Here is a 60948-nt window from a genome sequence, read left to right as displayed (position 1 = left end):
GGGGCACTTTGTGGAAGTTTGTCCAAACAAGCCCACACCCAAGACAAAGAAGAAGGCGTGCAAGAACAAAGCCCTCACAACAATAAGGTCATGGGATGATTCTTCAAGTGAAGAAGAAAACCATCACAAGAGGCGAGGTCACAAGCACTCATCATCAAGCTCTTCTCGTATGTGCCTTATGGCACGAGGTAACGAAAGATCATCCTCTAGTGAGAGTGATAGTGATGATGATTTGCCTTCTTACAATACAATTGTGCAACAAAATCTTAAATATGCTAAAGTTTGCACTAGTCAACAAAAGAAGCTCAAAACTTTAAAAGAAGAGCTAGGTAGTTCACAAGAAGCATACAAGAATTTGCTTGAACAATATGAAAACTTTGCAAATCTCAATGTTGAACTATCTACTAAAATTGAGCAACTTGAGGCTAGTGCAACAACAAGTGCATGCACAATTAATGGTAAGCAACTTGAAAAGAAAAATTAAAAATTAAAAAGAAAAGTTAGCTAGCTCACAAAATGATTATCAAAGTTTGCTTGCTAAAATGGAAATCATGTGCAAACATTGTGATGAGCTAACAAATAAAGTTGCTAATCTTGAGGCCGTCAAAAATACCCCCACCAAGGCATCTAAAAGAAATGACATAATTAAAAAGGATGCATCGACCTCTTGCAATGATTTATGTTTAGACTCACCTTTATGCAACCAAGCTTGTGTTGAGAAAGTGATTGTAGATACATGCACACAAGAGGTTGCAAAAGAGAATGAGCAACTCAAGCAAGAAGTAGCTCGCCTCACCAAGGACTTGAGTCAAGTGAAAGGCAAGGCGAAGCAAACCCAACTTCATCAAGATAACACCGTCAAGGGGTGAAGAAGCTTGATGAAGGACAAACCGTGGTTTGCTACGTGTGCCACAAAGAAGGCCACAAGTCCTATGAGTGCAAGGTGAAGAATGGGGGAGGAGCAAAGAAGAAGGAGAAAAAGCAAACAAGCAAGCTCTCCAACACCTACACCGACAAGGTGGACAAGAAGGCCTCCACACCTTATCTCTTGAAGAAGAAGAAAAATGACAAGGTGGTGGCCATCAAGGTGAACAAGCAAGCCATCAATGGGGTCAAACGCTTTTGGGTGCCAAAGGAATCATTTCAAACATGAAGAGCATCAAGAAGGTTTGGATCCCGAAAGGGAAGTGAGAAGTCTATCGGACCTCGGGAATTTGGAGACTTGGCAAAGTTTGGGTGCATTACATGGGGTGCATCATGATGGACAAAGTCATTGCCAAGTAGGTTAGTGAATACTATGGACCCAAATTTCCCTTCCCATATTAGGTAACTAGATGTCATTACTTTCAATTAGCATGTGTTTCAATTGGTATACTCTTGAAGCATCTAGTTATCTTTTATGCCTAATGTTTGCATTTACATGCTTAAATATCTTGTCATGCATTCAATAGGTATATCATATGGTAGGCTTGCTCGGTTTCATTATCAACCCTTGGAGCAAACCTACATGGTTTAAAATTGTTTAGGAGCATGGTACATAGCTTGTTTTACAATTAATTATCTAATATGTGCCATAATCCAAATTGTAGATAATCTCTCCCAAATATCATCTTTCAAGTGGTATTTTGATACTTAAATCAATGTGCACAAATTTTACAAGTATTCAACACTTGTGTGCACAAATTTAGGGGGAGTTTAATCTACAACTTGGATGCTTTGAGACTAACACTTGTTCAAATGGTATCATTTTAAAAAAAAAAACCTATCACATGTGTAGTAGTCTCATTGTAAGGAAATTGGAGTCCCCGGAGTTAAGCATCGTTCTTCAATTGGCATCATCATGTTGTTTTCAGTTCATATTTATATGCTTTCTCCATGCATTATATAGATTAAACTCTCTTGTGAAAAATTGCTATTTATGCATATGCTTTGCTTTCTACCATATGTATGCATACATTTAGGGGGAGCTTAGTCTATATAATGTGAGAGTCAAATTTTGTGATCCATTTCATTCTATACACAAAGGATCACGAAATTTGACCCTCCCTTGTGCTACTAATGTCTTCCTTTTCGGTGTTTGATGCCAAAGGGGGAGAGTTTGAAGGACCAAAGGCAAGCATCAAGTTGATGTCTACAAGTGGTAATGGTCCAAGAAAGGGAGGAAAGTGGATTATGGATTAGACTAAGTAATGGTAAAATTTGTAGGAATCCACAATGACACATAGGGACTTTTGCAAGGGCAAGATAGTCTTCGATTGGTATCTAAGTAGGTTTTTCTAGCATCATATAATCTTGCCCTTTGCATTGCATCCTAGCAAGTAGGTAGTTTTTAAATTTCAAAATCTCTATCATTTGCTTGCTTTGGTCGTGTTGTCATCAATCACCAAAAAGGGGGAGATTGTAAGGAAAATGGACCCTAAGACCATTTACTTTGGATTTTGGTGTTTGATGACCAACACAACCAAATTGGACTAATAAATTTGCAAGTGTTTGTTCTGTAGTCCAACAGGGTGCAAGACATGACTTGGACGAAGGCGACGTGATGATCCGATGATCAACACCTTAAGAAAGACCTTAGGAGCACAAGAAAAGACCCAAGATATCAAGCAAAGTCCAAGCATGAAGATTGGAACCAAGCCGTACGCAAGATCGCGAAGAAACGGGCTCGCAGAGGCGACCAGACGCTGGACCGAACGCTGGAAGCGCGACCAGACGCTGGACCGGTGGCTCGGCAGACAGGCAACCGAACGCGAGGACCGGACGCTGGTGGCAACCGACCGGACGCAGAAACACAGCGTCCGATCGAGTACAGAGAGGTTCCAGGCGCGCGAAACTGCGACCGGACGCGTCCGGTGGCAGGCGACTAGACGCTGGCAGCGTTCGATCGGTAGTTCGCGGCTGCAACGGTCGGGACGACCGGACGCATTCGGTCAGGACGATTTCAGCGTCCGGTCAGTAGCAGAAAAGCAGGATTTCGTCTCCAACGGCTACTTTCTCAGTGGGGCTTATAAATACAACCCCCAACCGGCCATTTAAGTGTGGTGGAGCTGAGGAAACTTACCAAGAGTGTTGATACACCATTTTAGTGATCTCCACATGCATAGTGCTTAGTGTTTTATTAGGTGATTAGCATAAGTGCTTTGCGAAGTGCTTAGGTTGATTAGACCACCGCTTTTGCACTTGCTCTAGGTGTTTGCCTAGTGTTTAGTGAGGTTTGCATACCTCTTGCCACCCCGTGCTTGTGAGCACAAGTGTTGTACATCGGAGGGGCTTGAAGTCTTGCGAGATCACACCAACCGCGTTTGTGGTGTGGCCGCCACCGTGTACCGGAGGGAACAAGGCCCGCGGCATTTCGGCCGGAAGCTTGATAGTGAAGACGGCGGGGAGCATCCGGGAGAGGCTTGCCGAGAGGCACATCGGAGACCCACTTGCGCGTGGGGAAGGCCCGAGGCTATCCACGGAGTTACCCGACCGGGAGCTTGGCCCTTGCGAGGGATTCCTTGCGAGGGGCTCCAACGAGGACTAGGGGGAAGCTTGCGCGCTTCTCGATACCTCGGTAAAAATACCGGAGTCGTCGACGGGAGTTTGCATATCTCTACCTCGCTCTTTAGCTTCCGCATTTACATTGATTACTTTACTACATCTGTGGTAGAGATAGCAACACACTAGCAAAACCGTAGTTGTACATTTAGATAGTTTATCTTTTACATAGGTTTTGCTAAGGTTGAAAAAGAGGCCATAGTTTAGAGTTAGATTCTTAAGTTGCCTAATTCACCCCCCCCCTCTTAGGCGTCACAGTCACTACACTATGAATAAGTTCAATGGATCCTTTCCAAAGAACAAAACTGGTAAATACAAACACAATAGGAGACAAAGGCCTAATTCAAACAAGAGGAAGAGGGACAATGCGAAATTCAAAAATGACAATAAGAGTCATAGATGTGGAGATTTTTCGTATTTTGCCAAGAATTGCCATGCACCTAAGCATCTGGTTGCTTTGTACCAAAAGTCCTTAAAAGAGGTCAAGCCAGCAAGAGACACAAGATATGAGGCACACGTCAATCTTACATCTGATGTTGTCCCAAAAGAGGGTTGTTCCAATTAGGCCCCTAAAGAACAAGTGAACAACAATTCTCTTAATATTGAAGAGAACCTTCCATCGATAGACAACATGCTCCTAGACTTTGGCTTTGGAGACATGTTTGGAGATTTGGAGTAATCTCGGTCCAACATTTGATATCTCACTTGATAAATGTTGTAATAGTTTAAGTCATACAAACATATTATTGTTTTGGGTTGTATTATTTAGTGTGCTTGAGAGTTGTACAAATTTCTTTATATTGTTGTTAAGTTGTACCAACTCATTGATATTGTAATATCATACTCTTGTACTTGATATTCAATATATTGTATGTATAATTCTATATGTTACATTTGAGTATTTTAATTACATTTGTTTTACATATAGATGTCTGTTGATCTCAATCCAAAAGATGAACAATTATGCCTTGTGGACTCATATACCATAAACTCTATACTTAGAGAGATGAAATATTTTCAGACTCTTAAGAAAAGAGAAGGGAATATTATGACTATCGCTGATCGCGATGCGTTAATACTTGGTTTAGGAAGAGCCATTATTACTCTTCCTATGGGTACATAAATTACGATGAAAGATGCCTTGTTGTATCCCAACTCGATTTGTACCTTTCTAAGTTTTAGAGACGTCCGTAAGAATGATTTCCACTTAACAGTTTGCTGTATGCATCTGCTTCTCGACCATAGAAATACTGGATGTGCGGTACAGTGCGGTGCGTATATGGCTGATAGTGTACTGTGTACACGTGCACGCGCGTACACGCAGACATGCATGTCATCGATCAGTTGCTTGCGGCCGCAGCCCGCTGTACATTGACATCGGGCCCATTATTGGGGCACACCTGGCTAACACAAGCACAAAGGTATTATTAATGCAACTGCAGCACCTACGCTTTATAAATAAGGGTTTTTTTATTGATACCATTATAATTTTCGAAGTTCGGAGAAATACCATTATTATTCATCTATTCTGAACCTCACCATTAAAATTCTTCGTATGTTTGAAATATGCCACGGTATACGTCTGGAGAGACCTTGGCCCCAGCTGCAGGCGTACACGACACCATTGTAATTTCGTATGGACAAAACTACCCCTTCCACCTTACTCTCTCTATGTCACTTACGTGTGGACCCCACCAGTCATCTTCTTCCTCCTTCCTTCCATGTCTTCTCCATGACAGCTTCTTCCCCAACTCCCATGGCAACCAGTGGGCGCCGGCCGCCGTCGTGCCCCTCGGCCATGGCGGAGAGGAGCTCCCACGTGACCATGGAGGGTCGGAGCTCTTCCGCCTCGAGCTCCCGCGTAGCCATGGAGGGCCGGAGCTCTTCCGCCTCAAGCTCTCGCACGGCCATGGCTAGCAGAGCTCCCACGCGCCATCCCGCCCCCATCTGCACCTCGCCGGAAATGGCCCCTGCCCATCGGCGTGCCCCTGTCCGCCCAGAGCCCCCTTGCCGCCTTCTCCCTTCATCTTAGTCCGCGACATTGGGGCAGACCCCCTTCCACTTGTCGTCAGCGCCTCGGGTCCGACGTGGCGAGCGTAGCCACAGCTTGGGCGAGCCGGCGGTCGCGGCCGCGTCGTAGTCCACCCTGCGACAGATGGCAGGTGATACGGAGGTGCACCACGAGCTCTGGTCTAGCCAGCAGCGGCAGCATGGTAGGGCCAAGGGCTGCACGCTGGTGAGGACATGGGCGGCGGTGGCAACGTCATCGGCGGTGATCGTGGCGGCTCGGAGCAGCGTGGGCGGAGCTCTCCTAGGACGGTCGAGGAGCTTGTTCAGCGTGCAAACATGTTGGCCCCGTGCAGCTGTGGGCAGATCTAGGCGCGCGGCCAGGAGGAACTCGAATCCGCTGCTCCGTCGAGCCCTTGGTCAGCTGAAGCGCATGAAGAAGCGTAGGTGGGAAGTGGTGATCGGGGAGAGGAAGGGGATGACGGTGCAGGCCCACATGTCATTGAGTGGGGAAAGGGTAGTCAGAGGGCTATTTTTGGCTATACGAAAATACGGCAGTCTGCAAGTGGGTCCGGTGTTGTTCCAAGAGTAGAAAATGGCATGAACCGGGTACGGGAACAATTGTAATGGCAAGTTTCCAAATAGGTGAATTATAATGGTACATCTCAGAAGAACGAAAATTGTAATGGTGTGATTCAAATGACCCTTATAAATAAAGGGACTTGCTAAATTTTAGGTGCCTAAATTTTAGTTCCTTTCTGTTGACACGTATTGCATATATTTTATATTAAAATTGCATATTTCGTTCATTGCAATTTCTGTAGGTGCAATCTGTAATTTTTTATACCAAGAATAAAAAACTCGTTAGACAAAACCACAAACCTGACAAAATCTGATTTACATTGGCACAAAGACAATTAACAATTAACAATTATTTCTATAGGTAGACAAAGTCAAAAATTTAATATTTATGACACAAAGACAAATAACAAATCATAAAAGTAACAATTAACTTATACAGTTGGTGGTATAAGAGTGTTATCTGAAATCATGTTAAAATTCAGGCACCTGAAATATAGAAAAAGTGATAAATAATATAATAAAATAAAATAAATATAATTATGGTCAAGATATCCTTCTCCATCCTATGCATCTTCTATATGTGTGTGACATTTTCTCCCATGCATGCATGCATGCCTCCTGTTGCCTGGCTGGCATATCACAGTAGTATCTCCACCTAGAGATATAATTCCAACTCTGGTCAAAGTCAAAATATCTTTAGTTTAACTAAATTTATTAAAAAAATATTATCAATATGTATAGCTCTAAATAGTGGGTACACTGTAAAATATATTTAATGACGAATCTAGTGGTATTATTACTCTATCCATCTCAAAATAAGTGCACATTTTAATTCTCAAAAAGTCAAACACTTTTAAGTTTGACAAGTATATTTTAAAGATACTCTTATTTATTGTGTGCAGTAAGTATGATTAGATTAAGAGTATAGTATACTTTCATAGTAAAGATATAAAAAATGATATTATTTTCCATATAACGTTCAAACTTAAAAATGTTTGACTCCTCGAGAAACAATATGTACACTTATTTTAAAACAGATGAGTGTTTAGTATAATAAATGTTAGTATTTTTTTATAAATTTGGTCAAACTTCAAATCGTTGAGCTTAGCACTATTTTAGAATGACATCTTTTAGGACGAGTGAGTATATACAACTGTATAAGATTAATTAGAGTAGCGCTACTGTATTAGTAGAGTCGAAGATGCCCAACACTAGGTACGATGATTTCTCTCCTACATGGTTCGTTTTTTATCTATGAGAGGCAGGGTACTTTTAGTACTACAGTATTCAACAATGCTCTATAGTATATATGCTTTATTTGTTTGGGTTTATTTGACTGATAAGCCATGGTTTATAGTATTCAACAATGCTCCATAGGACTCAGCATGCTACAGTATTCAACAATGCTGCAGTATTCAACAACGCTTATAAGCCATGTCTATAGTGTTCAATAATGCTTATAAGCCATGGCTTATAGTATTTCAACAATGCTACAGCAACAATGCTCCATGCAGTGGCGGATGCATAACATAATTGAATGGGGGCTAGTCTCTTCTTCTTCCTCTCTCTCCATTTTTCTTTTTTTCCTCCACCTCTTCTTCTCTCTCATCATCCCCATATTTCCATTGATGCACCAGCTGTAGGGGGCTAGAGCCCTCCAATCCCCTGTAGATCCGCTCTGGCTCCATGGTATCTGATAAGCCATGGCTTATAAGCCAAACTCGACCAAGCCAACATCGCTTTCGTGTGCCTGTCGTCAGCGTGTTGCCGGTGTCTCTGATCTGATGACTGATGTGCAGGCAACCACGACCATGGCACCATCAGGCAGCACCGCAGCAGCCTTGCCAGTTGCACTGTTTGCGTGAGGGCAGCAAGGTTGCACATGTACAGTACAGAGCGGGCGCACATAGCTCGTATTTATTCGTTTTTTTTTAACTTGTTTATTTATCTCGCTCCTATTTTTGCTCCTGTTCTGTTTCTGTTGCTGCTCTGGCTACCGGTGAAAAATAACGATAATAGAAGTAGGAGAAAGTGTTTTCCGTTGGTTTTCATCAGTTTTCATCCCTTCATGCATTGCTGCAACAGAAACAGAACGCCTTATGGTGCCATCTGGATTAAGTCTTCGATTTAATACCAACGCTTGTAGTTTTAAAATTTGCAGGCTTAATCTTTTGAAAGCACTTATAGGAGTAGAATTTACATATGTGTATTTATACGAGCGATTGTACTTGTACAAGTTGTGTGTGTCTGCACGCACTGTGTTATAGGCGTCCGTACCTTAGAAAGTGTGGTCGCAGCGAAGGAGGTTCACATGAAACAAGTGGCATGAGCGCATGGCATATGCATGCAATGCATGCGTGTGGCCGGCTGGCCCCTGTGCGGGTAGCTGGGACAAGTGGCTGCAAAAGAAGCCATCAAGCCACGGCCCCACCAAATAAAACCACAAACACCAGCTGTGAAATTTTCGTATTTTGATCTCTTTTGAAAACAATTTCTAGAAAAATACCAACGCCAAAACAATTTCTGAAAATAGACCATTTTTAGGCGTCTTAGCACATGACGCCGAGATATGAGGCTCGGCGTCGTGTCACGCCACGCCGAGGCTCTGCCACGTCACGGACGACCGGGGTCGTCGTCGCCACGTTGGCGCGTGGGTCCGAGACGTCGGCGTCCTGTCAGCCGACGCCAAGTGCCCAACATCGGCGCGGTCGGACAGAGCGCCGAGCTCTGGCCCCATCCGGAGCGCGGCCCAGGCGGCCCAACAGAGGACGGTGGCCCAGAAGCTCGGCGTTGGGTCACTTAACGCCGAGACTCCAGACCTCGGCGTGATCCGACTCAACGCCGAGGTCTGGACCCTTTAGGCCGCGCCGAGGCCCCTTCTTCTTCCTCCCTTCATTCTGAAACCGCCGGCCTCCCTCTCTTCCTCTTCACCCCCGCGCCGCCACCAAACCCTAACCCCCAAAATCGACCCCCGGTGCCACGATCTCGGCTCCCGAAGGTTCCTCGAGGTAATGGTCCCTCCCCTCCTCCATTCTATCCGCGTAGATGTGCTTACATTGTCCTTAATCATTTGGAATCAAGGTTGTTTGGTTATTTGGTATATTTGTGTTTGCATTTGCAAAATGTATGGCTTAGGATGATTGAGTGCATTGTTGTTTAACTGTTATATGTGATGAACATGTTAGGTTAGTTTGGTTTCTAGTTATTTTGGTCATTAGGGTTATTTGTTTATTATAGGTGTCATTAGGGTTAGTTATTTGTTGGTCATTAGGGTTACTATGTATTTTATTAATTTGTTGGTCATTACATTTCAATTTGTTATGAGTAGAAATGATTATGTTGTTGGGGTTGAAAAACGATGAAATGATATATTTTAGTTTCTACTTATTGGATTGAAATATATTCATATGTTACACTACTTGTTGTGTGATGGATGTAGATGGATAAATTAGTGAGGTTGCATCATGGAGGCCGTATTGTTAGGACAAGAGATGATAGTTTGGAATTTCTGGACATGTGTGAGGAGTTGTTGATTTTTTCTGAAACACCATCTTTGACCCAGTTAGTGGAGCGAGTGAAGGTTAAGTTAGGCTGGAATGAAGGAGACGTGCATGTTCAGTTTGAAGGTGTCATAGATGTTGGGTCGTCGAAGGGTCCTCGGATCAAGCGGTTGCTCAAAATTACAAACGAGTCTGAATGGAATGATTACAAGGCAGCTGTATTGGCCTCAGAAGTGCGATCTTTGGATTTAGTAGTAAGTAAGGAGTCCGGCTTAGGAAATGATAACTTCGAAGCATGGCCATCTTCCCCCGCTCACATAGGTTATGGTCCTTTGCCTGAAGAAGAAATACTTGTCACACAACTAGGCTACGGTGGAGATGAGGAAGAGAATCCGGTTGCCGATGGTGAGGGCAATCATGATAGTGATGAAGATGATGATGATTATGTAATTGTTGATGCAGAAGAAGGTTTGGACGATGCTAGCGGAGACTTTTCTATTGAGGATGAGCTTAGCGACGAAGATGATCTTAGTAGTGAAGAAGACTTTGGTGATGCTAGGGCTACGAACCATTTTGACATGGAGATAGCTGGAGATGATGAGTCCTTCGTAGAGGAGATAGCCGAAGACTCTGATGACGATCGCCCTGTTGGTCGTCTGAATTTAAGGGAAATAGAGATATTGTCTAGGGTCTTGCCTTGGAGAGATCCACTGGTTGGTGATTTCGAGGACCTTAGCCATGGTCATAGGGCAGTAGCTGATGGTGGGCAAAGTGATACAACTGTGCCTGATGTTAGCGGTTGCCTCATCATACGGAAGGGCATATTGTTTGCTACCATGGATGAGTTGAAATCATGGTTGCAAGAGTACTCCATTGTACACAACCGACCTTTTAGGGTCATCAATTCATTCAAGGAGAAGAGGTACACTGTTGCTTGTGAAGAACAGTGTGGTTGGAGAGTATGTGCTAGGAAGACGAAGGCAGGCAAATGGAAGATTACCTTAGTGAAGCAACCACATGTTTGTGCCACTGCTGAGGCAGAAGAGAACCATCTGCAGCTCAATTCTAGGTTCATTGCAAGGCAATTATGCCCCGTGGTGAAGCATATGCCAACCATTACGGTGTCTGCATTGGTTGAGATCATCTTCCAACGGTATAATTATTATGTCAAGTATGGGAAAGCATGGAGGGCAAAGCAGCGTGCACTGGAAATAATATTTGGAAATTGGGAAGAAGCTTATGAGCGCCTCCCTGTAATGTTGAACGCAATGAGGGCCGTAAATCCTGGGATGCACTTCGAGTATTTACCTAAGGAGGGTGAAACAAGGAATGGTAGCCAGGTATTTGGAAGGGCGTTTTGGGCGTTCGGGCAGAGTATCGAAGCATTCAAGCATTGCAGGCCCGTCGTCTCAATTGATGGGACCTTTCTTACAGGGAAATTTGAAGGCACAATGCTTATTTGTATTGGGACAGATGCAGATGACCAGCTTGTGCCATTGGCCTTTGCGATTGTTCGGAAGGAGGACACGGATAGTTGGTGTTGGTTTCTCAGGCTAGTAAGACAAGTGGTAATTGGTCTGGGACGTGATGTTTGTGTGATATCCGATAGGCATGCTGGCATTCTGAATGCCGTAGAACAAGAGATTCCTGGTTACGGCAAAATACATCACCGGTGGTGCACCAGACACCTTGCTCAGAATCTTATAAGGCGTGATCACACAAAGGACAACTTCAAATTATTTGAGGAGGTTTGCAGGCAGCAAGAGGTTCAATTATTCAAAGATAAGTTAGATGCCCTGAAGTTAGCCACAAATGTTGATGGCAGGCAATTCTTGAGCGAGTTGATGGCGTCCAAGGATAAGTGGTCACTTGCATATGACACGGGTGGTTGGAGATGGGGCTTCATGACTAGTAACATGGCAGAGATGTTCAACAGCCTTCTAAGAGGTTGTCGTGGTCTGCCTGTGACTGCTATTGCCTCATTCACCTTCTACAAGTTGAATTCTTGGTTCGTTTCGAGGAAGAAGCATGCGAGGTCTCTATGGACAGCAGGCAAAGCTTGGCCACTTTTAGCATCTCAGGAACTAGCTTTCTCAAAGAAAAAGTCTAAACGACAGAAGGGTTCATGTTTCGATCCGATCAACCATGGATATGAGATTCTAGAGGGTGGCGGAACTAACATTGGTGGTGAAGACCGTGGTGCTCGAAAACATAAAGTAGTGATCAATGAGAACAAGTGTACGTGTGGAAAACCGATCATATACCATAGGCCTTGCTCCCACATGATTACAGCTTGTCGCCTTAGACGTGTTGACCCTGAGGTCCCTCCCCGTATGGCCGCGGAGTTCTCTTTGAGGAACCTAATGAGCACCTGGAATCCTAAGTTCGAGCCATATCTTGACGAGAGTCAATGGCCTACTTATGATGGCCCCAAGTATGTGGCTGATCTTGGTTTACTCTGGAAGAGTAGAGGACCTAGGCGGCGGAAGCGGTTCAGGATGGACATGGACCGAGCCACGAAAGGTAGATCAACCACGAGTAAGGTTGGGAGACATTTTGTAGAGGACACCCAAAAGAGCCGTTGCTCTGGTTGCCATAAGCCGGGCCACAATAAGAGAAAATGTCCTGAACTACTTAGACAACAGGTATCCATCAAGCTAGCTACTAGAATTGCTTTGTGTAATGGTACATTGGTTTACTTTTGTTTTTTTTATTTTTATGTTACTTCGTACCACATACACATGCTTTAACTTACACTAATGGTTTGTCATTGCTTATGTTGCAGGATGGATCGGTTCCCCCTTCTTGATCCAAGGTTCGATGAGCACCACCGGGCTCGGAGGATCGAGAACGGAGAGGTATATTCAACAATTCGTATGAAAACACTGCATTGTTCATGTTTTGCTCTATAGTCCATGCTCTTTATAAAGTGACATGCACTAATACTTTTTCATGCTTGTTTTTTTTGCAGGTTTTGAATGTGCTGAGGCCAATGACACATGAGGCCTCTACGACCATGGTCTACGACGAGAGGTACACGCCCCTCCTAAAGGTGGCGAACCTTGCTACCGTTGCTCGTGTTTGTCGTCGAGGCACGCCACCTTTCAACCCAGCGGCATTGACGACGTTGATAGATCGGTGGCGTCCGGAGACACACAGCTTTCACCTACCATGCGGGGAGATGACGGTCACTCTCGAGGATGTTGCCATGATCCTTGGAGTCAAAATCCGAGGATTCCCAGTGACAGGAGACACGGAGTCTGAAGGATGGCAGCAGCGGGTTGAGCACTTCTTGGGACGGCCCCTAGCGGCAGTTGAGGCTGGCAAGAAACGGCGCAGCAGTGGGGTGTCCCTGAGGTGGCTTCGTCAGCAGTTTCGGGAGTGCCCACCCAACGTAGACGCCGAGACCGTGACATACTACTGTCGGGCCTATGTCCTCCACATGTTAGGTACGGTTCTCTTCCCTGACGGCACTGGAGACACGGCGTCCTGGATGTACATTCCGTGCCTTTTGAACTGGGAGGATGCCGGCAATAGGAGTTGGGGCTCGGCTATACTTGCCTTCCTGTACCGTCAGCTTTGCGAGGCTTGCCGCCGTCCTGGAGGCTCGCACGCTACAATGTCAGGCTGCATCACACTGTTGCAGGTAATAAAGCAAAGTTGTACAAGTTACCACTACAATTCAATGTATTTTCTTAACAAAAGTGATTAACATTCATGTTTCCACTCTTTTTTTGCAGATTTGGATGTGGGAGAGGCTTCCAGTTGGGAGACCGCATCAGCTTGATCCCCCACAACCTTGGTTTCCTCAAGGAGACGCAGTTGTCGCCCCTACCGTGGCACACCTCTACGAGCGAGCCCATGGAACATACCACGTGTCACGCCACGCATACATCAGCTTCACCAACGAGCTGGACACCCTTTTGCCACAGCATGTAAGTTTCCCACCCTTTTGCCCTAATCGAGGATAAGTGCACAAATTGAGCGTCGACTAGTTGATGACGACGTTGTGTACAGGTTCAATGGAGCCCATATCGGCGGAGGCAAGTAACGGATCTCAACTTGAGCGACTTGTGCATGGCAGACGAGGATGTCTGGACGATGAGGACCCCCCTTATTTGTTTCTATGCAGTTGAGTACCATCTCCCTCACCGTGTAGCACGGCAGTTTGGTAGGCTGCAGCCTTCTCCGCCCGATGATTTCTCCACCGGTTGGCAGCTCCACAAGTACGTAACATACAATATTTTGTTCATTTCACATGAAAGAATCATTGAGTAGGCCTTCATATTGCCGATTTGGTGTAAAATTTGCAGGTTCAACAGACAAAAAAATAAGAAGATCACCAACTGGCAGCTGGAGCACCATCGCTACATTGATGAGTGGATGTTGATGGAGCAGAACAACATGGGCATCCACGCCGTCCATCGTGACAAGGCATTCCATGATTACCTTGTTTGGTTTGGTCAACGAACAAGGCTTCAATTGAGGCCCGCTTGGACGGAGCAAGACATTGCTGACATTGCGAGCGAGGATGAGGGCAACAACCCATATGACCAAGCTACCCGAGAAGGCAGGCAAGTTGAGATCGCCCCTGCGTTAGCCAGAGCTGTAAGTGATACAACTATTTCAATCTCTGAGGTCTTTACTGTGATAGAGACATAAATTATTGTTTTTGTTGCATAGAGCATGGAGATAATGAGGACAGTGGCCGACCAAGGAAGGGCATTGATGATTCCTGTGGGCGATCCTGATGAGGCCTCCATGTTACGACAACACATTCAGGTAGTCTTCTCTCATTCAGTTGATGTTACATCTTTATATAGTTTTGCGACCAACCCCACTTACTAATAGTGCTTTCAAAATGCAGCGTGCCATGCATCGCCTATGAAAGGTAGCTGCACGCCTTGGATGTAGACGTTCCCCGGATGTGGCAGTCCCACAACAGCTTGGTGCTGGACCTTCTACTGCACATGTTGGAGGGACTTCATCTTCACATGGTGCACATGGTGGCATGACTTCTTCTTCACATGGTGCAACAACTACTACAGAGGGTGGTCAAGGACATGGTCATTATGATGATGAAGTTGATGAAGGACAGGGAGAGTATGATCATGAGTACGATGAGATTGGCATGTCCCAGCTTGGAGATGCACCCCAAGGAACTCAAGGCCCCTCCGGTTCTGGACGTCCACATAGGACGCTCAGACCAGTGGACAGGTACACTCCAGGTACCTATCCGTTTGGGAGGGGAAAGCGTTACGCTCGCCGTCCACGTTAAGGTAGAAGGAGCGATAAAAGATCCAAAGACTTCATATGCTTTATTTTGTGCATGGACTATGTATGCATTGGACCTTGTACTATGTTTTGGACTATGTTTGTTGATTGATGAAACATATGTATGGACTATGTTGGATGTTGAATGTGTTGGACTATGTTGGATGCTTAATGTGTTGGACCTTTGTATGTACGGATGTTGAATGAATGTGTCTGTCGGTGTGGTCATGTGTTATGTGAATGTGTGGAACGTCGCCATGTTTCATGTTTCCAGCTATTAAGGGCCTCCGTCGCAACTCACAAGGAAGAAGGGGTGTCATCGTCCCCATCCTAGGGGAGCTAGCGAAGGGGACGCAAAGGGGACGAAGCACGCAAAGAAGATCCACGGTGACATGTTAGGAGAGTCGGGGAGCTAGCGAAGGGGACGCAAAGGGGACGAAGCACGCAAAGAAGATCCACGGTGACATGTTAGGAGAGTCGGGGAGCTAGCGAAGGGGACGCAAAGGGGACGAAGCACGCAAAGAAGAGATGATATATTGGTGAACCCAGGGGCTTGGCGTTTAGTCATTTGACGCCGACCCCTGGTACGTACTGGAAAGCAATTCACCGAAGCGCCGAGGTGCCCAAGCTCGGCGTTTAGTCATTTCACGCCGACCCCTGGTGCTTCCTGGAAACCCTTGCATCGAAGCGCCGAGGTGCCCAAGCTCGGCGCGTTATGACTAAGCGCCGAGGTTCGGCCCAAACCGGGCCACGGCCGTTTCAAACCCTAGGGTTGGCGTGGGCCGCCTCGACGCCGAGCCTCAGCCCAACTCGCAGAAAGCCGAGCCAAACCCTAGGGTCGGCGTGGGACGACTAAACGCCGAGCCTCAGCCCACCTCACACACGGCCGCCAAACCCTAGGGTCGGCGTGGGTCGACTCAACGCCGAGGCTCAGCCCACCTCACACACCCCAAACCCTAGGGGAGCCTCAGCTCAACATGTAAACGCCGACCCAATCCATTTGGTATATGTTGCGATCCTATTTGCATGATTCAAATGAAAAATCTTTCTCAACGATTTCTATTCGACTAACACGAGTTATACTAATAAGAGTAGACAAGTTATATTTATGTTTGTATATTTGTTCCTGCAGGAAAAACCGATTGTTGGTTCGATTTCAATCCCCTATTTTTAGGGAGACTCAAATCTTTTTATTCAGTTTGGGAATCAACCATAGTACATGAAACTTAGAGGTAGGTAAACTGCAATTTATGAAATAGCGGAGGCACAACGATTACACTCACATCAAAAGTAACAATGGCATGTCGCAAACTAAACCTAGCATGTCTTAGGGGATTGAAAGAAACAAGTGATACAGACATTACAAAGGGAACACACTCAAATAAAAACTAACAATGGCATGTTGCAAACTAAACCTAGCATGCCTTACGAGATTGAAAAGAACAACTCATACAAGCATTCCACATTCGGATTGACTAACAAATGTTGGTCCTAATAATGCTCCCACATATTGAACTGAGTTGCGCCTTCCCCATAGTATGATCCAGTTGACGGAGGCGGTGGTGGTGGCGGTGGCGGTGGCGGTGGAGAAGGAGGTCCATCCTTCTTATGGTTCGTGCACTCGCAGTACGGATTATTGCATAGTGCCTCCTCTGCATCATTGCTGTTGTCGTCGTCCGACTTGTCCCTGTTACCACTTCCAGGGCCATACTCTAGGTCAAAGATGCGTCCCTGTAGATATGTGATGTACTGTTGATGGGGATAGATAGGAGGAGGGTCGACCCATCTAGTGAAGCCACAGTTATCTGGACAGCTTGAATCCTGAAAACCCATCTACCAATAAGTACTACTAGAAACTACATGCAAATCTTAAAAAGGAGAGAGTTCAAAGGCAATACAAATCCTCGCGGGCATCTGAAGAAACGACGGCCTCCACCGTCACAGTCGTTGTACATCTGCACAACGCAATCCAAACCGTGGCGGCATTTTGGCCAATCTTCAATGCGCTTATCGTATGATCTAAGAGGTCTCTCACGGGTGAAGTCACTCTTCCTCTCCAAAGGAAATTCCTCTATTGCTTCTTCAAAAGAATCAGGACCCAGAGAACCCTCCCACACAATCGGAGGTCCCTTCCTCACCCCCTTTCCTCTCCCTCCACCTAAACCCTTTCCACTCGAGGAACCTCCGCTCGACATTTGCTAAAACTAAACCAGAAAACAAGTTGTGTGGATGTGGAGCAAGACATGGAGCACTATATATAGATATGAAGGCAGGTTCACCATGAATGCTACGTGACAAAAAACATGTGTGCCTACTCATTTATTGAATCTGAAAAGGCTAGATGCTTCATCTGAAAAGCCTACAACCATGACTGGTCATTTCATCTGAAAAGGCTACACCTGTGTTTTGTCACTACATCTTAATGCAGTACATCACTCTGATATTAATTCATTGCGTCTACAGATACAACAGTAAACGAATCTAGGCTTTTCAGTGAGTTTTCAAATAGACTAGTACCCCTTTCAGTGACTGCAACAGTACTTGTAGCCTTTTCAGTGACTGCAACAACACAAGTAGTCTTTTCAGTTATACAAACAGTACCACTACAGTCTTCGGATAGTTAACGAAGTACATGGCATAAGACCATCTGAAATAAAATCATAGTGCATTACAACATAATAAAAAAATTCCAGGGAATAAGTTCATCTGAAATAAAAGCAGAGTGCATTACAACATAGTAAAAAAAGTCCAGGGCTACACGACATCGCTCGTGAATGAACCAAATACCTACTGAGTGCAACGAGGCCACTTTCCCTTCCTCTCGGCATCGGGATTCTCCTCCATCGCTGCCTTCGCTCGGCGCACACGCTCAATCTTCTTCTCCCTCTCCGCCCGGTACGCAGCAACACGCCTCCTTTCCTCCTCTTCCTTATGCTCCTTTTCTATAGCCTCCAGTCTGCGTCTCTGCTCAAACCTCTCCTTAACCTCCGCATCCCACTCCTTCAGGCCTTCTAGACGCTGCTTGTCCGACTCCTTGATCTCAGTGTCAATCCACTGCTCAAAGTCACACAGTGGTGGAACGGTCTGCAAGAAAAACAAATTGTTACAAAATAAATAAATAAGCAATACTTAATATCACAAGAAAATTAATTAACAAAATAAAAATTCCTCACAAACGATGCACGGCGTTGTTGCTTTGTAGGTTCCCATGCATAATTGGGACACATCCAGAACCTCTGCCTATATGTTTCCTCATCTTCAGAGATGTCTACCTTGCAAGGATCACCACAAAAGCACATTGGTCGAGGAACACCTTCAGGCAGAGGCTTTAGGTCGTAGGGATTTGCCCTTTGGCGACCATAGCTACAATTGAAAGAATTTAGTCATATTAACGGAGAACCAAACCTAAACCTAGGGTTTTCTATTTGTTGCACAGATAATGAATAAACATTGGGATTACCTTGGAATACGAGCTTTACCACGTCTTGGCATCCTAACGTTACGAAGAAAACGTCTTGGTCATAACAAATTGAAATGTAATGACCAACAAATTAATAAAATACATAGTAACCCTAATGACCAACAAATAACTAACCCTAATGACACCTATAATAAACAAATAACCCTAATGACCAAAATAACTAGAAACCAAACTAACCTAACATGTTCATCACATATAACAGTTAAACAACAATGCACTCAATCATCCTAAGCCATACATTTTGCAAATGCATACACAAATATACCAAATCACCAAACAACCATGATTCCAAATGATTAGGGACAATGTAAGCACATCTACGCGGATAGAATGGAGGAGGGCAGGGACCATTACCTCGAGGAAGCTTCGGGAGACGAGATCCGGGCACCGGGGGTCGATTTTGGAGGTTAGAGTTTCGTGGGGGCCGTGGGGGATTTGGGGGCCGTGGGGGAATGGAGGAAGGGAGGGAAGAAGAAGAAGGGGCCTCGGCGCGGCCTAAAGGGTGCAGACCTCGGCGTTGAGTCGGATCACGCCGAGGTCTGGAGGCTCGGCGTTAAGTGACCCAACGCCGAGCTTCTGGGCCACCGTCCTCTGTTGGGCCGCCTGGGCCGCGCTCCGGATGGGGCCAGAGCTCGGCGCTCTGTCCGACCGCGCCGATTTTGGGCACTTGGCGTCGGCTGACAGGACGCCGACGTCTCGGACCCACGCGCCAACGTGGCGACGACGACCCCGGTCGTCCGTGACGTGGCAGAGCCTCGGCGTGGCGTGACACGACGCCGAGCCTCATATCTCGGCGTCATGTGCTAAGACACCTAAAAATGGTCTATTTTTAGAAATTGTTTTGGCGTTGGTATTTTTCTAGAAATTGTTTTCAAAAGAGATCAAAATACGAAAATTTCACACACCAGCTAAGGAAATCGAAGCCTACCAAGAAAAATAAATAAATAAGGGGGTTTTCCCCTATACCTTAAATCACTGTGAGCCGGTTATTTATTTTGATCACACGATTATGATCACCTATTACCTCACATGAGGTAATATGTGACATATATATTTATTTGATTTTTATTTCGTAAAGTAGGATAAATTAGGGAAATTTTAGATATAAAAAATTATTTTTCTAATTTGATCAATACATGCGTGATCTGACAGATATAGTAAAACTTTTTTATTTTGGGACTTTGGACGATATATTTTGGTTAACATGTAATTTTACGTGTGAATTAATACACTTAAATTTGCATGGATGTGATTTGCATGTGTGCCAACGTGACAAGTACCTGATTTGCATGTGTATGAGATTTAGTGACTAGCGTGTGGGTGGAATACATGACGGACCACGGAAAAGGAAGGGGCAGCTGCTAGTTTCTGCGACCAAACTAAATGACGAACATTCATTGGAATTGAACGCAGCGATCAAATTTCTGACATGCTTAAGTTTCTTTTTTAGGAAAAAAATAATTTCATCTTTTTTCTGATTTGTACGGCACGGGTGTGCTTAATGATCATATTCGCTTCAACAGCTTATTAATCATGGTATAATATTTTTCTCTCATAATAAAATAACATCTGCCGGCTGATCAGTCATATCAGCCGCAGAAACCGTCGAGCTATTATCTTTTGGGTTCTCGGCTGCGCACGGGCTCATCCCCTGCATGCTGACGTTAGCGCTGACGATGGCAAAAAAAAAGCAAAACATTTAATTCAAATTGTTATAACTTTAAAACGGTGTATCCGTTTTTTATTCTGTCTGCACCAGTGTGTTCTACACGATGAGACGAACAAAATTAGACTACACTTGCATGTATTTCGAAGAATTTTTTTCCCGTAGCAATTTATATATACTGACTTATAACATATAACTTACATGAAAAAATTAAAAACTCAAGAGTTATGAAAATGCAACTTATTTATAAAGAGTTATTAAACACAATGGAACAAATTAACTTATAACTTGAGCCAAAACTTGCAAACACAAAAGTTATTAACACACAAAGGAACAAATTAACTTATAACTTATGCCAAAATTTAGAAACACAAAACTTATAAAATAAAACTTATGTACAAAAGTTACCAAACAAAACTTGTGTACCTAAGTTATTATATACAATTTGTGTAAATAAGTTGTAAGTTATAAGTTATAAGTTAATATACATAAATTGTTACTAGAAAAATATTATTCAAAAAATAAGCAAGTGGGATTTTATTCGCCTCGCCGTGTAGAACACAGCGGTGCAGACGGAATTAAAAATAAATACACCGTTCAGAAGTTATAGCATTTTAACATAAATATATTACTTTTTTTAAGTGACGTTAGGGCATTTGGATACTGTGCTGGCGCCTGCAGCCTTGCCGGTCGCATCGTTCGCTGGCCTGAAATCCGGTGAACGCCCGCCAGAATGGATTTGTGCAGTTTCAGTCTCCGTGACTTGAGGATTCGACAATATCTTTTATTTTCTAAATGAATTAATTTAATATTAAAAAATCAAAAAAAATCAAGAGTCTGTTTAGCCAACCACGGATTGTTTTAGTCTCTCCCAACAACTAGATTTTTGCCCTATGCAGTTACTTTGTCTTATAGCTATATTTACGCCGCTTTATTACTATATTTACACCGATTTTTTTAATGTAATGTGTTGGACAGAGTGATGTAATTTGAGGATAATACTAATATATGTCAAATTGTTCACAAAAATTTACAAATTATTTCTATGGATTGCAAATCTCAGAGATTATATACCAAAATTTCAGAAAAAATTATAGATTATTTCTATGCATTGTAAATAGTAGATAAATATATATCAAATTGTTCACAAATTCAGAAAATCAGATTCTCTGTGTATTCCGTCACTGTCGTCATTCTTGCCGGCGGGTATCCTCTGCGGCTCTGCTTCCTTGGGTCGCTTCGCTAGCTAGCTGCCTAGGACTCGGCATTATCGTCGGTGTAGATGCTCCTGGAGACCTGAACATGGACCATGCCTGCTTCTGGCCAGGCCAGGCGACGGTGACAGGTCGGGCCCGTCCGGCCGTCAACCTCCCGCGTCGCTTTCTGGCGAATGGCCCCGGCCTGACGGACGACGGCGTCGTTTAGGCTATCTCCGTCACAACACCTAAAATACATGATTCATTTATCTTTTAGGTTGTACTACAGTTAAAAGATTCAATACATATTCGGTATCTTTTTCAATAATAAGATTAAAAAAAATCATTTCTACAAATAGGTTTTGAGGAAAGATGATGCCCATATTTGAGTTGTGTCTCTCAGACAACCCAAGTTCTCCCGTATAGGTACTAGACTGAATTTAGATCTCTTATTACCTACTTTAAATTTACATGGGCCACGTGATCATCCGCCAGGTATCATGAGCTGCGTGGCGTGAGGTCGCCGAGACCGGGCTCTTGAATCGCAGCAGGGGTGCGAATCGCGACGAGTGGATGTCTCACGATGTCGTTTCAAATAACAAGCAGTATGTTTGCTTTGTCGTATACGATCGTGGATTATAAGTTAGAATAATATTTTTCTCTCACGTTAAATCAGCCAGCAATAATAATTCACGATCCTTCCAGCCGAAACGAACAGGTTGAAGACGTTTGAATGTCTTACCGTTGGAGAGTTAAAGCATCTAAAGGCTCCGAAAATAACCGGTTCTGTTAGCCATACAGAAAATCAAAGGCTCATATTTGTTCGAGGTATTACCTCAAAAATGCACCGTAGCATTGCCCAGTAAAAAAAAAAGGTACAGTGCTCCTCCGAGCTCCCCAATCGCGGCGCGAGTAGGTAGGAACTGAACGGCAGGCAGGCAGGCAGGCAGATTGTTAGCTGAAGCACGCCATGCAAGTGGCATCTGTATATATAGATGAGCCACTCCCTCGCTAACCGCACGCTCGACGCTCAGTCCAACGCCAAGCGCGCCTCCCGTGAACCGAGCAAGTCAAACCATGGACGTGCCGCTGCCGCTGCTGCTGGGCTCCCTGGCCGTGTCCGTCGTGGTATGGTGCGTCCTGCTCCGCCGCGGTGCGCACGGGAAGGGGAAGCGGCCGCTGCCGCCCGGTCCCCGGGGCTGGCCGGTGCTGGGCAACCTGCCGCAGGTGGGCTCTCATCCGCACCACACCATGTGCGCGCTGGCACGGAAGTACGGCCCACTGTTCCGGCTGCGCTTCGGCAGCGCCGAGGTGGTGGTGGCCGCGTCGGCGCGGGTGGCGGCGCAGTTCCTGCGCGCCCAGGATGCCAACTTCAGCAACCGCCCTCCAAACTCCGGAGCCGAGCACGTGGCGTACAACTACCAGGATCTGGCGTTCGCGCCCTACGGCTCCCGGTGGCGCGCGCTGCGGAAGCTGTGCGCGCTCCACCTCTTCTCCGCCAAGGCCCTGGACGACCTGCGCGGCGTCAGGGAGGGCGAGGTGGCGCTCATGGTGAGGGAGCTCGCCCGGCACCAGCACGCCCCCGTGGTGCTGGGCCAGGTGGCCAACGTCTGTGCGACCAACACGCTGTCCCGGGCGACGGTGGGGCGGCGCGTGTTCGCGGTCGACGGAGGGGAGGAAGCCAGGGAGTTCAAGGATATGGTGGTGGAGCTGATGCAGCTCGCCGGGGTCTTCAACGTCGGCGACTTCGTTCCGGCGCTGGCGTGGCTCGACCCGCAGGGCGTGGTCGGCAAGATGAAGCGGCTGCACCGCAGGTACGACGACATGATGAACGGGATCATCAGGGAGCGGAAGGCCGCCGGGGAAGGCAAGGACCTGCTCAGCGTGCTGCTGGCCAGGATGCGGGAGCAGCAGCCGATCGCTGACGGTGAGGACAGCAGGATCAACGAGACTCACATCAAAGCACTCCTCCTCGTAAGTTTCTCCTTTTCCCGTGCACACAATTACTGCTCTCGAACTCGAATGGACCGGACTGCCGGCAGTGACTGCGACATGCTGTATACTTTTATTGCAAAAATGGATCCCGACGTGTTGGAGTTGGTCCAGTTGAGGATCCAGGGTGTTTTGGCGGGATAAGCAAGCTAAATTTAGATATCTACAACATGAAATATTCTGGATACATGGTGGATATTCTGACCCTAAAAAATTTAACGGAGGGGGATATCCATATGTTGATTAGCACATGTTTTGTGTGACAATTAGAGTAGTATAGTGCTAATTAACATATTTTATTTTTAATTAGTTATTATAATGACAAGATTAGTGTCTGTGCATATTTATTAGGATATAATTAGTTGTTATTATTTTTAAATAATAGATATAATTAGTTAAGTATTCTCATCCTATGCAATCTTATTCATCCAACAAACAGAAAAATAGCTCGTCCAATCCATCCAACCAAACATACATGGATATTCATATTTCGAAATCCATGGATGACCATATCCTATCTATTCTTGTCATCAAACCAAACACAGGCTTGGAGTTTGGAGTATGATATTCCTCTCTTGTTTTCACATGGATGCATGTACTTTGTGTCGACACATCGTGACAACAGAACCTCTTCACGGCGGGGACGGACACCACGTCCAGCACGGTGGAGTGGGCGCTGGCCGAGCTGATCCGGCACCCGGACATGCTCAAGAAGGCCCAGCAGGAGCTGGACGCCGTCGTCGGCCGCGACCGCCTGGTGTCCGAGTCGGACCTCCCGCGCCTCACGTACCTGACGGCGGTGATCAAGGAGACGTTCCGGCTGCACCCGTCCACGCCGCTGTCGCTGCCCCGCGTGGCCGCCGAGGAGTGCGAGGTGGACGGGTTCCGCATCCCCGCGGGCACCACGCTGCTGGTGAACGTGTGGGCGATCGCCCGCGACCCGGAGGCGTGGCCCGAGCCGCTCCAGTTCCGCCCCGACCGCTTCCTGCCGGGCGGCTCGCACGCGGGCGTCGACGTCAAAGGGAGCGACTTCGAGCTCATCCCGTTCGGCGCCGGCCGGAGGATCTGCGCGGGCCTCAGCTGGGGCCTGCGCATGGTCACGCTCATGACAGCCACGCTCGTGCACGCCCTGGACTGGGACCTCGCCGACGGCATGACCGCGGACAAGCTGGACATGGAGGAGGCGTACGGGCTCACCCTGCAGCGCGCCGTGCCGTTGATGGTCCGCCCAGCACCCAGGCTGCTGCCGTCTGCCTACGCAGCGGAGTAGAAAAACAAAAATGCGGATTCTCGGCTCGCTGGATATCCCCTATCCATATATGTCCGTCCGTATGCATAATATCTACTCTACGTGGATTACGTACTGTACTCTCTGTTGTAATAAATACATACGGACTCTATCCTTCAGCAAAGAGGAGGAATCTTAATCTAGTTCGTATGTACGTGACTCTTACCGTACTTTTACATTTTGGTAGGACTATATATATATATATACACGTGTGAGCTCTATGTTGTAATCATTAATATTTAGAGGAATAAAGAATAGTATCTATATTTCTTGTGTCTATGTGTTCTACTTTTATCTACTATATTAATCACAAGAGACAGAGAGAGAAATGTCCTAACCTCTAGCAAAACATGTTATTAGCACGACAAGCTCTATGTCGACATCACCGTTGATGTTGCCGTCAATCTTCGAACCACTTCGACAAAGTTATATATTCATCTTCAAATAACCTGAATATAGCTCTCACATATCTATCTACCATACCCTATAATATACCAGTTAGAATAAATCTATAGCCACACAACAAATGCCTGCTCCATAGTCATGACTCATGCTACATCCACACCTATAAATACAGTCAGAAAATATAACACCATCAAAATAAATGCACCAGATCATCTCTTAATCATTCTCTCTCATTACTCGTCCAAATCCGACGGCTCAGATTCAGTGTGTCTGCCCTCAGTCGCCCTCCCGCCGACCTCCCACGCGCATGCGCTGCAGGCTCGCGTTGATTTCGGTTACCCCGTCGTGCTGATGCCGATCCCTCTTCTCCCCATCATCCTCTTCTCTCTTCCAGGTCGGCATCGCAACACCGCACGAGCGGTAGCCGCCGGCCGTGCATGCTGGATCGCCGGCCGCAGGGGCTCGGAAGCCGCGCTTGGCCACGCCTGGCCCCAGCGAGGAGCCGGCGCGGGGCCAACCGCAGGGGCCGCATGGGGCCGTCGGCCGCCGGACCGGGCTGCAGGGCCGCGAGCGCGGGGCTGCCAGTCGCCGGCCGTCAGCGGCTCAGCTCTGCGGGCGAGATCCAGGCTCGCGCGTTTCCTGCTGTTCGAGAAGGTGGACTATCTCCAGTGGATAGTTGCCGCCGCCGCCTTCTTCTTCGTTGCCATCGTCTTCGTCGCATTTCTCTCGCGCCGCGCGGGACCAGGACCCGTGGGAGCGGAAGCCGAGTGTAATCCCCCACCACAGCACGCTGCCAGCAAGCCCGCGACCACGGCAAGGGCGCAGCCCATCTCCGCAACGTAGTTCCTCTCCCGGAAGCAGCACAAGGTCCTTCCTTTCTCCCTTCCCCCACTAAAATTCCTGGAAGCAGTGTAGGGACTGTTTGCTCATTTCTATCCATGCACGTGCTCATTCAGTTGAATCAGTTCTCAGGATGGGGGGCGAAATTCATTAGATCTGGGAGATAGGCAGTGTGTTTTGCATATTAAATCAGCTTGGGATCTTGCATACATTCTATTGACAGCTCTGTGTTAGCAGTGGTTCTGACCCCAAGTAAAATGTCTGAATTTTTATCATACTTCTTGATACGTGAGCACCCTGTGTCTCATGATTTGTTTGTGTTTTTTTGCTCTGCTTACAACTATTTATAGATTGATACTTTACTCCACTGCAAATAAGAACCACAAACCAATGCAACTCTGAAATGTTAAATTTTGTCAAATTCATTGATACTGGTCAGGGCCATTTACAATTGGTATGTATTTCTTCAATTCAGATTAACCTATTGTTTTATTTGGTTCATTAATATTCTTTCATATTTCATTCGGATTTTTTTGTCTCCATATCTCTAAATTATACTAGCTTGGGATTATTCTTCATGAGTTTGCACATGGTTTATTTTTGGAGGAAAAACTAGAATGCTTCAGGTCATGAAGTATGACACTGAAGTTGAGAGTTTATCAAAGCAAGGTCAAGGACCTGGAAAGGTATAAACTCTGGCATGCCCGTCCAGTATTTTCATTTTATTTTATTATTACCACTTTACCAGAGCTGAATAGTGTTATCCATTATTTGTAGCGACTTGCTTATGCTACTTTAACATGTAATTAAACTTCTTTATTTTCAGGTCCAGACCCGAACTAGGAAAATGAATTCTCAGGGTGCTAGAGCAATTGTCAGGGAAGTCCTTTTCCTTCTTTTTTGTATTCAGCTAGGAGTGGCACATAACAATGATCTGGTTTTGCAATGCTCTAGCCCTATTAAGCTCTTTCCTTGTCTGAAGCCAAGGGGTGCTCACTGCTGCTTGTTACGGGAAATCGGGAATGACCTTGCTCATGGCCATAGGCATGGTATGCGGCTAGCTCATGAGAGGGGAGGGATCACTGAATGGAAATTTCCTAAAAAATTGTATGAGGCATGGTATCTTCTTTGTTTAGTTGCAGCAGATTGTGTTTTGTTTAGGCCAATCATCTTGGTTTTTTCAGCTAATCAGTTCAATTTTTTATGCAATACAAAAAATTGTATGAAACCTGAACATATGTGCAGATGACAATTTTGATAGCTAAATAAATATTGAAACAAATCTTTACTTTGTGCTACACACATATCATTCAGTTCTTAATTGATTGGAATTTCTTCTGTTGATTTGTAGTGTGGCATTAGTTAATGGGACTGTACTGCTAGCTTAGTTCTGTTCGGCTGAAGAGGGTATAGTAACTGTTCTTCCAAATCCAGTCAGTTTCACAAATCCTGAAATCCATAAAGAGGGTGCACGTACTACCCTTTCTTGGAGATTGTACCGTACAAGGTCTCGAATACCTCCACGAATGAGTCTCTACCAGTATATAATGCACCGGTCGGAGATCGCTTTCTTGCTGTGTAAAGCTCCCATTCATTAATCATATGGAAATCCTGGATAAAAGTATTCGCTTGCTGCTAACCTACTCTTCTTTGATTGGTTGGTGACGACGAAAATGCTGACCTCTTGCTGCATGAACTCAGATCAATGTGCTAGAATTAGACCAATGCATTCTAACTAGGATTCCTGTGGTCCTAATCAGTGGTGTTAGATAATTTGACTGTTGATTGCATACGAAGTTTTATCATAAAAAAGACTTGCAAGGTTTGTTAGGAGGGTGGGGTTGGTATGCTTTTGTGAGATAGATGTCTTTGTCAAATAGGTGCGATTGTTGATTTGCATTAGAACGACAAATCCAGACAGTTTTAATTTGTTGAATGCAGGTGCTGAATGTAACTTTGAGGATGACTCTGTTACCTGTATTCCTGCAATGTCATGAATCATGATCCTAATGTCAGTAGAGTTTCCAAAGTAGACCATTTCAGATGGCTTGGCTTTCTTTATTTATGAGAAGATTGTGCTTGATGCAGGTGGTCACTTTCTGAGGAAACTTTTGCTGGATGGCAGGAGATTCCCAAAAAATGCATCTCGATCTACAGCAGTTTCTTTGGGTATGAGTTCTCTCTCAAGTTGTGTTGCTTATAATTTGGCTTTCAAGTTCTCAAAAAGTGTGGTTTCTTGATTTCAGTTAATCTATGGAACAGAAGTCATAGGCTCGCAATTTTTGTCTGTGTAGGTTGTTTCTCATGGTGAACAAGTATTCCCCCGTGTGACGGAAAAAATGTGCAAGCAAGAGTTGGTTCACGACTGGAGATATAGCTGCCTTTGGGAGTGGGTGTGTGCACTACCACATCGAGCTTGTGCTGATGATGGCGATTTGAGTGTTCATTTGTCTAAGCTTCTAAGCTTGTCGTTCTTAATTCAACTTCATTCCGTTTTCAATAATCTATAGTACTGATAGAGTATATAGCCATTGCAGGTCCAAAAGGTCAGTCGAATGTTTTTGATGTTTGGGCATCACCTGAAGCAAGACAACATTGGTAGATCGATAGCGGTAGCTAGAATTGAGAATTTATGTTTTATAGCTGGCTAAATGTTTCTGTTGTTTTTTTTTGTTAAATTTAGCTGTATAATACATATTATCTGAATGGCGTATGTATAGGACAAATTTCTATAATATACTGAAAATGATGCAATGAATTGGAATCTCTCTTAATTGTATTGATATACTCTATTTATGTGACGAAGTACCACCGTAGTTTGGTTATCTTCATGTGTATCCCTAAAATAAAGTTGTGGCGTTAGCACGGGCACTATACTAGTGTCTATAGTTCTCATGTTATATATTCATCGTCGAATAATGTCGGGTTCATAAACCCGGGGTCCCTCTTGGTCAGAGAGGCGGGCTGGAGTTGTGCGTTGTTCGCAACATTGTCTGCTGGGCCAAGCCTTTGTTGAAAAGCCACGACAGGCCAGGAGGGCGATCCAATCTCCGACAGGAAGGCTTGGCCGAGGCGGAACGACGCCGCTTCCGACTCCGGACCGCCTCTCTGACCGGAAGGCCTCTCGAAGGAGGAACAACGCTCGCTTGCAACTCCAGCCCGCCTCTGGATGGCCTCTCCGACCGGAAGGCCTGGCCAAACACCACTTCAGACACCGACACGCGTCTCTGACTGGAGATGCGCCGAACCCCTGCTTACAGCTCTTCTCCAACTGGCGCAATCAGAGCCGACTGGGACCAACCGACCGGGGACGCCCGCTCGGCAAGGACCAGGAAACGGACGGAGAAAGTAAGGCAGGGAACTCAAGTCAACCGCAATACCGAGGACCGTCCCTGTACATCTGCAGGACAGTACCCTGCAACCTTCCTGGCATGTTAGAACCCAAGCAGTGTTGTGGGCGCCGATATTTTCCTACAGTATTGTGGGCGCCATCAACTCCCATACAAGACAAACACGGTAAGGCTCCCCCACATACCTATGGGCATCAACAGTGTTGTGGGCGCTGGCATTTACCATACCAGGCGAACATGGTAAAACCCCCTGCATACCTCTGGGCATCAACAGTATGGTAGACACCGACGTCTGTCATACCAGAAGAAGACGACGCAACCTCCCACATGCATCTGACATCGACAGTGTTATGGGCGCCTACAATCCTCTCGTACCCGACGGCATGGGCAACAAGACTTGGCAGCATATGCACTCTCCCTCTCTCACTTGTAAGGCCATCCCCTTCATCTATAAAAGGGGATGCGCTCTCTCCCAAAAGGGGGCGATCGATCAGTTCACTTACATCGATTCAACACACAACAACAGAACCACCAGGTTCGAACCTTGAGCACACGCTCGAACACTTAGCACATAGCGGAGCTCCCGTCACTCTTGGCTCTTCAGACCAGAGTCCGACCGGACCTCTTGTACCCCCTATCTTTCTTCCTTCCATTTGTAACCCCATAGCAAACTTCGAGCACCTGGGCTCAGGAATAAAGTCACCGACCGACTTAAACTAGACGTAGGACACATTGCCTGAACCAGTATAAACCCTGTGTCATTGAGTGCTAGGCCACCTCCGATCACAACGTACAGCGAAACTACAAATAATTACGTGTTGGTCACTTTCTACACCAATAGTTGGCGCTGTCCGTGGGGAAGACGCTGTAGGTTCACACTTTTGGTCATCGGATGGCCCACTGTTCCGCCATCATTGCCGTGGCGGGCTCAAGCGATACGACTTGCTTCGGCTCGCTGGAGTTTCCCACACTCCCACCTGTTGGGATATGGGTTCCACACATCTTCGAGCCGTCCCAGGCCTTCCTCTTCAAAAGCCTAAACTTCGTCGCCGACTGGCTCGGCGTACTCCATTGGCTCCGGGATATGACTCGTTCCGACGCCCATCGGAGGGGCGCCCTCCATCGGCTCTGGGACACACGACGACTTCAACAACAAGGCGCTTGCACTTCATTCCGAGCAAACGCTCTGTTCAAACCCCGCTGTGAGTAATGTACATACTGTTATTTACTCATTATTTACTATCTTCCGCCAATTATCTAGAGGGACATCGTTGTCCGCACCGCAGCCAACATACGACCGGTTCCCCTACGGCCTCGCATCCCCTGTGGACGCGTACGCCCAAGGGCTCCAAAAAATGCTGACGCCGCCTCCTCACACACCTGAATTCATGGGGATGGTGAGCTATGCTCCCACCTGTTTCTACAAACTCATAGATGATGAGATTGAGAGCGACGGCTCCAGCATCAGCGACGTGGCACCTAGCCACCGTCTGTCTAGGAGTGCACTATGGTGGACGCTCTGAGATAGCAGTCGGTGGTAGCGGGGTCCTTGTAGACTCACACCCCTTCGGACCCTCATGCGGGGGCCCTCGCGCTTGCATAAGAGCACGTCGAGGAGCTACGACAACGGTGGTAGAACCAGCCGCCACCTACATCGGCATGCTCGGTGCAGCACGTTGCGCTCCATGTGCATAACCCAGCGAGCGGCGCCCGAGGTCACGCCCGCCAGGTCCAGCGTGACATCATGGACGAGGGAAACGATCCCCCACAGTTTGCTTGGGCTAGCAAGAACATCGCCACTGTGGTAATGCTTCTGCGCGGCGTTCTCGAGCCCGTCAAACCCCAGGAGCGGGCGGTCCACCAGAACCTCCGGGTGCTGGAGGAAGCCGCCACCGTTCAATAGGCGGAAAGCTCCGCATCGTGACTTTGACTCACGGTCTCTCTCCCCACCAGGGGAGTGGAGACGCACCAGACAGATTGCTCCATCCGCTCACCGCTACAGCCGCTAAGTGTGGCACAAGAGGCCGCAGCTACGCCGCGGTCTGGCCCGGTGCCTGCTCCACACCGACCGCCAGTATGCGAGCGGCTCAGTCCGAACCAAGACGCTCGCAGCATCATTAGCAACCGACATTAGGCCCGACGTGATGATGACGTCCATCGGGCGGCAGTGAGGGCCAGCGACTCGGGCCCCAGCCAGACCATCAAGGGGAGCAGTGAAACACGCCCTAGGCATGGTCGCCGGCCAGGCGCCTGGAGTCCCAGCCTGGATGGCCCAGGACCACGGGCCTTTGGTCGAAGCATCCGGAGAGCGCCATTCCCACAGCGCTTCCGACCACCCACCAACATCGCCATGTACACCGGGGAGGCGAACCTCGGTATATGGCTTGAAGATTTATGGCTCGCCTACCGAGCCGGAGGGGTGGATGATGACTATTTCATCATCCAATATCTCCCCATCTACGTCGGGAAACATATCTGGGCATGGCTTGAATTCCTCCCGCACGGCAGCATCTGCCACTAGGCGAACCTCAAGAGGGTCTTTGTTGGAAATTTCTACGGGATGTATGTCTGCCCTGGTAACTCCTAGGACCTCAAGAGCTGCCAGCAGGAGCCCAATGAGTCCCTACGGGATTACATCCGTAGGTTCTCCAAACGATGCAACTCCCTTCCTGATGTCGTCGACATAGACGTCATCAATGCATTCCTCTCCAGGACAACCTGTGAGTCCCTGATCCACAAGCTTGGGTGTCTGAAGCCCCATACCACCTGCGACCTGCTCGACGTCATCATGAACCATGCCTCCGATGAGGAGGTAGTCAAAGCGGTCTTCAATGGAGGCCGAGATAAGGGCAAGGCCAAGCGTGAGGACCAAGACGAGGGCCCCTCCACGTAGAGGGGCAAGAAGAACAAAAAGGATCAACATCGATCGGCTAACACCACGTTGGTCGCCATAGCTGATCGTGCGAGTAAGCAGCCCCAGCAGGGCCTGCCTTACCACTTCAACAAGCTCATGGATAGCCCATGCACCAATGATGCCAACCCATCAAACATCTCTACAACTGCGAGCTCCTCAAACATTTATGATCTTCAGGTCAGCGGGCCGAAAGAAGGAGACGGCAAAGAGGCGGTAGCCAAGAAAGGAGGCACAGCGGGCAAGGACAGGGACAGTTTCCCTGACCTTGAGGAATGCATCATGATCTTCAGGGGATCCGTCGCCATCTGCTCCAAGTGCCAGCACAAGGTACACTACAGAGAGGCATGCGCCGCCAAGACGGCCGTCCCCTCCTTCCTTAGCAGGTCAAAATCTCTGATCACATTCGATCAGAGGGACCATCCCTCCCACGTCGCTAGAATGGGACGCTACCCGCTCATCGTCGACCCCATCATCCGCAAGAGGCGCCTCACCAAGGTGCTGATGGACGGAGGCAGTGGCCTCAACATCCTCTACGTCGACACGCTCGATGCCATGCGCATCCCTCGGTCAAAACTCCACCCAGCAGGCTCTCCCTTCCACGATGTGATCCTAGGAGCACAAGCGTACTCACTCAGCTAGATCGACCTGCCATCATGTTTGGCAACCGAGCCAACTTCTGCTCGGAGTCCTCACCTTCGAAGTGGTGGACTTCCTAGGGTCCTACTACACCATCTTGGGGTGGCCATGCTACGCCAAATTAATGGCGATCCCCATCTACACCTACCTCAAGCTGAAGATGTCGGGACCGAATGAAATCATCACCGTGGGTAGCACATTCTCACACGCCTTCATGTGCGACCGTGAGCATTTCGAGCTCGCCACTGCGGTCATCAACTCGTCCGAGCTCCCATGGCTTGGGGAGTCATCGACCCCAACAGTCCTAGACTACAACAAACCAACCTCCTCGACGACCTTCCTCCCACTCGAGGAAACCAAGGCGGTGGGAATCGACCACACTGACCCTATCAAGATGGTGTAGATTGGGACCCAGCACCCAGCCAAATAGAAATGCGAGCTCATTGACTTCCTGCGCGCCAATCGTGATGTCTTGGCATGGAAGCCTTCTGACATGCCGGGCATACCATGGGAGGTCACCGAGCACGCACTACGCCTCATCCTGGGCTCGAAGCCCACCAAGCAGCGCCTGTGTCGCTTCGATGATGAGAGGCACAGGGCCATAGGTGAAGAGATCACCAAACTCTTGGCATCCGGATTCATTAGAGAGGTATTCTGCTCCGACTGGCTTATCAATCCTGTTCTTGTTAAAAAAGACCGGAAAATAGTGAATGCGCGTTGATTATACTGTCCTCAACAAAGCATGTCCAAAGGATCACTTTCCTTTACCACGCATAGACCAGATAGTTGACTCCACCTCGGGATGCAAGATCCTCTCCTTTCTAGATGCCTACTCAGGCTATCACCAGATTGCGATGAAAAAGTCTGATCAACTCGCAACCTTGTTCATCACCCCATATGGTTCATACTGTTACGTAACCATGCCTTTCGGTCTAAAGAACAGTTGGCGCCACCTACCAAAGGTGCATGCAGCAATGCTTCACCGACCAAATCGACACGCTCAATCATCCTGATTAAGCTGAGCGGCTGAAACCGACAATCGCCATCTATGTTGATGACATAGTGGTTAAAATGGCTCAAGCTTGCAACCTGATCATAAACTTGGCCGCAACGTTCGTGAACCTCCGAAGGTTCAACATTAGATTGAATCCCGAGAAATGTGTTTTCGTGGTTTCAAAGGGGGAGCTGCTTGGATATATTGTGTTCGAGCGCGGCATCGAGGCCAACCGCAAAAAGATCACGGCCATCTCCAACATAGGCCCTATACGCAACGTCAAGGGCGTACAAAGGCTCACCGGCTATCTAGCTGCCCTGAGCCGATTCATCTCCCAACTCAACGAATGGGGGATGCCACTCTACAAGCTCCTTAAAAACACGGACGCCTTCATCTGGACTGACAAAGCCTAGTCTATTGAGAGCCTCAAAGCATCACTGATATCGGCCCTAATCCTCATCGCCCCCGAACAGGGAGAACCCCTCCTCTTCTACATCACAGCGAGCAACCATGTGGTGAGTGCCGCCTTGGTCGTCAAAAGGGAGGAGCAGGGACACCACCTTAAGGTCTAGTGACCCATATACTTCATCGAGGAGTTACTCACCGACCCCAAGGTTTGGTACCCCTAGGTGCAGAAACTCCTATGCGCCATGTTGATGGTGACCTAGAAGCTCCTGACACTACTTCACCGACCACAAAGTCGCGGTCATCACTTCATACCCGCTCGGAGACATCGTCCGCAACTGCAACACCGCTGGATGGATCTCCAAGTGGGCACTCGAACTCATGGGCCACGACATCAGTTATATCCTCCATACCGCTATTAAATCTCAGGCTCTCGTGGATTTCGTCGCCTGAATGGATGGAGGTCCAGCTATCAACCCTGGACGTCACCCACGAGTACTAGACAATGTACTCTGATGGGTCCGTAATGGCGCCCGGCTCAGGGGCTAGAGTGGTTCTAATCTCCCTAGATGAGAGCAGGCTCTGCTACGCCATCCTGCCTCTATTTCTCAGCCTCAAACAATGCCACAGAATATGAGGCCCTCATCAATGAGCTGCGCATCACCATCGAGCTCGGCGCTACGTGACTCTACGTCCATGGTGACTCAGAGTTGGTCGTTGACCAAGTCATGAAAGAGTCCTCCTGCAAAACCCCCCTCATGGCAGCATACTAATAGGAGGTGCACAAGCTCAAGGACAAATTCTAGGGGATCAAGCTACATCATGTCCCCCGAAAGGACAACGATGTCAATGATTTTCTCGCAAAAATGGCCGCCAGGTGGGAGCCATCTTCGAACAGGGATCTTCATCAACTGATGCTCGACAAACTCATTTGCCGACTGCAAGAGCTTGAAACCATGCCCATCACCTAGGCCATTTGTGATCTGGGGCCTCAACATGGTAGGTCCCCTCAAAAAGGGCCCTAGGCGGCTTCACTCACATGCTAATAGCGGTCGACAAGTTCACCAAGTGGATAGAGGCCACTCCTATCACCAACATCCGCTCGGAAGAGGCATTCAAATTCTTCTGCGACATCATCTACCGGTTTCGGTGTTCCTAACTATATCATCACTAACCACAGGACTAACTTCACCAGGAAGAAGTTCCTGGACTTTATTGATGGATATGGCATTAGGATCCATTAGGGCCTCGGTCGGACATCCACGTACTAACGGTCAGGTCGAGCGTGCCAATGGCATGGTCCTCCAAGGACTTAAACCAAGCATCTTCGATCGACTCAACAAGTACATAGGGCGATGGGTTGCAGAGGTCCTCGTGATCCTTTAGAGTCTGAGAACAACCCCGAACCGATCCATAGGGTTCACATCCTTCTTCCTAGCCTATAGAGCTGAAGCAGTGCTGCCCTCCGACCTCGACCACGGTGCCCCAAGAGTGAAGGCTTTCGACCGCGATTAAGCCATGGAGGCCCTGCAAGACACAGTCGGACCTGCTCGAGGAGGCCCACAAGATGACGGTCATCCGCTCTGCTCGCTACCAGCAAACTCTCCGTAGGTACCACGAAAGGAAGATCAGGGGGAGGATCCTCAAAGTCAGTGATCTCATACTTTGGAGGACCCAATCAATGAAGGAGAAACACAAGCTCTCTCCACCATCGGAAAGGTCCCTATACGATGACCGAAGTGATCCGACCTGGGCACCTACCGACTAAAGGACGACAACGGCAACATTCTCACCAACACTTGGAACATTGAACAGCTATGTCATTTTCCCCTAAATTCGGCCTTACCGCTTTTATTCATCACTTGCTCCTATAAAGCACCCTAGCCCAAACACTTTTCGGCCCGGGTCGCTCAGGGGCTCCATGAGGGTATAATACCACCTCTCTTTTTTACTATCACATGGCAAAAACTTTTTGCCCTAACGAAAGGGCATTCCATTCCATTCCTTTGATTACCCAATGTAACTTTGTTTTTACTCCCGACTGAGCGCACCCCGCCATGATCTACGGTTACGAGCAACCGAGCCTCGCGGGCCGTGCCCGGGTTCTTAAATTTGCAGCCTACAGAACGAATAGGCAGGTACGAAAAAGAAAGGATAAAAACAAAGCTATGCTAGGATACAAAACAAGGAATGGATAGTGATTCTATCACAAAGCAGAACTGATGTATTCATTGATACAAAACTATTCACACGGGGCTCCCCCATGAACTTAACAATTACATTTGCTGACTACTTCTACTCCAAATGCTATTGTGGCCGCTCGACGGCATCGGCTAAAGCCAAAAGTGAGGCCACGACACATGCCGCCGGACATAACCACCACCGCAAGGGCCCCGCCCGGTTCCTGCTCCCTCGACTTCAACGAGCACAATGGGTACCTCAAGGGCGTCGCACCCATAGATGCTCAGCAGAACAACATGGAGCTCCAGACCTTCTCATGTAGTCGAGGTAGCTCCTGGACAGAGACGCTGCCCACCGAAGTGTGGTCAGCCGTGGTCGGAGGTTGTCTCATCAAACTTTATGAACTGACCAACCTAAGCAGCTACATGGGCAAAACCCCCCACCAGCGTAGACCTGAGCGTCTTCCTCTTTGACAAGGCTCACCCAGAGAAGATTTTCCTAGAAGGAGTCCACGTGCGGCTCCATCTCGACGAAAGCTTCATAGACGGTGATGAAGCCAGGCGATGTGTAGTACCCTCCGATGTGCCACCTCCATCGACGAAAGCAGCCCCTTCTCAGTGAAGGCGGCTAGCACCACCTCATCTATGCTGGATGACCTCCTATCTCAACATTGCGCTCCTGAAATCACAAATGGGTCTGTGAGTTTTCCTTTCCCTCTCGCTTTCCCTATTTAAGGAGGAGATGCAGCAGTTGAAGAAGGGCAAAGGATTGGGGCGAAAAACCCTCTCCCTTCCCCCATTAAATGCGGATGGGAAATGACGGGATGCACCCTGACCAATGGGACGCACCCTACCCGACGGAATGGCACCTAGTCAGACAGGACGTGGCATGGGTATGGCCCACCACTACCGCACACCGGGCGCAAGAAACAAAGCACCACCACACGCAGGCGGCCCTCCACCGTAAGAGGTGGGACTTGGAAAGGCCCAACTATGGGATCTTCGCCCTAGGAGAGACCATCGGGCTTCCTAAGTCAATCAGACAGCTCAGGCAAACACCGAGAGACAGGTAAGGAGCAGAGAGACGCCCCATGTGGGCCATGCTGACTGTGTCACAAACAATGAGCGTGGATCCCGGATCGAACATTTCTGATTGGAGCTGCTCAAACCCCATCACTCGAGTCATCAAGGTAACATTACCAACCCCCACTATTTCTTTATATAATCATTCATTCATCTATACACGCATTCATTCATTCCATACATCCAAGGCATCGCATGTGCAGTTAAATGCATCACAATGCTTCATGTTGCATCACAAAGTGGCAGTTGCCTCATTCAACATGAGCAATGACCGACCAAGGTTCGAAGGCCAGCCCACAAAGGGCTTGAGGCCGCCTCGCGTCAAATAGAGCCAGGGGAGAAAATGTAGATGAGCCCTGAGTGGCCCTCGCCCAGTCTGCCCCGAAGCAGTTAGGGTCATCTCAACCTTCTTGTTTGATCATAACCTCCCGCCAAACCCATAGTATGTCCATCGAGGGGAGGCCAGCGGGCCACCCAGGGTCGGTCTCCAGAACGACCTAGGCATCTACCGGGTTACAAGGTTAAGGAGCAGTGGAGTGCCACATGAGGACTATGCCAACCCCATCATGAATGACTGGACCCGGACTTTACTTGAGCATACCCGTTAGCAACCTCACCGAGCGCATCACTCGAGCCATCGAGGCAAGCGACGTTAGCTTAGCCCCTCCGGTTGCGAGAAACTGCGGACGAGGGTAATGCACACAAAATTCAACCGACCCCTACCAAAGCCCAATGGGGCTTAGGGGCTCAAGACACCTAAACTGCCTCGACCACGCCCGACGCTAGGATCCACGAGCTCCATCCCACCCGATCCCTAAAACTGCCTCGGCTATGCGCAATGGGTCCACGAGTCCGTCTCGCCTAATCCCTCGGCTGCACCCGACACCAGGGTCCGCGAGCTCCGTCTCGCCCAATCCCAAAAACTACCTCGGCTATGCATGATGGGTCCGCGAGTCCATCTCACCCGATCCCTCAGCCACGCCTGATGCTAGGGTCCACGACCTCTGTCCCGCCTGATCCAAAAAACTGCCTTGGTTGCGCACGATGGGTCCATGAGTCCACCTCGCCCGATAACTCGGCTATGCCTGATGCCAGGATCCATGAGTTCCCTCTTGCTCGATCCCTAAAACTGCCTCGGCTATGCGCAATGGGTCCGTGAGTCCACCTCGCCCGATCCCTCGGTTGCGCCCTTATGCTTGGTTCCGTGAGCTCTGTCTTGTCCGATACCAAAAACTACCTCGGCTACGCATGACGGGTCCGTAAGTCTGCCTTGCTCGGTCCCTCAGCTGCGCCCGACGCTAGAGTCCTGCGAGCTCCATCTCGCCCGATCCCAAAAATTGCCTCGGTTACACACGATGGGTCTGCGAGTCCACCTCGCTTGATCCCTCGTCTGCGCTCGACGCTAGGATCCGCAAGCTCCCTCTCGCTCGATCCCAAAAACTACCTCGGCTGCGTGCGATGGGTCCGCGAGTCCATCTCGCCTGATCCCTCGGCTACGCCCGACGCCAACACCCGACGCCTTGGTTGATGACTCTGTCTCGACCAAGGTACGAGCACACACACACACACCGACAAAACAAAATACCCCCTAGGCGATTCTGCCCAAATCATCCGGAGGCTCAGGGGCTACACCCGCGGGTGCGCTCGCGCGCACCCACTGACGAAACAAAACTTCCCCTGCTAACAACATAAAAAAACCCTAGACTGATTCTACCCAAATTGCCCGGGGGCTCGGGGACTACACCCACTGGGTGCGCTCACGCGCACCCGCCGTCAAGACAAAAATCCCCCAGACGATTCTACCCGAAAACGCCCAGGGGCTCGAGGGCTCCTATCGGGTTCATAAACCTAGGGTCCCTCTTGGACCGGCTTCCCAACAAAGGCTTGGCCCAGCAGACAACGTTGTGAACAATGCGCAACTCCTGGGCCGACCCAAATACCTAAACAACAGGCTAGGAGGGCGATCCAATCTCCGACTAGAAGGCTTGGCTTGACGGGTAGCTTAACCTAGGCTGAGTCTAGTGGGTTAGGTGTGGTGCACACTTGCTAAACCTAGCACTAGGTAGTTCCTAAAAAGCCTCTAGATCCATTGGAGCAAACTTCATTCATGTATGATCGAAAGTTGGAAGTGAATGGAGGGTCAAATGCTGACCGGACACTGGCTTCGGTGTGACCGGACGCTGGCATAGAGTCTGGTCAGTTCATTCGATCAAGGTGAAGTCGTCTGGAAGTGACCGGACGCTGAGAGGTGAAGTGACCGGACGCTGAGTCCCAGCTGTCTGATTGACTATAGTAAGGTTCCAGAGAGGGAAAACCACGACCGGACGCGTCCGGTCAGTGTTGACTGGATGCTGAGTCCCTAGTGTCCGGTCGACTCCAGTAAGGTTCCAGAGAGGGAAAATCATGATCGGACGCTGTCCTAGCGTTCGGTCACTACTTGATCACTAGAGTTCGAGGTGAACTGACTGGAGCATTTGGTCAACATGACCAGAGCGTCCGGTCACCCCGCAGAGGCACATAACGGTTGGTTTTTTCAGCCCATGTTATAAATACTTCCTCCATTCGTGTGTGGAGGTAATTTTGCTCATTCCAACATCTGAGAAACACATTTGTGAGTGCCAAGAAGAGCAAGGTTCCTAGTGAGGTGATTGAGATTTGAGAATCCCAAAGAGAGCCCTCATTAGTGAGATCAAGAGTAGCAAAGTATGTATCCATCCTTCTCATTAGACTTGTCAGTGGTCAAGTGAGAGTTCATGCTTGTTACTCTTGGTGATCGCCATCACCTAGATGGCTTGGTGGTGATTGGGAGCTTGGTGATCATCCGGCGGAGCTTGTGGATGACCCAACTCAAGTTGTGAGTGGTTGTGGGTGATTCACCATGACGGAGTGTCGAAGAATCAATCCGTAGAGAGCACTTGATCCTTGCAGTGGATCGAGGGGGAGCTACACCCTTGCACGGGTGCTCCAACCAGGAATAGTGGAGAGTGGCGACTCTCTGATACCTTGATAAAACATCGCCACGTTCCTCCTTCTCTCTTTACTTTGAGCATTTACTTTGAGCAATTCAATACTTGTCTTTACATTCATAGAATTGCCATGCTAGAGTAGGATTAGAACTTAGGTTGCAAGACTTTTGGTACTGGTAGTACATTAGAAACACTTTCTAGGCACAAGGGGTTAATTGGGCTAACCGTAGGATTTAATTATTGCAAAGAAATTTAGAATTAGCCCAATTCACCCCCCCTCTTAGGCATCTTGATCCTTTCAATTGGTATCGGAGCCTCGTGCTCACGTATTTAGGCTTAATCGCCTAGAGAAAGATGTCTCAAGGGGATGAACCTCTTCCTATCTTTGAGGGGGGTGATTTTTCATATTGGAAAATTCGCATGGAGGCGTACTTAGAAGCTCTAGATGTTGGAATACTTAGAGCCGCCTCACAAGGCTTCCCAAAACCTCAGGGATGCTACAGACCTACAAGGCGATGAGGTGAATTATGAGAAATGGAATGCAAAGGCTCGAAAACACCATCTTTAGAGGCCTTTGCAAAGATGTGTTTAACCAGGGTGAGGAACCACAAAGACGCCCATGCACTATGGTCGACTGTTTGTGCGCTCCATGAGGGAACAAAGAGTGAGCGTGAGGAACACTATCATCTTGTCATGAAAAAGCTTAACTCTTTTGAGATGCTTCCTAAAGAATGTGCAAATAAGATGTACTACACGTTTGAATGTTCTTGTAGAGGAAGTCAATGGGCTTGGACTCACTCAAATGCAACCATCCGATGTTGTAAGAAAGATGTTGAGTGTCCTCCCATTGACAAATATGGGCATATTGTAACCATGCTTTATCAAGGTGATCTTTCCACCGCTACATCCGACACAAATCTTGGGAAAGATCAATGCTCATGAGATGTATATGCACATCACACCACAAGATGGCTCTTCCTCTACTAAGAAGAAAGAAAAAAACTTAGCATTCAAAGCTAGCCAAGAGATGGGCAAAGCAAGGCTTGAGTATGAGAGCTCAAGTGATGATGAAGTTGATGATGCAAGCCTTGCTCTCATGGTGAAAAGAATCACCAAGATGCTAAAGAAGCTCAACAAGAGTGGCATCAAATTCAATGGCAAGAAGAAGAAGTTCTTCACTAACTCTAGAAGGAAGCCAATCTCCGAGATGGATTGCTACAATTATGGAGAACTTGGTCATCTAGCACACCAATGCACCAAGCCCAAGAAAGACAAGTTCAAGAACAAGTACAAGGGCAAGAAAGATGACTCAAGTAATGAAGAAGAAGATGAGAAGAAGAAAAACAAGCCATACAAGAAGAGAGATGGCAAGAAGAAGGACTTTAACAAGAAGAAGAAGAAGAGTGGAAAGGCATACATCATCGATGATTGGCTCATGGACATTGATTCATCTAGTGGGTCATCCGATTATGATAGTGACAACGAGAAGGTGGCCACCATTGTTATTGACTCTTATCATCTTTACCGCCACCACCTCCATCATCCTCTACACACCTATGCCTTATGGCCAAGGGTGAATGCAAGGTATCAAATGATGATAATAGTAGTGGTGATGAACATGCTAGTAATGATGATAGTGATAGTGATGATGATGAATATGAATCACCTTCTTATGATGATCTTGCTAGATTGCTAAAACAATACACTAAGATTATTATAAAGACTAGAGCTAAGAATGAAAAGCTAGAAGCTAAGAATGATTCACTTTTAGTAAAATGTGATATGGCAGAAAAGGCTAGTATTGAGCTTAGAGAAGCAAATGATGCTATATCATCCAAACTCAAGGAGCTCAAATCTTCTAAGAAAGAGCTTACAGATAAACATGATAAACTTGAGAGGATACACAATGAGCTCATCACTAGCCATAACAAGCTAAAATAAGAATATACAACTCTAAAGATCAATCATGATAATCTTATTATTGCTCAAGAATTCTTATCCAATGAGCCACATGATGCTACTAATGATGTTGTTAAGATTGATATAGCTACATCATGTGATAATTTGATCATTGAGAGCATTGAGCAAAGTTCTAGTAGCAAGGGCAAGCAAGTGGTTGAGGACGATGATTATGATGAGTTTGTCAAGCTCAAGAATGACAATGAAAAGCTCAAGAAAGATCTTGAAGAGATCAAAAGCCACAACACTATTGTGCAAGAAACTCTTGATCATGATGGTGATTTGATTCTTGAGAATGAAAAGCTCAAAGAAGAGAACAAGAAGCTTAAGGAAGAGAAAAACAATGATGCTCTCAAGGAAGAAAACAAGAAGCTCAAATTAGAGAAAGAGCATCTCAAGATTGGATTGAGCAAGTTCACAAGAGGCAAGCATCTACAAAGTGAGCTACTTATGAACACCATCATGAAGATGGATAGAAGTGGCATTGGGTATTTGGCAAACCAAGAGAAGAAGGCTCCAGCTCAACAACAACACAAGTCAAAGCCAAAGCCAAAGAGATGTTTTGAGTGTGGACAAGAAGGTCACTTTGTCCATGAGTGCCAAACTCCACCACCACAACCCTTGCCCAAGCATGCTAGACCTTTTGCCTTCAATGCTCACTACATGCTTAGAAAGGATTCTAGTGGAAAAATGAAAGTCATATTCTTAGGACCTCCCAACAAGAATAGGCCTAAGAAAATTTGGGTTGCAAAGTCACTTGTTGAGAAGGTGAAGGGCCCTCAACAAGTTTGGGTTCCTAAAGCTTGATCTCTTATGTGTAGGTGAACTACAAGACCGGTGGAAGTCATTGGGTTATTGATAGTGGTTGCACACAACATATGACCGGCGATCCTCGTATATTCACCTCACTAGATGAAGAAGTAGATGGATAAGAAAGAATCACATTTGGAGATAATTCAAAGGGCAAGGTTAAAGGATTGGGCAAAGTGGCAATATCAAATGATCATTCTATCTCAAATGTGCTATATATTGCTTCATTGAGCTTCAACTTGCTATCTGTTGGACAATTATGTGATCTTGGCTTCCAATGCTTGTTCACCAAGAAGGAAGTTGTTGTATCTAAGAAGGATGATGATTAAGTGATATTCAAAGGATTTAGATACAACAACCTATATCTAGTGGATTTCACCTCCAAAGATACAAATTTGAAGACTTGCTTATTCACCAAAACAACACTTGGGTGGCTATGGCATAGAAGACTTGCTCATGTTGGGATGAGCTCACTCAAGAAGCTAATGAATAATGATTTGGTGAGAGGGTTGAAGGATGTGAAGTTTGAGAAGGACAAGCTTTGTAGTGCATGTCAAGCCGACAAGCAAGTTGCAAATACTCATCCAACCAAAGCTTTCATGTCAACCACAAGAGTGCTAGAACTCCTTCACATGGATTTATTTGGACCAACAACATACAAGAGTTTGGGAGGAAATCTTTATTGTCTTGTGATTGTTGATGACTATTCAAGATACACATGGGTATTATTCCTTCATGACAAATCTGAAGTTGCATCTTGCTTCAAAAAGTTTGCCAAGAGAGCACAAAATGAATTTGAAATGAAGTTCAAGAAGATTAGAAGTGACAATGGGAAAGAATTTGACAACACAAACATAGAAGCCTATTATGATGAAGTTGGGATCAAGCATGAGGTCTCCGCAACATATACTCCTCAACAAAATGGTGTAGTTGAGAGAAAGAACCGGACATTAATCACTCTTGCAAGAACAATGCTAGATGAGTACAACACCCCCGAAGCTCTATGAGCGGAAGCTATCAACACCGCATGCTATGCATCCAACCGCCTATTCCTTCAAAAGTTCCTTAGCAAGACACCTTTATGAGTTGCTCAATGGAAAGAAGCCAGACATCTCCTTTAGGGTGTTTGGTTGCAAATGCTACATCTACAAGAAGTAACAACACCTAGGGAAGTTTCAAAGGCGTTGTGATATTGGTTTTCTTGTTGGTTACTCATCAAAAGTCTAAAGCATATAGAGTATTTAATCATACCATCAGCTTAGTTGAAGAAACATATGATGTGAAATTTGATGAATCTAACGGCTCTCAAGGAGCACATGAGAATCTTGATGATGTAGGTGATGAACCATTGAGGGAGGCTATAAAGAACATTCCGGTTGGAGACATCAAACCTAAAGATCATGAAGATGATGTACAAGTGATTGACCCACCGTCTTCATTAAGTGTGCCATAAGATAGTGATAAAGATGGGAGAGTAGAAAATAAAGACACCCATGTCTCCCATGATCAAATGGTGGTACAAGCACATGATGTTGATGCTCCACAACCTCCTCCTCAAGTGATCAATAGAAGAAATACACCTCTACTACAAGATCAACCACAAGATCTCATCATAGGGAGTCCATCAAAGGGTGTAATGACTCGCTCACAAAAACTTGCTTCATTTATTGCTCATCACTCTTTTGTCTCTTGCTATGAGCCTACTAAGGGAGAAGAAGCTCTTCAAGATCTGGATTGGAAAAATACCATGCACGAAGAGTTGAACAACTTCACCCGTAATGAAGTTTGGACTCTTGAAGAGCGGCCAAAAGGTACAAGAGTCATTGGAAGAAAGTGGGTGTTTCGCAACAAGCAAGATGATCAAGGCATTGTTGTGAGGAATAAGGCAAAACTAGTGGCAAAGGGGTTCTCTCAAGTTGAAGGTTTGGATTTTGGAGAGACCTTTGCACCGGTTGCAAGACTAGAAGCCATTCGTATCCTTCTTGCATATGCATGACATCATGACATGAAACTATATCAAATAGATGTGAAAAGTTCTTTTTTAAATGGCTTTATTAATGAATTAGTCTATGTTGATCAACCTCCCGAGTTTGAAGACCCTAGATATCCTAATCATGTTTATAGGTTGTCCAAGGCATTATATGGGCTTAAGCAAGCCCCAAGAGCTTGGTATGAGCACCTTCGGGACTTCCTCATTGAGAAGGGCTTCATCATTGGGAAGGTCAACACCACACTATTCACCAAGAAGCTTGATGGGCACATCTTCATTTGTCAAGTGTATGTTGATGATATCATCTTTGGATCATCAAATGAAAATTCTTGCAAAGAGTTTGGTGAATTGATGTCAAAGGAGTTTGAGATGTTAATGATTGGAGAGCTTATATTCTTTCTTGGTTTTCAAGTCAAGCAAATGAGAGAAGGGATTTTCATCTCTCAAGAGAAATATACAAATGATATTCTCAAAAGATTCAAGATGGATGAATGTAAGCCAATTAAGACACCAATGCCAACTAATGGACATCTTGACCTAGATGAGGGAGGTAACATGGTTCATCAAACTATCTACCACTCTATGATTGGTAGCTTGTTATATTTAACCGCATCTAGGCCCGACATCATGTTTAGTGTGTGTATGTGTGCTAGGTTTCAAGCTAATCCTAAGGAAACTCATTTGATTGTCATTAAAAGAATCCTTAGGTATCTTAAGCACACACCAAGCATTGGCCTTTGGTATCCCAGAGGAGCTATATTTGAATTAGTTGGCTATTCCGATTCGGATTATGTTGGTTGCAAAGTTGATAGAAAAAGCACATCCGGAGGGTGCCATTTGCTTGGTAGATCACTTGTGTCTTGGTCCTCTAAGAAACAAAATAGTGTGTCTTTGTCCACCGCCAACGCGGAATACATTGCCGCAGGGTGCTTGTTATGCACAAATTCTTTACATGAAACAAACTTTGCTAGACTATGGTGTAGTTCTAGAAAAAGTACCTCTTTTGTGCGACAATGAAAGTGTGGTAAAACTAGCAAATAATCCGGTTCAACACTCTCACACCAAGCACATAGATATCCGTCATCACTTTCTTAGAGATCATGTTGCAAAGAATGATATTTCACTAGAAGGTGTAAGGATCAGAGATCAATTGGTAGGATATCTTCACTAAACTGCTAGATGAGGCGACCTTTTGTCGATTGCAGAATGAGCTCAATGTTCTTGACTTTAGTAACTATCGATGGGGAACCCTATGGGCCCCCCATAGACCGTACTATAGGGAAGTGGTCCTTGGTAACAAGGCCCATAGTCCAATCGCCAAGAAGAGCACGGAGCAAAGCAACGTGCAAGACCAAAACTCCAATTCAGACTATACAAGGAAAGGCGCCCGAAGCATAGCTTAGGACTCTAACCTTGTATCCGAGTAGAATACAAACAACTCCTCTCAGCACCTGGACTATAAAGGGCTAGTGAGGATATCCCTGGTAAACGCGATGGAACACACCCAATACTCAAAGCAATACGATGCAAATAGGCTAACGCCGAACTGGACGTAAGGTTATTACTCGACCAAGTCGAGGGCCTGAACCAGTATAAATCGTGAGTCTCTTTGCGTAACCGCCGAGTTCCACTATTCGCCAAAGCCCGAACAACTGTCCCGGGTACCCCCATGGCAGGCTATCGGTGGTAAAACATCGACAGCTAGCGCGCCAGGTAGGGGCTTTCGACGAATCTTTTCTCGAGAGCTCGGCGGACCTCAACCTCAAGATGGCTTTTCCGGCGGGAACAGCCTTCATCTTCAGATCCTGGATCTATGAGGCTGACGGCGATGGCAAGCTACATACCCATCTCCAAGAAGAAAAAGAACTTGACGACAAAGTTGAATATGAACTCGCCAAGAAGATGACGAAACTTTCAACTTTGGATCCAACTCAGAATGAAGAAGAAAGTGGATACGAAACCGACTATGAGAAAGAGATACAACCCGACTCCAAGACAATCTTCATAGCGAAAGAGCCAAGCCTAATTGGACTCAGAGACGCGACGACAATCATGAAGGAATACAACCCGTACAACTCCAAAAAGAACTCGGGAACATACGGACTATACAACACGGCATCAATCTACCAACACTTTACTCAAGACAAGATGAACTCAGCAAGAAAAATACTCCTGGAGGGAGCACAAGAAGGGATGATCATGATAGTTACCCCACAAGACTATGTGGTGCATTGGTCGGGTTTTTCACCTCAAGCAAAGCCCAGACTGGCATGCACATTGAAGAACTACCTTATCAAGAGGGAAAAGAACTCGGATCCAGCTTAGAAACTACCGACAGCTCAACCAAACGAAGGATGAAATACCATACAAGAAGAGCTCAGAAGAAGTAGACTGTATACATGGTGGAGCAGTTAGAACAACCTTTGGAACCACCATAGATACCAGATATAAAATCTTCAGACGAATCAGAAGGCAACATCTTGCCAGACGAGAAAAGCGACAGCAACAAAAATGATGAGCAAAGGCTAGCAAGACTAAAGAAGAATAAATTGAAGGCTAGAAGAAGGAACAGGGCTAAACAAAGGAAGCAAATCTGGAATAAGTACAAGGCGGAACTAACAGAATACAACAGAAAGAAGACGGAAAGAGAAGCCGCAAAAAGTTCAAAAAGGGAAAGAATTGAAGAATTAACAAAGGAGTTGCACACCCTCACGAATAACGGAAAAAACAAAGGAAGATCAGAAGAAAGAAGTCGGGGGATCAGAAAAACAACCCGGCGAAGAAGTTCCACAGGAGCCACAAGGAGAGCAACCACCCAAAAAATCAAGTTTTCAAAGGCTAGGACCAGTAGAGAGTGCTGATGTTAATGGAAGGCAGGAACATTACTCAAAGCAACAAGAAAGAGGCAAACCAGAATTGAGCCAACATTACCAAGAAATATTAAGAAGATTTGACAAAGAAGATGACTATGGAGAGTCCAAGTTTAAAGAAGATAGATCTTATTACAGAAGGGCAAGATCGCCAGACTACGGAAGAACAGAACCATACGACAAATTCCCTTGTTTTGCAGGAAGACTACAAAAATTGAAGCTAACATACAAATTTAAACCAGCAAATCATTCCAAGTACGATGGCAAAGTAGAACCAAGACAATAGCTAAGAGTTTATTCCCATTCTATTGAGTTAGCTGGAGGAGATGAAGACATCAAGGCTCTATTTTTCCCAATGGCCCTCGAAGCAATGCCACTACAATGGTTTGACAAATTGAGGCCAAGATCAATCAGATATTGGGAAGACTTGCAAGAAGCTTTCTGCAACAACTTTGCAGGCATTATTACCCATCCAATGTCTGCAGCCGAGTTGAAAGGAGTAAGGCAAAGGAGAGGAGAAAGTCTAATGGAATACTATAGAAGATTTGGAGAATTCAGGGCTCAAGTCCATGACATTACCGACAGAGAAGTGATAGAAGCCTTTGCGGAAGGAATCTTAGCAAACTGGCAATACAAAGACTATTCAATGAGAACCCAAGAACAAATGAAGATTTCAAGAGGGTTGTTGAAAAGCTGATTTCATTAGAAGAAAGAACCCAGCATCGGTTTGCTAGGGACAACCCAAAAAATAGAAGACCTGACTACAGACAACAAGAGAAGATACAATGACAACAGCAATGGTGGACAATTACAATGGCAACTACAACAATAACAACAACAGTAACAACAGCGGGTACAACAGTAATAGCAACTATCAGAGCAACAACTACCGAGGAAGAGCACTGGAAAACATAGAGAACATGCCATGTCACATACACCCAGGAACCAGACACAAGTTAGTTGAATGCAGCACTTTTCAGCAGCAATTCATGAAGAGAGAAAACAGGAATCAAAACAACTCGGAGCAAAAGCAAGAAGAATCCAAGAAGGAGGAAAAGAAAGCTGAAGGAAATTATCAAGAACCCAAATGCTAATTAGCAGTTATATTTTTAGGTGTTCCTAACACATGAAGCAAAAGGCAAGAAAACTAGCTCACAGAGCCATCATGGCAGCTGAACCAGCCACCCCAAGATATCTAGAGTGGTCAGAGTACCCCATCCACTTCACAAGAGAAGACCAATGGACCAATGCAGCAAACGCAGGATGCTACCCACTGGTACTGGGTCCAACTATCGCAGGAGTGGCAGTAACTAAAGTACTCATCGATGAAGGAGCCGGGCTCAACATAATTTTTGCATATACTCTCAAAAGGATGAATCTAGATTATGAAGGACTAATGACACCAACAAGCACACCATTCTATGGAATAGTACCCTGACAGAGCAGCTATGCCACTCGGATAGATAACCCTACCAGTCACCTTTGGCACACCAGACAAATACCGGACATAATTCATCAAATTTGAAGTTGCAGACTTTGAATCATGCTACCACGCAATACTTGGGAGACCAGCTTTAACAAAATACATGGCAGTGCCACACTATCCATACCTACTACTCAAGATGCCAACAACAAAGGGCGTATTATCATTGAAAGGAGATCTAAAGAAAGCACATGATTGCGACGTACAAGCAGTACAAATATCTGAAAGATTACAAGACATAAAGGAAGGAAAGGAGATTGCAATACTAGCCAACGAAATGAACCCGAATGAGATTCAAATACCGACTAAGAAGCCAAGCAACTTTGCACCACCAAAAGAAACCGCTACCAAGACTATTGACTTGTTGACTGGTGACCTAGAGAAGATGGCAATCATCAGTGCAAATCTCGATCCCAAATAGGAACTTGCGCTCACCAACTTTCTTCAGGACAACAAAGATATCTTCGCTTGGAAGCCGGCCGACATACCAGGGGTCCCAAGAAAGTTGGCTGAGCACATAATTGATGTGAACAAAGGGTCCAAACCCGTTAAATAGAAGCTACGAAGATTTGCTCCAGATAGAAAAGCAGCAATCAAAAAAGAGATCACCAAGCTCATGGCAGCGGGATTCATCAGAGAAATAATCAACCCGGATTGGCTTGCCAACCTGGTCCTAGTTGAGAAGAAGAATTCAAAAGAATGGCGCATGTGCATTGACTACACAGACCTCAACAAAAATTGCTCAAAAGATCCATATGTTCCATCCAAGGATTGATCAAATCATCGACTCAACAGTAGGATCAGCCCTATTATCCTTTCTGGATTGCTACTCGGGCTATCATCAAATATCCCTTAGAGAAGAAGACCAAAGCAAGACATTGTTCATTACACCCTTTGGGGCATATTGCTACAAATCAATGCCTTTTGGGCTAAAAAATGCAGGGGCAACATATCAAGAGCAATTCAAACTTGTTTGGGGAGTCAAGTCGGAAGAAATGCAGAAGCATACATTGATGATGTAGTAATCAAGACAAAAGAACCCTGGATCATTGATAGAAGACCTCAAGGAGACTTTCAAGAATCTAAAAGCATGGCAGTGGAAGCTAAACCCCACAAAGTGTGTTTTTGGGGTCCCATCAGGACAACTACTCGGATTTCTAGTCAGCAACCGAGGAATTGAAGCTAGTACAAAGTAGGTTAAAGCCATCATGGATATGAAACCTCCAAAGAAAGTTAAAGACATACAGAAGCTTATAGGATGCATGGCAGCACTCAACAGATTCATCTCCTGACTAGGAGAAAAAGGGCTACCTTTTTCAAATTATTGAAAAAGGTAGGAAATTTTTAATGGACAGAAGAGGTAGAAGAAGCATTCCAAAAGTTAAAAGAATACTTGGCATCATCACCAGTAATGACACCACCAAAAGGCAAAGAAGACATGATGCTATACATTATAGCAACCAAGAACGTTGTTCAGCACAGCAATTGTGGTTGAGAGAGAAGAAACCGAACACGCATACAAAGTGCAGAGACCAGTCTATTACATAAGAGAAGTACTAACAGAATCAAAAGTGAGATACCCACACGTGCAAAAACTACTTTATGCAGTATTGATATCATCAAGAAAGCTGAGACATTATTTCCATGAACACAAGATTATAGTGGTAACCAATTTTCCACTTCAAGACATTCTACGCAACAAAGATGCAACAGGTCGGATATCAAAATGGGCAGTAGAACTCGGTGCTCTCAACCTAGACTTCAAACCAAGAACAACAATCAAATCTCAAGCATTATCCGACTTCATTGCTGAATGGACAGAAATCAGTCAAAAAGAACCCGAACCAATACTTGATCATTGGAAAATGTATTTTGATGGTTCCCTAAAGTTAGGAGGAGCCAGAGTAGGAGAGCTATTCATATCACCAGAAGGGAGACAGTTAAAGTATGTGCTACAAATACTTTGGCAGGCAACTAACAATGAAGCAGAATATGAAGCATTAATACATGGTCTAAGAGTTGCAAGCTCACTTGGGATCAAAAGGCTACTTGTCTACGGTGATTCAGCTATAGTAATCAATCAAGTCAACAAGGATTGAGATTGTACAAAAGACAATATGGATGCATACTATGCAGAAGTCAGAAAATTGGAGAAATTTTTCCAAGGGCTCGAAATCCATCATGTACTAAGGGATTCCAACGTTGTAGCAGATGTGCTAGCCAAACTAGGATCAGATAGAGCAAAAGTACCACCTGGTATATTTGTAGAAGAACTCACAGCCCCATCTATCAAACAACCCAGGAACACAGAAAAGGAGAGGAGACAATAGATCCAATGGAAATAGATCAAGCAGAAGAACCTAGACCAATCAAGATAGATCATGGTCATACAAAATGATTGGAGACAAACATACATTGATTTTATCAAAGAGAAGAAACTACCCGAAGACCAAGCAGAAGCAACCCGGGTTATACGAAGAAGCAAAAACTACGTTCTGGTGGGAGACAAACTATACAGAAGAGCAGCACCATCTGGAGTACTACTTAAATGTGTTCCAACAGATAAAGGAAAGGAAATCTTGGATGAAATCCATTCAGGATGTTGTGGAAATCATGCAGCCTCTAGGACACTGGTCGACAAAGCATTCAGAACCGGGTTCTATTGGCCAACAGCACTCAAAGATGCAGAAGAGCTCGTCAAAACATGCAAGAATTGCCAAAAGTTTGTTAGGCAATCACACGTGCCCGCTCATAATTTGATATGCATACCACCAGCTTGGCATTCTCATGCTGGGGGCTAGATCAAGTTAGACCACTCAAAAAAGCAAAAGGAGGCTTCGAATACATATTTGTGGCAATCGACAAATTTACAAAGTGGATTGAATACAAACCCTTAGTCAAATACAGTGCAGAAAAAGTAGTAGAATTCATACAAGACATCATGCACAGGTTTGGCATGCCCAACAGAATAATCATGGATCTTGGTTCACCATTTACAGCAAGAGAATTTCAATACTGGGCAAAAGATTGTGAGATAGAAATCAACTTTGCATCAGTAGCACACCCACAGGCCAATGGACAAGTCAAAAGAGCAAATGGACTCATATTACAAGGCTTAAAACCGAGATTGTATGAAGATTTGAAAGATTATGGTGCAAAATGGATCGACTGAACTACCAAAAGTAGGATGGGGTTTAAGAACCCAGATAAGCAGAGCCACCGGCTACTCACCTTTCTTTCTAGGTCTACGGATCAGAAGCAGTACTACCAGCCGACTTTATATGGCTATCTCCAAAATAGAACAATACGAAGAAGGCGAAGCCGAAGAAACAAGGTGGTTAGAAATTGATTCAATAGAAGAAATAAGAGATAGTGCAATAATCCAAAATGCAAGATATCAGTAAGGACTACGAAGACATTATGACAAAAGTACTCAGCCCCTGATCACTAAAGCCAGGGGACTCAGTATTACGACTAATCCTAGAAGAAAGATGGACGACACAAACTACTCAGTCTATGGGAAGGACCCTTCATCGTGAAAACGCAATAGGACCCAGGCACATACGAGTTGATGACTCTAGATGAAATACCAGTGAAGAATACTTGGCATATCAGCTAACTCAAAAGATTCTACAATTAGTACAACATATTATACTCAAGCTTCAAGAGAAATAAAGTAGAAATTCTTCAAGAAGAACGACTTCAGATATAAGCCCTGTCGAACCGACAAACCAACCCGTAATCAGGTTGGGGATAAAAGGGGCATCCCTATTAACAGCCAACCCGGAAATGGTTGCGCTACACGAGCAATTTTGTCACTCAACCATATGGAGGTGGTTTGACTAACGACCAATGGCCAAATAGCTTCTTGGGTAAGGAGACCCAAGCTAGCATTTGTCACTCTACCATAAAAAGAGATGGTACGACTGACAGCCCTGTCCATCGGACAGAACCAACCCATAATCAGGTTGGGGAAAAAGGGGCAGCCCTACAGACAGCTCAACCCGGAAACGGTTGTTGCTATATGGGCGCAATCGCTTACCCCAAGAGCTAGTACGATTGCTTACTTACCCTGCAAATAGCCAACCTAGAAACGGTTGTGCTATACGGGTCCGATCGCTTACCCCAAGAGCTGGTACGATCGTTTACTACGCCCAACAAGCGGCGCTATCTATAAAAACAACTCGGTCGCCTACCCCAAGAGCGGTACGATCAACTACCTCACCCAACAAGCAGGCATCTACAAATATACAACTCGGTCGCCTACCCCAAGAGCGGTACGATCGACAACTTTGCCCAACAAGCAGTACAATCACTCCAACAACTCGGTCGCCTACCCCAAGAGCGGTACAATCGACTACTTCGCCCAAAGAGGGGCACAATCACTCCAACAACTCGGTCGCCTACCTCAAGAGCGATACGATCGACTACTTCGCCCAGCAAGAGGCATCTACAAATTTACAACTCGGTCGCCTATCCCAAGAGTGGTATGATCGACAAACTTCGACCAACAAGCAGCATGATCAAAGTCAACTTGGCTACATATTCCAAGAACATCATGACCAACTACCTCGGCCCAAGAGCAGCCAAAACAATTATACAATCTGGCAAGAATGGCTGACCAACTCGCCCCAAAAGTGGCAGGAAACAACCCTACAAGGATGGCCATCTACTCAAGAAAGTAGTATGATCAAATCCAACACCCAAAAGGGTGGCAAAAAACAACTCTACAAATCGGATATCAACATACAGTCGATTATTGTTATCCGAAGAGCGACAAAACTAGTCACACAAAGTGGAAGGACTACTCAGAAATTACACAAATGTAGTAAAAGAAAGAAAGGTCAAAGCCTGCTCATAGCAGTCAAAGACAGATTCAAAAGCAGGGCAAAGCCTGATCATATTCACAGAAACAAGTATATATTACAAGAAACCACAAGTTCATTACACAAAATGTCTAAGGAGCTAGAGGCACAGCAGGAAGCGCATTCATCTGTTCCAAGATTTGGTCTGATAGACCACTAAGCTCTACTTTGGCCTCCTCCCACTATCTTGAAAACTCAGCCGTTACAGAAGCTTTAGTAATCCGCTCAAGAGGGGCATCAGGAGCAACAACCCGGACATATGAAACCACATTATTGATGCATTGGTGAAAGCCACCCCTTACAAAATCATAAAACTAGGAAGAAAGCACCGGTATTATGCCTCCAAGGCACAGATCTCTGTCTTCTCACCGACAGACTGAAGCAATGATTAGAGTGACTGCAGCATAAAGAGCCCGGAATTGCTCATGGGTAGCCTTCAACTTTGCCTGCAGATCTCGAACAGATTTTATGGCCTGAATAAGATCTCGGTCAGCGACATATCGTATCAATTTTGCCAGAGCAAGAATATCTTAGGTTTCTTTCAGTTTTAAATCAGCAAGGGTACTTACAGACTCAGCCTGATTTTGTGAAGTACGGAGGGTGTTAGTCATCGCCTCCCTATCTTTCAACCAGTTTTCTTTTTCACGAGCAAGATCTGAAAGAAAGCAAATCAACAACTCAGAAAAGAAAAAAGAACAAAACCAAGGGAAAGGAGTCGATCAACAAAAGATTAACTTACCAGCCAGCCTCTCCTTCAAGTCAGAATTCTCAGCCTGAGCGGTATCACGTGCCTTCTCAGCATCAAGCACCTTGGCATTAAGGGCAGCCTCCGTCAGAGCACGCTGCTCCTTCTCATAAGTCAGGACAACTTTAGCCTGAGCCAGCTCATCTTCCTTTCTTTTCAAATTAGCCTCAGCAATGGCAGTAAATTGTGCCTCATGAGGACTAAACAAGACATCCTGATCTTGAAGTAAAGACTGCAAAACAAAAATATGTGAGACAGAAGCAGAAGAAACCAATATCAAAAGTCAAAAAAGAACTCGGATACCTTGAGCTCGGCGCCATAAGCACTAGAAAAGGTTTCCCAAGAAGAAGCCAACTTGGCCAATCGTTCAACTCAGCCAAGCTGAGCCATTTCCTCTCTTGAATGAGTTAGCAGAAGAGTATTCGGCCCAGATGTTGATGGCCAACCAGCATCAGCAGCAGAAGCAGGGGGTGGGTAGTTATCAGAACCCTCACCCAATACCTCATCAACTCGAGCAGCAGCCTCGAGGTAGTACAACAGAAACAACCCAAGTGGCAGACGAGCAGCAGCAAAAATGCCTGAGGGACTATCCACAACCCGGTGCTCCTCCTGAGAGGACACCAGGGCCCCAACATTCTGTTCCTCAACATGTAGCTCAAGAGGAGCAACACGAGGAGAAGCTACAAAAAGCATAATTATAAGTCTACAAGGATATAGAATACATAAATTATACAAGAGACGGAAAGGCAAGGCAGAACAAGAGCTCACCAACAGCAGATTCTTGTAAAGCTTTTTTAGCCCCAAGGGCCAGAGAAGGCGAGGCATCCTCAGAAGGCCTACAATGAAAAAGAACTCGGGTCTATCAAAAACAGAATAAGATATCAAAATCAGAACAACCAGGGGAAAAACTTACTTGATGACCTTCTTAAAATCACCAACCACCTCTAAGAAAATGAAGTCGGGAAGTGGCACGGAAAACAAATTATCCTCAACCACCTCAAAGAAGGGGATTGGGATGGCCTCTGGGACAGTAGCAGAAGCAATTGTTACATTTGGGACACAAGGAGCCCATGCACGACTACAGAAAAAAGAACTCAGTCAGAGCAAATCTTACAAAATACAAGGACACTCGAGAAGTAAAAACTTACGAACGAAGATTAAGGGGGACTTCATCATCAGTCACCTCCTCATCAACAGCGACAGACTGACCATCTATCAGAAGACAAGCTTAGAAAGAACCCAGATTGATTAGAAAAGAACCCCAACAAGGAGAGACAGAGATCAAGTCAAGATCAGAAAGAACCCATATTGAAGAAAAACAACCCAGACAAGTTGGGAACAGAAATCAAGACAAAAAAGAACCTGGAGTGATCAGAAAACTACCCGGATGAGGTACATACAAGTTCAGAAAGAACCTGGACAAAGTGAAAACAGCCTGGAAGAAGTACATCAAGAATCAGAGAAGTCTAGAAACGACCTGCATGAATAAAAACAACTCAGAAGAACATCATGGCTTAGTCAAACACTAAGCTCGGGGGTTCGGCATTCGCTTCAACTATGCCCGGGGGCTCGGATTTAAAGATGAAGGACCAAGAATACAAGAACTCAAGACTACAACAAACGACAACACATCAAGACCCTTCATCCAATTTCTTTTCGAAAGAAAAGAACTCAGAGAAGGCTCGGGGGCTGCAAGTACCCACCACAGAAAAGTACATTTTTAAATTTTTGACCCTCCAGCTTTTTGTACCAAAAAACAAGAGACTCAGGGGCTACACTCAATGAGTGCAATTTTTGCAAAAATTGCACTCGCTGCACTCAAAGGAAAAGAACTCGGAGGACATCAAGACAGAGAGACCCTCTAGCTTTTTGTGCCAAACAGCTGAGGCTCGGGGGCTGCACTCACTGAGTGCACTTTTTTCAGCAAAAGTGCACATCAGTCAGAAGAAGAATCAAAGAATACCATCTCAAGATTTCACTACAAGAAGAACCCGGATCAAGTCTATAACAACTTGGCCCTTGAAGCTCAATCATGAAATGCTCAGGGGCTTATCGATGGGGAACCCTATGGGCCCCCCATAGACCGTACTATAGGGAAGTGGGCCTTGGTAACAAGGCCCATAGCCCAATCGCCAAGAAGAGCACAGAGCAAAGCAACGTGCAAGACCAAAACTCCAATTCAGACTATACAAGGAAAGGCGCCCGAAGCATAGCTTAGGACTCTGACCTTATATCCGAGTAGAACACAAACAACTCCTCTCAGTACCTGGACTATAAAGAGCTGGTGAGGATATCCCTTGTAAACATGACGGAACACACCCAATACTCAAAGCAATACGACGCAAACAGGCTAACGCCGAACTGAACGTAAGGTTATTACTCGACCAAGTTGAGGGCCTGAACCAGTATAAATCGTGAGTCTCTTTGCATAACCGCCGAGTTCCACTATTCGCCGAAGCCCGAACAACTGTCCCGGGTACCCCCATGGTAGGCTATCGGTGGTAAAACATCGATAGTAACTTCACTAAAAAATGAGCTTGTGTTGTCCCTTGCATTGCATTGTAACATACAACATGTTTAATTTTTGGTAATGCATATAGGGCTTGTCTAACATGGTTAAGATAACCACCATAACGCGTGTGAAGAAGTTTAATCATGGATCAAACTTGACAAGCAACTAGATTTATTTTCAAGTATTGCATTGCATATGCATGAATGTTGCTTTGTCGTTTATCTTCAATTGCCCTCTTATTGTCTATTTTCTTAAAAGGAACTATAGCCTAAGGCAAAATATTTTTGAAAAACTTGAGGGTTTGAGAGAGGTCACTCACATCAGTCCCAATTGGTGTTTATTTGGATCTTATTGAAGTTGGGACTTGATTAGAAACAGGCAGCACGAAGGACTTTCAAGATTTACTGGAAAAAGAGTGACCGGACTCTAAAGTCCAACGTCCGGTCAGTTCACAGGAGGTGAACTTGCTGCGAAGGAGTGACCGGACGCTGAAACAGTGTTCTCCTAGCGTTCGGTCAGATGGGGATCCAACGTCCGGTCAAGCGAAGAAGACGATGTCAGAATTGATCAGACTCTGGTTGCGTCCGGTCAGTGGTGATCGGACATGTCCGGTCGTGATTTCAGGGGATTTGGACCTCTCTGGAATCGACCGGACGCTGGGTGGCAGCGTTTGATCGCTGCCACCGGAGCGTCCGGTCAGTAGAAAACGTGCAGGATTCCAACTCTTTTCTCCGTTCCCCTTTCTACTCCATGGGGGCCACTATAAATCTCCGCGCATGTGTTTGACCTATCCCTACTTCGCATGCCCTGCTCACGCCACCGTGCACTGTCGTGCCACCGCTACCCGCGCTGTGCGCCATCACCGCCGCGCCCTGCCACGCCGCCGCTGCCTATCGCCGAGCTTCTCCACACCGCGCCCGCACCGCCGCTCGAGCCTCCCCTGCCCGCAACCACGCCGCCGCTGCCCATGTCCCTAACCCGCCTCCCATGCCCAAGCGCTATAGTTTCCTACTGCACAGCCCATGCCGCCACGCCCTGCCCGCGCCGCCTCCGTGCACCAGCACCGCCATCCAATCCACGCTAGAGTCCCTACCATCGCAAGCAACAGAGCCGCTTTCCTACTCGCCCGTGCCCTAATCCACTGCCCTACATTGCATTGCTCGGCCACTGCACTTCACCAAAACCCTAACCCTAGAATTCCCGGTGGTTCCCCGCGTGTCGTTTCCCTGCTTTTCGGATCACCGGTTCATCAGGTAGCAAGCCCTTGGTTCTAATTTCGCACCTAATTGCTTGCTTTCTTAGGTTTTCGTATCTCTAGATGAATAATTGAAATTATTGTATACCCTCTATTCTCTCGTGCAGCGAGTCGGTGCCGTTGAGGTCCTATTTGTAGTTGTCAGTCAACTCGAGGCCAAGCTCGCGAGTATGGATCGAGGCCAAGCCTCAGAAGTGACAGTTGGTAGTTGATTCTTGTTAGGGCAGTTGTTCTTTTCAGATCCATCAGATGGCTCGTGTCAAGAATGTTGGAGGTGGTCCTGGTAATGAGGATCCGAGGCCCCCGCCTCGCCAGCCTGTAGATACAAAAGGCAAGGCAGCGAAGAAGCTTGCAACAAAGAAGCAGAAGTATCTAGATGTAGATATAGCTAGGGCAGCCATAGTTGCAGCAGCAGTAGAGCGTGTAGAGGCAAGAGGTGCTAGGAGTGGAGTCTAGATCGCAGATCAGCTCTCTCCATCTACGAGGGCTGCACTAGAGCAGGTTGAGCGCCATCATGGTGGTCTATCTAGAACTATCATGGTTGCGGGATGGTGAGTTGTCTTGGATGAGAGTCAGCCTCAGGGGGAGTCACAGCAGGAGCCACAGCCAATAGAGTAGACTCAGGAGGGAGAGCAGGCCTAAGAGACAGAGCAGGCACCTCAGCCACAGCTTCGCCGCTCTGGTCGTACCCATGCTCTAGTCACACCGAGGTCAAAGACACAGTGAAGGGGTTCATGTCCACCGCCTAGACCATAGGGTCCGCCTCTAGTGACCCACTTGGATTTGAGGGCTGCCACGACCAAGCAGGTTCAGCAGCTTACATTTATGGACTTTGAGCAGTGGTTTTCACTGAGGCGGGATGAGCGTGCTTCAGAGGGCTTCTACTGTAACACCCCGGTGTTACATTATAATGTTTTGCTAAAACATTTCACGAGCATCATAATTATGTGTATGACATGAATTATAATTCAATGTTCGGCACTTGAAACATTCATACGAAACATGAGTCCGTGGTTACGTTTCATATAATACTGTGTAATCGAATTGTTCTGGAAACAAAAAGGCTAAAGAACGTTTGGCTAACGGCGATAAAATAGGTGTGGTCAGACAAGGATAGCTGGTTAGTACCTCGAGTAGGCTGGGTTTGGATTCTGACGCGGAATCATTCGTTTCAACGTCGTTCGCGTAAGTTTCGGAAGTGGTCGGCGATGCCACTTTTGGCAAGCTCTGTGGAGCGATCGGCTTAAGCAGTAGCACGATGTCATGACTGCGATAGATAGATTAATGTACCCTCTTGTGCATCGAATAGTTAGTTTGGCTTTTGGAGCATCATGTACAAGTTTTCTGCTTGCTTTAAAAAGCGTGCGCATCTTTGGAGTTGACACTGGGCGCGGTCATCGCTGGCCTGGCACGCTGCTGGCATTGCTAGTGCTCTGCCATGCCAGCCACGTTCGTGCGCGCACCGCATTCCACCGTCTCGTCGAGCACGCGCACAGCTCTGGCGCTGCGCGCCAAGGCCGCCTGCCACCGCGCTGTCCGTGACCATAGCCACTGCCAGTTTGCCGTCGCTGCCAACCGCACTGCGCGCCGAGGCGCAGTCCTCGTCCTCATGCCGCCATGATGCTGACACACGCTGACCCTACATCGGTGCCTTGGCCGTTGCTGCCCGCTAGCGTGCGCCACCTTGCCAGCTGTTGCGCTGCGCCCAGGCCGCCAACCAACCTTGCCACGCCATGCCCTGCTCTGCACTGCCTTGGCCGGGAGTGCGCTGGGCCCGCGCTACATGCCACCCGTCGCACCGCTGGTCCTGTGTCCATTGACATCATGTTGGCTGCCCGTGAGCTGGGTGACAGCCTACCCCGCCATCACCTCGGCGTTGCTTTCGCGCTGCCTCGTTTGTCTGATGCTGCCCGATGCAATGGCGCCATACCACGCTCGTTGCCTTGCCGTAGTGGCTGTGCAGACAGCTCACCTGTCCCGCTGTCTCCTAGGCCGCCGAGATGATTCTTCTCAATTCGCCATGATCGTAGCATTAGACTCCAATTCGGCTTAGGCTCGGCTTCGTTAGGTATCTGGCTACATCCTGTCCCCACCTTGCTATGTATGCCGTTGCACAGGACTAAAATTTTGTAATCCCGTGCCATCGGCTCCATAAGGCCG

The 60948-nt window shown here is 46.5% G+C and overlaps 2 protein-coding genes and 2 long non-coding RNA genes across 4 annotated transcripts; all 4 read left to right on the top strand.

Annotated features, from left to right (window-relative positions):
- Positions 1–8974: 8974 nt before the first annotated feature.
- Positions 8975–12677, top strand: LOC136474129 (uncharacterized). Its single transcript, XR_010762847.1, has 3 exons — positions 8975–9137; positions 12415–12487; positions 12601–12677. It is a non-coding gene; the product is annotated as an uncharacterized lncRNA (long non-coding RNA).
- A 92-nt stretch (positions 12678–12769) lies between these two features.
- On the top strand, positions 12770–14511 carry LOC136474128 (protein MAIN-LIKE 2-like). The gene is made up of 6 exons (XM_066471734.1): positions 12770–13275; positions 13370–13564; positions 13762–13855; positions 13943–14237; positions 14313–14411; positions 14497–14511. Exons 1-3 carry the CDS (start codon positions 12811–12813, stop codon positions 13786–13788), a joined length of 687 nt encoding a protein of 228 aa, XP_066327831.1. The 5' UTR covers positions 12770–12810; the 3' UTR covers positions 13789–13855; positions 13943–14237; positions 14313–14411; positions 14497–14511.
- A 7749-nt stretch (positions 14512–22260) lies between these two features.
- Positions 22261–24792, top strand: LOC136477613 (flavonoid 3'-monooxygenase CYP75B3-like). Its single transcript, XM_066475825.1, has 2 exons — positions 22261–23220; positions 23864–24792. The coding sequence occupies exons 1-2, from the start codon at positions 22324–22326 to the stop codon at positions 24506–24508; spliced, it is 1542 nt and encodes a 513-aa protein (XP_066331922.1). The 5' UTR covers positions 22261–22323; the 3' UTR covers positions 24509–24792.
- A 213-nt stretch (positions 24793–25005) lies between these two features.
- On the top strand, positions 25006–28607 carry LOC136474127 (uncharacterized). The gene is made up of 3 exons (XR_010762846.1): positions 25006–26457; positions 26598–27940; positions 28066–28607. It is a non-coding gene; the product is annotated as an uncharacterized lncRNA (long non-coding RNA).
- The last annotated feature ends 32341 nt before the right edge of the window (positions 28608–60948 follow it).

The sequence above is a fragment of the Miscanthus floridulus genome, chromosome 8 (genome assembly GCF_019320115.1).
Source record: "Miscanthus floridulus cultivar M001 chromosome 8, ASM1932011v1, whole genome shotgun sequence".
Lineage (NCBI taxonomy): Eukaryota > Viridiplantae > Streptophyta > Magnoliopsida > Poales > Poaceae > Miscanthus > Miscanthus floridulus.
Note: the sequence above shows the minus strand (reverse complement) of the source record. Positions and strands in the feature narration are given on the sequence as shown.

Coding starts and splice junctions, on each gene's coding strand:
- LOC136474128 (XM_066471734.1), top strand. CDS start 12,811: ATGACGGTCACTCTCGAGGATGTTGCCATGATCCTTGGAGTCAAAATC. Junction 13,276..13,369: donor GCTGCATCACACTGTTGCAG/GTAATAAAGCAA, acceptor CTTTTTTTGCAG/ATTTGGATGTGGGAGAGGCT. Junction 13,565..13,761: donor ACACCCTTTTGCCACAGCAT/GTAAGTTTCCCA, acceptor GTTTCTATGCAG/TTGAGTACCATCTCCCTCAC.
- LOC136477613 (XM_066475825.1), top strand. CDS start 22,324: ATGGACGTGCCGCTGCCGCTGCTGCTGGGCTCCCTGGCCGTGTCCGTC. Junction 23,221..23,863: donor ACATCAAAGCACTCCTCCTC/GTAAGTTTCTCC, acceptor TCGTGACAACAG/AACCTCTTCACGGCGGGGAC.